Raw genomic sequence first — 72,089 nt, forward strand, 5'->3', positions numbered from 1 at the left:
GGCCGCGGAACCTCTGACTCCGGCGAGGGTGATTTCGTCGCTCCGGTGAATCAGAGCTCCAGCTCAAGTCTTGGGAAGCTTCACGAGATTCAGGGGAAACTGGTGGTGGGTTCGGTTTGGGTGAAGATTAGCTGGGCAAGGCGGATCACATCGACCGACTTAGGTTGATGTAGGACTGGGCATAAAACCCGAATCCCGAACCCGAAAAACCCGAACCCGATAAGACCGAATCCGAAAAGCCCGAAATCTAATTTGGGTAGAACCTCCCGGTACCCGAAATTTTATAGCAAAATTCGGTTTCAGTTATCCGGTACCCGAATAATAAACGGGTACCCGAATACAAGAGAAACACTCAAGTCGTCAAGCGGCTAAGGCCCAATCAGCAACCAGCCAACCACTCAAGGCCCACGTGGACATGCGGTGCAGCCAACAGGCAAGTAGGCAACAGCCAACATTACAGCCCAAGGCGGCATGCGGCAAGGCTCCAGCCGAGTAGCCGACCAGCCGTCCTGCCCGTCCAGCAGTCCAGGATTTCCCAGCCGTCGAGCACCAGTCCACGGTCCGCCACGACGCCATCCTGACACTGCTGCCGTCGAGCAGCTGCCACATGTGGGTTGTCCGGATGCAAGGAATAGTAGCATGCCTCTATTTAATCGGGTAACTGTAAATTACCGAACCCGAACCTGATTTTTTTGCTACCCGAATTTTCGGGTACCCAAAAAAATCGGGTCGAGTTCGGGTTCGACTGTTGAATACCCGAATTATTTAAAACTCGAACAAGTCGACCCGAAATTTCGGGTATACCTGAATGCCCAGTTCTAGGTTGATGATGGTGGACGGCGGGGCTCCCTGCTCCGGTGAAATTCCGGTGAGGGTGCTCGACTATGGGCTCGGGGAAGTGCAGAGAGTGTAACCGAGGGTCGGGTGGGTTTTATAGGTGCGGGCACGGCGTGGCGCTACACGTGTTGGGCGCGCTCGCGGCTGCCAGTCGAGCACGTGGCGATACTCGGTGTAGTCCCTCTCAAGCGTCCATTGGCTCCAAATCTTTGCAAATTTGGGCATCCCGTGTAAGATCTATTCCCCTCTCTGTACTCTGTCAAATTTGTGCAGAGCGTGAGGTGTTTCATGTCAGATGTAAGGAGTTGCTTGCCTCCTAAGGTCGGTTTGTCTCTCAGCTCGAATATGAGACAAAATCCATGCCAATTCATGTCATCCGATTTTAGTTTGATTTGAAAATTTTCCAAGGCGTGCCTAAGGTATTTTGGTGCCACTTTGTCGATTGGGGTATGTGGTTTAGAGTTTTGTAGCTAATGGAATATCTTCAGTTTTGTTAGAGGGGCTGAAAATGAGTTAAAGGAAATTTTGATTTTTCTTTTGTCTCTTCAACTTGGGTGACCTTTTTGGGTATTTTGTAAAACCTTTTCAGGGCATCCCTTTTACTAACTTTGGTAGGTTATTTTACGTATTATGACTTTTATAAATAGTCCAAATCATGATCATGAAATTTCTATAACTCTCTTACTCAATTTCTTTTGGTACTCAATTTGCTAAAAGGTGGGGAAACTTAGGGTTCAAGCACTTCTCCCCCCTTGTTTGCTTAATATGGCTAAGTTCCTAAGTATGGTGCCTTTTGCTCCAATTAACACACATGTGATAATAAAGTTTTGGTGAAAGTGTTGAGTAGAAACCCATAGTAACACATGAGGTGTTATAGGGGTCAGATGAGAAATAGAAGGATTATGTTCAAATGTTTCTATCTTAGTAATCTTTTTCTTTTCATTTATTTTCTATATCCTAATGCTGCTGATTTTGGATTTTTTTCTACCTCTTCTTTCACTTTGTAATATTTTTTTCTTTATCTCCACTTTGTCACCAAAATTATCCAGTTCCGATAGCTTCCCTTGAATCCACTTAGATGCCTATTATTTCATTAGCAGTCAAGCACTAAAAACTAAACTTTTGAATGTGCATGGTTAATACTCTTATAAAGTGTGAATACAATGACTGAATAAATAACCACACATGTATGTTATACTCCCTCCAAATCTTCAAATACTTGATGTTTTGGACATGATCTCATATACCAATAAGAGCTATTAAATGAGGTTGTTCTTTTCTATAGTACCCCTAATAAATATGTTCCGGTTCCATACCAAAACACAAAGGATGTTAGCCTAGATGGTTACAACATTGGTTCTAGAGAAGAAATTGACCGGATTAGTAGACTAGGTAGTCGTACTATTAAGAGGGGTCAATGAATTTTTGATCGGTGTAAAACTTAATGCCTCATAGAGCATATAGTGTTGCATTTGCATGAGGACTAACATAGCTTCGTTTTAAGAGTCAAAGTCTTTTGTTAAGCGAAAACTAAAATTACTGGGCTCTAGGGTCGGCAAACCGTCGGGGCCAGGAGACCGGACCGTCCACGACTCTTCTAGAGGAGTCTGTTGGCGCACTTGTCCCTGTTTTCCTGCGCGGACCGTTCGGCCAGGGTCGGCAGAGCGTCCGCGTGTGCCAAAATGGATTTGGGCAGGGACTGTGTGTTTTTGAGCTGTTGTACTACGGACTATGTCCCGGGCCGTCCGGCGTGGGCTGGCGAACCGTCTAGGCCCGACTTTTTTTAACAACACTGACAGGTTTCAAACGGGAATTTTATCTGTTACTTGTATGGCGGACCGTCTGGCCCTGTGGCGCGGACCGTCCGCGTGTGCGCAGACAGTGTGCTAGTTGCACATAACGACTAGTATTGTGTTGGGGACTATAAATAGAAGTGGAGCTCGTGTGTGAGGGCTCTCTTGGCCATTCCTAGCATACATTGAGCTCATTTGTGATCCTCTAACTCGATCTCTCACACTCCTTGCTTGAGATTGCATTTTAGTGAGTGATTGAGAGCTTCTAGTGCATTTGCATCCATTGTGATCCTTGAGGCACTAGGTGGTACACCGGGCAAGCGACATTGTCTTGTTGCTCTTGGAGGTTGCCGCCTTCTAGACGGCTCGGGTGTTGTCTCCGTCGAGCTCTCCGTGAAGATTGTGGAGGAAGATTGAAAGGGAAATGTGCCCTTGGGCCATTTCTAGTATATCTTGGTGATTAAGTGCCCAACACATATTGAGTGAGTAATTATGTGCCAAATGATGAATGAAGTGCAAATCAACACGAAGGTACGATTCTAGACTTAGTACATTGGTTTTTGTGTACTAACATATTTGTCTAAGTGCTAGAATCAGAGAAAAGAGAAAAAGGAAAAGACTTGGCTGGAGCAGACAAGACTTAGCGCAGTCTGGCACACCGGACAGTTTCCGGTGCGCCAGGCTGGCTTCTGCGAACTGGCCACTCTTGGGAATTCGTCGGCGGCGTACGACTATAATTCACCGGACTGTCCGGTGGTGCACCGGACTGTCCGGTGAGCCAACGGCCGCCAGCGCAACGGTCAGCCGCGCAATCCGCGCGCGACGCGTGGCCCACGCCAACGGTCGACTGGGGGCACCGGACTGTCCGGTGTGCACCGAACAGTGTCCGGTGCGCCAACCAGCCCGAAGATCCAACGGTCGGCTGCGCCAGGAATGGAAGGAGATCCGCACCGGACATGCTACAGTGGCTGTCCGGTGGTGCACCGGACTGTCCGGTGCGCCACCCGACAGAAGGCAAGAATTGCCTTCCTTGTTGGGTTCTAATGGCTCCTAGCTGCCTTGGGGCTATAAAAGGGACCCCTAGGCGCATGGAGGAGTCACCCAAGCATTCCTTGATCATTCCTAAGCACCAAGACTTCATTCTCGCGCATTCGATTCTTTGAGATAGTGACTTGAGCTCCATTTGAGTAGAGAACTCCTTGAGTTGTGTTGTGAGCTCAAGTTGTGGCTTGTGTGCGTGATTATGCTCGTGCTTTGAGTCTTGTGTGTGTTGCTCTTCTCACTCTTACTTCCGTGCTTCTTTGTGATCATCTATTGTAAGGGCGAGAGGCTCCAAGTTGTGGAGATTCCTCGCAAACGGGAAAGAGTATAAGAAAGAAAAACACTGTGGTATTCAAGTCGATCACTGGATCACTTGAGAGGGGTTGAGTGCAACCATCGTCTATTGGGACGCCACAACGTGGAGTAGGCAAGTGTTATACTTGGCCGAACCACGGGATAAATCACCGTGTCTCTTGTGCTTGTTTTCTTTGTGACCATTGTGTTTCACAAGAGATTGGTCCTTAGCCACTTGATTTCATTGTGCTAATCCTTAACCAAGTTTTGTGGCTACAAGTTTTAGATTTTTACAGGGTCACCTATTCACCCCCCTCTAGGTGTTCTCAAGTTGTGTGTTGATTGTGAGGGGATCGCGCCCACCTCGTCGGAGCGGCAAATACGACGCTAATGGAAATCAAGGTATTGAGTGAGTTCTTGTCCACTTGGCTCAAAGATCAAGCTGCGACTTGATAGAGGAGCAAGTGAAAGCTTGAATTCCACCTAAACGTAGATTAGGGGTGATCGGGAAATCACCGATACCATGAGATAAATTTTGGTGTCATTCTCTCACTCTTTACTTATTACTTTGCAAGTAGTTAGTAAGTTGTGTGTTGTCTATCATTTGTAGTATTGCCATAAATTTCTCATCATATTTTGTTAGCCTATCATAGCTAGAAAATTTATATCTCTTGTTGTTTTGATTAAATTTCTCTAGTATCTTTGATTTTAGTTAAAACCATCTATTCACCCCCACTAGCTGGTGTCCTAGATCCTACAATATGTTAACAAAAGAAAAAATAGGAAGGAAAGTTGTCTCAGGCAGGTGCCAGTGCACCATCCCCTCTCGCTCTTGCCATGTTAGCTCTCGACTCCACTCTCGCCACTGCTGCTTTAGTGTAGGACTGAAAAAGCTCGAGGCTCACGAGCCAACTCGAGCTTTGGATGGCTTGAATCGGCTCATAGCAGATCGCGAGCCTCGAACGAGCCGAGCTGAGCCAGCGCGTTTTGGCTCATGATCTATGCCAAATTAATTAAACTATAGAATAATAATGAATATTGGACAATTTTACTTATAATGTTGAATGATGATTATATTTTTCACATTTATATACTAATCACTTTATAATGCAATATTATTTATTAAGGTGCAGCTCACGAGTCTATCATCCTTCAGCTCGTTGAGTGGACGAGCTCGATCAGTCAATGAGCCGAGCTAGACTAGACTCGTTTCCAGCCCTACTCCAGTGCACAGACTATAGCAGGCTACATCCCTAGCCCACATCCACGTCAGATTTTTATTTCACAATTAACAATTCATACTGATTCATTTTAACACCTAAAAATACACATCATAATTTTTTATTGAACTAAAAACTATGTATTACATAATACTAAAAATAAAACTACATAAAAATTAGAAAAAAATCATAAGATGACATAGTGTGTGAAATGAGCTCCAACTAAGCGAAAGTATTTATAAATAGACTGAGTGTGAAATTTGTGATTTTTAAATAATTTTTTAGACTACAAACAATCACCAATGATTAGTACATGTGGCACTAACGTGGCTGACGTGAACCAATCAGCGACCACCAATTCACTCAAGCCTCACCCCGCCCGCCCTGCCGCTCGTACCCACTCCAATGCATCACCCACTATCGCCTGCCTCTCGCCCCTCTATCATCCCTACCCGCTCTCCAATGCAGGCTAGAGCGAGGCGATATACACACTATCATCCGAAGACGCGGCCATCGCCCGCTCCCGCTCTCTCACCCCTCGTGCCTCTTTCCCGCCCTGAGATACCCCCTATCATCCCCACTCTAGCCCCCACTGACACCAACCTCATAATGGGAAGTAGATCCTCTATCGTTTCCTACTGCAGTTTGGGGCGTGTGGGGCTAGATCTAGATCAGACCCATACGTCAGTGACCCACCTTTAGGAGAGGTAACTACAGAGGATCTCATTGCTCATAATAGGGTGTCTGGGTGGGTAGACAACAAGGTTACTGTGTGGTGGCAACTGTGATATAAATATTTGTTTAATTCATTCAAATGGAATGATCAATTCAAAAATAAATTAATATTATACCAGTATCACATAAAAGTGTATATTTAGATTAATATACAAGTTTCTATTTTGACTAAGTTTTTCTAGATTGACGACCCGACGACATGGCTGTGGCGTGGTCAAAGGTAGACGAGAAAGCGGCACGACTAGAGGCCTTATAGGGTGTGGCATAGTTTCAAAGGTAGGGAGGGCGCACGACGGGGTCTGGCCAACGGTCGGCTAGGAACATGTGGGTGGGGGAGAAACAACACGCGAAATAGAAAAGAAAGAAGGCACATGGAACAATTTCGCATCACACTGTTTGATTAATCGTGGCCAATACACAACAAGTAACTAACAATTTCGCCCATGGCCACTACACAAGTAACTAACCTTCCACAAAACTAGCTCATCTCAGCTCACACTGTTTGATTAATCCCTGATGATGTCGATCATGCACTTGTTCTTGTAGTTGGCAAGGAGATTATTGATCTGTGCCTTCATCGTATCTACAAGCTCATAGACAACTGCACAGACCTTTAGGGCTTCCTGGTTTTTTATGTCATTGGTGGTGGCACAGGCTCTGGCCTTGGTTCAACCTCTGTTGTGGAGCTTTCCACCCACTCCCTCTGGGAGCACACATACTGATGTCTCCATCATGCTCGACAACGAGGCCATCTACGACATCTACAGGCACTCCCTCGACATCGAGAGGTGGGACATTTGCATTATACCGGTTGGGGGACGATGTGCTCCCACACTTCCTTGAAACCGATGCTAAAATGTATGCGTTAAACTATTTTGGTGTGCTGATGATCTAATCATTGATTGCTTGCTTGAGGTTCAATGGTGCCTTGAATGAGTTCCAGATCAACCTGGTTCCTTACCCCAAGGATCCACTTCATGCTCTCCTCCTATGCACTAGTGATCTCTTCGGCGAAGGTCTTGCACGAGCGATTGTCGTCTATGGCAGAGATCACCAACAACATGTTTGAGCTAGGCTTCCATGATGGTTAAGTGCGACCCACGACATGACAAAGTACATGGCGTGGTACCTCCCAAGGACGTGAACGCCGCGGTGGCCACCATCAAGACGAATGGCACCGTCCCATTCATGGACGGGTGCCAGATGGGGTTCAAGTGCGACATCAACTACCAGGCACGGGCACCGATGGTGGTGCTGGGGCCGACCTCGCTAAGGTGTAGCGTGCCTTGTGCATCAACGATGAGTTTGACCTCATGCACGCTAAGCACGTGATCTTTCGTTACAATAATGTCAAAACATCTGAACCTGTGCAACAAATATGCGGTAGTACTCCTCCATGTGTAGAGACATGTTGTACGATTTAATTGGCGTAATGCTATTTTGGTCGGACTTTATTAAGTATGTTGAACCTTAATTGGGTTAATAGTTTATACTGTAAACTACAACTCTAGGATCATAGAGTTGAAATATGGAGCAGCCTCTAAACCCATTTAGGGTATGTTCGGTTCCCTCTCAATCTATATGGATTATAGGAGATTATATAAGATTAAATCTATCGGCGTTTCGAACCCGGGGGATCCCTGGACCGACGAGTAAATTATCGCCGCGTGCCCCAGCCCAGATGGGTCGGCGCGAGACGGAGCGCGAAGGGGGGAAGAAGCCGGAGGGAGACGGGCGTGAGAGGTGAAATCCTGCGGCCTTCGTGTTTGTCCCGCGCCCAGGTCGGGTGCGCTTGCAGTAGGGGGTTACAAGCGTCCACGCGGGAGGGAGCGAACGGCCTCACGCGAGCGCCGTCCCATCCTTCCCCGCGCGGCGAACCCTCGTAAGAGGGCCCTGGATCTTCCTTTTATAGACGTAAGGAAAGGATCCAGGTGTACAATGGGGGTGTAGCAGTGTGCTAACGTGTCTAGCGGAGGAGAGCTAGCGCCCTAAGTACATGCCATCGTGGCAGCCGGAGAGGTTTTGGCACCCGGTTCGTGTGATGTCGTGGCCGTCAGAGGAGCGCCGGAGCCTAGCGGAAGGACAGCTGTCGGGGCTGTCGAGTCCTTGCTGACATCCTCTTGCTTCCGTAAGGGGACTGAGAGTCACCGTCGTCATAGAGCGTGTGGGGCGCCATCATTACTCGTATAGTGGAGCGAGCTAGATGGGACGCCGGTCTTGTTCCCCGTAGCCTGAGTCAGCTTGGGGCAGGGTAATGATGGCGCCTCCTGTTGACGTGGTCGGTCCGTGCCCTGGGTTGGGCGAGGTGGAGGCTCCTCCGAGGTCGAGGTCGAGTCTGTCTTCCAAGGCCGAGGTCGAATCCGAGCCCCTGGGTCGGGCGAGGCGGAGATCGTCGGCTGATGCCAGGGCTGAGTCCGAGCCCTGGGGTCGGGCGAAGCGGAGTTCGTCGTCTTCCGGGGCTGAGCCCGAGTCCGAGCCCTGGGGTCGGGCGAAGCGGAGTTCATCGTCTTCCGGGGCTGAGCCCGAGTCCGAGCCCTAGGGTCGGGCGAAGCAAAATTCGTCGTCTTCCGGGGCTGAGCCCGAGTCTGAGCCCTGGGGTCGGGCGAAGCAGAGTTCGTCGTCTTCCGGGGCTGAGCCCGAGTCCGAGCCCTGGGGTCGGGCGAAGCGGAGTTCGTCGTATTCCGGGGCTGAGCCCGAGTCCGAGCTCTGGGGTCGGGCGAAGCGGAGTTCATCGTCTTCCGGGGCTGAGCCCGAGTCCGAGCCCTGGGGTCGGGCGAAGCAGAGTTCGTCGTCTTCCGGGGCTGAGCCCAAGTCCGAACCCTGGGGTCGGGCGAAGCGGAGTTCGTCGTCTTCCGGGGCTGAGCCCGAGTCCGAGCCCTGGGGTCGGGCGAAGCGGAGTTTCCCATGGCGCCTAGGGCCGAACTTGGCTGCTGTCAGCCTCACTCTGTCGAGTGGCACAACAGTCAGAGCGGCGCAGGCAGCGCTGTCCTCTTGTCAGGCCGGTCAGTGGAGCGGCGAAGTGACTACGGTCACTTCGGCTCTGTCAACTGGAGGGCGCGCGTCAGGATAAAGGTGTCAGGCCACCTTTGCATTAAATGCCCCTGCGATTTGGTCGGTTGGCGTGGCGATTTGGCCAAGGTTGCTTCTTGGTGAAGACTGGGCCTCGGGCGAGCCGAAGGTGTGTCCGTTGCTAGAGGGGGTCCTCGGGCGAGACGTAGATCCTCCGGGGTCGGCTGCCCTTGCCCGAGGCTGGGCTCGGGCGAGGCGTGATCGCGTCCCTCGAATGGACCGATCCCTGACTTAGTCGCACCCATCAGGCCTTTGCAGCTTTGTGTTGATGGGGGTTACCAGCTGAGATTTAGGAGTCTTGAGGGTACCCCTAATTATGGTCCCCGACAGTAGCCCCCGAGCCTCGAAGGGAGTGTTAATACTCGCTTGGAGGCTTTTGTCGCACTTTTTTGCAAGGGGACCAGCCTTTCTCGGTTGCGTCTTGTTCCGGTGGGTGCGCGCGAGCGCACCCGTCGGGTGTAGCCCCCGAGGTCTCGGAGGAGTGGTTTGACTCCTTCGAGGCCTTAATGCATTTCGCAATGTTTCGGCCGGTCTGGTCGTTCCCTCATGCGAGCTGGTCGTAGCCCGGGTGCACGGTCGGGTCCCAAGTTCTTGGGCTGGTATGTTGACGCTGCCAACGGTTTGGCCGGAGCCGGGTTTGCGAGAGCAGCCCCCGAGCCTCTGCACAGGGCGAGAGGATGGTCAAGGACAGACTCGACTTTTTTACATACGCCCCTGTGTCTCCTTTCCGCAAGGAGGAGGGGGGAAGCGCCATGTTGCCCTTGGAGGGCGCCGAACATGGTGTCTCCAGCGAGCTGCTGACGGGTAATCCGAGTGGACGCCCGTGCCCCATTTGTTAGGGGTCGGCTAGGGGCCTGGAGGCGCGCTCCAAAAGTACCTGCGGGTGATCTGCCGGACCCGAACCCCTTTTGACGGGGTCCGAGGGCTCGATGCCTCCCTCTGATGGGATTCCGTTACAAGATCGTTCCCGCTGGTCTCGGAAATGTCCTAGGGTACCTCGGGAGCGTAGCCCGAGCCTTGGTTATGTATCGAACGTACCCAGGGTCATCCCTTGCTCTGTGTCTGAGGCGGCTGTGAACCCTTCGAGGGCCAGCCTACGAACCCCTGATCAGTAGTGGGCGCGGAGCCCGAGTGGCCTGAGGCGGCCGTTGAACCCTTCCGAGGGGCCGGCCTTCGAACCTCTGACCAGTAGTGGGCGCGGAGCCCAAGCGCTTTGAGGCGGATGTTAAACCCCTCCGAGGGGCTAGCCTTTGAACCTCTGATCAGTAGGGAGGCTCGGGGCCTGTTTCTTTCATGGAGAAGGATCCTTTTCGGGGTATCCCCCTTTCCCGGTCCCTGTTGTAAGAGAGAGAAAGAGGAAAAGGAAAAGGATACGAAATCAAATGACGTGGCGTACCTTTTTTGACGCGGTCATTATGGCGAAGGCGAAGCGTCGCTTGCTTCTCCTGCCAGAGGCACCGCCTGTCCCGCCGCGGAGTTAATGCAACGGGGCAAGTGGTTCGCGAGGCAGCCGTTGCGCGTGCGCGGGCCGTTCGAGGAACAGAACACGGGCGCGTCATCTTCATGCCGTGAGAGAGGGTGAAAGGGAATTAGGCTTACACCTAGTCCCTAATTAATTTTGGTGGTTGAATTGACCAACACAAATAATTGGACTAACTAGTTTGCCCAAGTGTATAGATTATACAGGTGTAAAAGGTTCACACTCAGCAAATAAAAAGACCAAGTTTTGGATTCAACAAAGGAGCAAAGGGGCAACCGAAGGCACCCCTGGTCTGGCGCACCGGACTGTCCGGTGTGCCACCGGACATGTCCGGTGGACCAGGGGGACTCAGACTCAAACTCGCCACCTTCGGGAATTTCCAGAGGCGACTCGGCTATAATTCACCGGACTGTCCGGTGTACACCGGACTGTCCGGTGTACACCGGACTGTCCGGTGTACACCGGACAGTGTCCGGTGCGCCAAGGGAGGTCGGCCTCAGGAACTCGCCAGCTTCGGGAAACTCCAACGGCTAGTCCACTATAATTCACCGGACTGTCCGGTGTGCACCGAACTGTCCGGTGCGACTCCGGAGCAACGGCTATCTCCGCCCAACGGCTCTCTGCCGCGCATTTAATGCGCGCTCTGCGCGCGCAGAGGTCAGGCGCTCCCATACTGGCACACCGGACAGCAAACAATACCTGTCCGGTGTGCACCGGACACCCAGGCGGGCCCACAAGTCAGAAGCTCCAACGGTCAGAATCCAACGGCAGTGATGACGTGGCAGGGGGCACCGGACTGTCCGGTGTGCACCGGACTGTCCGGTGCGCCATCGAACAGACACCCCAGCCAACGGTCAAGTTTGGTGGTTGGGGCTATAAATACCCCAACCACCCCACCATTCATTGCATCCAAGTTTTCCCACTTCTCAACCACTTACAAGAGCTAGACATTCAATTCTAGACACATACAAAGAGATCAAATCCTCTCCAATTCCACACAAGGCCTTAGTGATTAGCGAGAGAGATTTGCCGTGTTCTTTTGAGCTCTTGCGCTTGGATTGCTTCTTTTCTTTCTCACTTGTTCTTGTGATCAAAACTCCATTGTAATCAAGGCAAGAGGCACCAATTGTGTGGTGGCCCTTGCAGGGAAGTTTTGTTCCCGGCCTTCATTTGAGAAGAGAAGCTCACTCGGTCTGAGGGACCGTTTGAGAGAGGGAAGGGTTGAAAGAGACCCGGCCTTTGTGGCCTCCTCAACGGGGAGTAGGTTTGAAAGAATCGAACCTCGGTAAAACAAATCCGCGTGTCACACACTTCATTATTCGCTTGCGATTTGTTTTGCGCCCTCTCTCGCGGACTCGTTTATATTTCTAACGCTAACCCGGCTTGTAGTTGTGTTTATATTTGTAAATTTCAGTTTCGCCCTATTCACCCCCCCCCCCTCTAGGCGACTATCAATTGGTATCAGAGCCCGGTGCTTCATTAGAGCCTAACCGCTCGAAGTGATGTCGGGAGATCACGCCAAGAAGGAGATGGAGACTGGCGAAAAGCCCACTACAAGCCACGGGAGCTCTTCATCGGAAGAGTCCCGCACAAAGAGGAAAGAGAAGAAGAAGGACTCCTCCAAACGGAAGGAGAAAAGATCTTCCTCTTCTCACCACAAAGAGAAGAAGGAAAAATCTTCTTCTCACAAGTCGCATCGGAAAGGCGACAAGCACAAGAGGATGAGGAAAGTGGTCTACTACGAGACCGACACTTCATCAACATCGACCTCCGACTCCGATGCGCCGTCCGTAACTTCTAAGCGCCAAGAGCGCAAGAAGTTTAGTAAGATTCCCTTACACTATCCCCGTACATCTAGACATACTCCATTGCTTTCCGTTCCATTAGGCAAACCGCCAACTTTTGATGGCGAAGATTATGCTAGGTGGAGTGATTTAATGAAATTTCATCTAACCTCACTCCACAAAAGTATATGGAATGTTGTTGAGTTTGGAGCACAGGTACCTTCTGTAGGGGATGAGGATTATGATACGGACGAAGTGGCCCAAATCGAGCACTTCAACTCTCAAGCCACAACCATACTCCTCGCCTCTTTAAGCAAGGAGGAATACAACAAAGTGCAAGGGTTGAAGAATGCAAAGGAGATTTGGGACCTACTCAAGACCGCGCACGAGGGTGATGAACTCACCAAAATCACCAAGCGGGAAACGATCGAGGGGGAGCTCGGTCGCTTCCGTCTTCGCCAAGGGGAGGAGCCACAAGATATGTACAACCGGCTCAAAACCTTGGTGAACCAAGTGCGCAACCTCGGGAGCAAAAAGTGGGACGACCATGAGGTGGTTAAGGTTATTCTAAGAGCTCTCATTTTTCTTAATCCCACTCAAGTTCAATTGATTCGTGGTAATCCTAGATACCCACTAATGACCCCCGAGGAAGTTATCGGGAATTTTGTGAGCTTTGAATGTATGATTAAAGGATCAAAGAAGATCAACGAGCTTGACGAACCCTCCACGTCCGAGGCACAGCCGGTGGCCTTCAAGGCAACGGAGGAGAAGAAGGAGGAGTCTACACCGAGTAGACAACCAATTGACGCCTCCAAGCTCGACAATGAGGAAATGGCGCTCGTCATCAAGAGCTTCCGCCAAATCCTCAAGCAAAGGAGGGGGAAGGATTACAAGTCCCGCTCCAAGAAGGTTTGCTACAAGTGTGGTAAGCCCGGTCATTTTATTGCTAAATGTCCTATATCTAGTGACAGTGACCGAGGCGACGACAAGAAGGGGAGGCGAAAGGAGAAGAGGAGGTACTACAAGAAGAAGGGCGGTGATGCCCATGTTTGTCGGGAGTGGGACTCCGACGAAAGCTCAAGCGACTCCTCCGACGACGAGGACGCCGCCAACATCGCCGTCACCAAGGGACTCCTCTTCCCCAACGTCGGCCACAAGTGCCTCATGGCAAAGGACGGCAAAAAGAAGAAGGTTAAATCCAACTCCTCCACTAAATATGAGTCTTCCAGTGATGATAATGCTAGTGGTGAGGAAGATAATTTGCGTACTCTTTTTGCCAACCTTAACATGGAACAAAAGGAGAAATTAAATGAACTAATTAGTGCCATCCATGAGAAGGATGATCTCTTGGACTCCCAAGAGGACTTCCTAATCAAGGAAAATAAAAAACATGTTAAGGTTAAAAATGCTTACGCTCTACAAGTTGAAAAATGTGAAAAATTGTCTAGTGAGCTAAGCACTTGCCGTGAGATGATTCACAACCTTAGAAATGAAAATGCTAGTTTAAATGCTAAGGTTGATTCTCATGTTTGTAATGTTTCAATTCCCAATCCTAGAGATAATAATGATGATTTGCTTGCTAGGATTGAAGAATTAAACATTTCTCTTGCTAGCCTTAGATTAGAAAATGAAAATTTGATTGCTAAGGCTAAAGATTTTGATGTTTGCAAAGTTACAATTGCCGATCTTAGAGATAAGAATGATATACTTCGTGCTAAGATTGTAGAACTTAATTCTTGCAAACCATCTACATCTACCATTGAGCATGTCACTATTTGTACTAGATGTAGAAATGTTGATATTGATGCTATTCATGATCATATGGCTTTAATTAAACAACAAAATGATCATATAGCAAAACTAGATGCTAAAATTGCCGAGCACAACTTAGAAAATGAGAAATTTAAATTTGCTCGTAGCATGCTTTATAATGGGAGACGCCCTGGCATTAAGGATGGCATTGGCTACCTAAGGGGAGACAATGTCAAACTTAGTGCCCCTCCTAAAAGATTGTCAAATTTTGTTAAGGGAAAGGCTCCCATGCCTCAGGATAACGAGGGTTACATTTTATACCCTGCCGGTTATCCCGAGGACAAAATTAGAAAAATTCATTCTAGGAAGTCTCACTCTGGCCCTAATCATGCTTTTATGTATAAGGGTGAGACATCTAGTTCTAGGCAACCAACCCGTGCTAAGTTGCCTAAGAAGAAAATTCCTAATGCATCAAATGAACATAGCATTTCATTTAAGACTTTTGATGCATCCTATGTTTTGACTAACAAATCCGGCAAGGTCGTTGCCAAGTTTGTTGGGGGCAAACACAAGGGGTCAAAGACTTGTGTTTGGGTACCCAAAGTTCTTGTTTCTAATGCCAAAGGACCCAAAACAGTTTGGGTACCTAAAGTCAAGAACTAAATTTGTTTTGTAGGTTTATGCATCCGGGGGCTCAAGTTGGATACTCGACAGCGGGTGCACAAACCACATGACAGGGGAGAAGAAGATGTTCTCATCATATGAGAAAAACCAAGATCCCCAATGAGCTATCACATTCGGGGATGGAAATCAAGGTTTGGTCAAAGGATTGGGTAAAATTGCTATATCACCTGACCATACCATTTCCAATGTTTTTCTTGTAGATTCTTTAGATTACAATTTGTTTTCCGTATCCCAATTATGTCAAATGGGCTACAACTGTCTATTCACTGATGTAGGTGTCACTGTCTTTAGAAGAAGTGATGATTCAATAGCATTTGAGGGAGTATTAGAGGGTCAGCTATACTTGGTAGATTTTGATAGAGCTGAACTCGACACTTGCTTAATTGCTAAGACTAACATGGGTTGGCTCTGGCACCGCCGACTAGCCCATGTTGGGATGAAGAATCTTCACAAACTTCTAAAGGGAGAACACATTTTAGGATTAACAAATGTTCATTTTGAGAAAGACAGGGTGTGTAGCGCATGCCAGGCGGGAAAGCAAGTTGGAACCCAACATCCACACAAGAACATCATGACGACCGACAGGCCGCTTGAGCTACTCCACATGGATCTATTCGGCCCGATTGCTTACATAAGCATCGGCGGGAGTAAGTATTGTCTTGTTATTGTGGATGATTATTCTCGCTTCACTTGGGTGTTCTTTTTGCAGGACAAATCTCATACCCAAGAGACCTTAAAGGGATTCTTGAGACGGGCTCAAAATGAGTTCGGCTTAAGGATCAAGAAAATTAGAAGCGACAACGGGACGGAGTTCAAGAACTCTCAAATTGACGGCTTCCTTGAGGAGGAAGGCATCAAGCATGAGTTCTCTTCTCCCTACACTCCACAACAAAATGGTGTAGTAGAGAGGAAGAATCGAACTCTATTGGACATGGCAAGAACCATGCTTGATGAGTACAAGACACCGGACCGGTTTTGGGCCGAGGCGGTCAACACCGCCTGCTACGCCATCAATCGGTTATATCTTCACCGAATCCTCAAGAAGACATCCTATGAACTCCTAACCGGTAAAAAGCCCAATATTTCATATTTTAGAGTTTTTGGTAGCAAATGCTTTATTCTTGTTAAAAGAGGTAGAAAATCTAAATTTGCACCTAAAACTGTAGAAGGCTTTTTACTAGGTTATGACTCAAACACAAGGGCATATAGAGTCTTTAACAAGTTCTCAGGACTTGTTGAAGTTTCTTGTGACGTTGTGTTTGATGAGACTAACGGCTCTCAAGTAGAGCAAGTTGATCTTGATGAGATAGGTGAAGAACAGGCTCCATGCATAGCGCTAAGGAACATGTCCATTGGGGATGTGTGTCCTAAGGAATCCGAAGAGCCTCCACATGCACAAGATCAACCATCCTCCTCCACGCTAGCATCTCCACCAACTCAAAATGAGGATGAAGCTCTAGTTGATGAAGTAGAAGATCAGGCAAATGAGCCACCTCAAGATGACGGCAATAATCAAGGGGGAGATGCAAATGATCAAGACAAGGAGGATGAAGAGCAAAGGCCGCCACACCCAAGAGTCCACCAAGCAATCCAACGAGATCACCCCGTCGACACCATCCTCGGCGACATTCATAAGGGGGTAACTACTAGATCTCGTATTGCACATTTTTGTGAACATTACTCGTTTGTTTCCTCTATTGAGCCACACAGGGTAGAGGAAGCACTACAAGATTCGGATTGGGTGGTGGCAATGCAAGAGGAGCTCAACAACTTCACTAGGAATGAGGTATGGTATTTAGTTCCACGTCCTAATCAAAATGTTGTAGGAACAAAATGGGTCTTCCGCAACAAGCAAGATGAGCATGGTGTGGTGACAAGGAACAAAGCTCGACTTGTGGCCAAAGGATACTCCCAAGTCGAAGGTTTGGATTTCGGTGAAACCTATGCACCCGTAGCTAGGCTTGAGTCAATTCGCATATTATTAGCCTATGCTACTTACCATGGCTTTAAGCTTTATCAAATGGACGTGAAAAGTGCCTTCCTCAATGGACCAATCAAAGAAGAGGTCTATGTTGAGCAACCTCCCGGCTTTGAAGATAGTGAGCATCCTAACCATGTCTATAAGCTCTCTAAGGCGCTTTATGGGCTCAAGCAAGCCCCAAGAGCATGGTATGAATGCCTTAGAGATTTCCTTATTGCTAATGGCTTCAAAGTCGGCAAGGCCGATCCTACACTCTTTACTAAAACTCTTAAAAATGACTTGTTTGTATGCCAAATCTATGTTGATGATATTATATTTGGGTCTACTAACGAGTCTACATGTGAAGAGTTTAGTAGGATTATGACACAGAAATTCGAGATGTCTATGATGGGGGAGTTGAAGTATTTCTTAGGATTTCAAGTAAAGCAACTCCAAGAGGGCACCTTCATTAGCCAAACGAAGTACACTCAAGACATTCTAAACAAGTTTGGGATGAAGGATGCCAAGCCCATCAAGACACCCATGGGAACCAATGGGCATCTCGACCTCGACACGGGAGGTAAGTCCGTGGATCAAAAGGTATACCGGTCGATGATTGGTTCTTTGCTTTATTTATGTGCATCTCGACCGGACATTATGCTTTCCGTATGCATGTGTGCAAGATTCCAATCCGACCCTAAGGAATCCCACCTTACGACCGTAAAACGAATCTTGAGATATTTGGCTTATACTCCTAAGTTTGGGCTTTGGTACCCTCGGGGATCCACATTTGATTTACTTGGTTATTCCGATGCCGATTGGGCGGGGTGTAAGATTAATAGGAAGAGCACATCGGGGACTTGCCAGTTCTTGGGAAGATCCTTGGTGTCATGGGCTTCAAAGAAGCAAAATTCGGTCGCTCTTTCTACCGCCGAAGCCGAGTATATTGCCGCAGGCCATTGTTGCGCGCAATTACTTTGGATGAGGCAGACCCTGCGGGACTATGGTTACAAATTAACCAAAGTTCCTTTGCTATGTGATAATGAGAGTGCAATCAAAATGGCCGACAATCCTGTCGAGCATAGCCGCACTAAGCACATAGCCATTCGGTATCATTTTCTTAGGGATCACCAACAAAAGGGAGATATCGAGATTTCTTACATTAATACTAAAGATCAATTAGCCGATATCTTTACTAAGCCACTTGATGAACAATCTTTTACCAGACTTAGGCATGAGCTCAATATTCTTGATTCTAGAAATTTCTTTTGATAGCTTGCACACATAGCTCATAAATGTACGTTTGATCATATCTCTTTTGTATATACTATGACTAATGTGTTTTCAAGAGTATTTCAAACCAAGTCATAGGTATATTGAAAGGGAATTGGAGTCTTCGGCGAAGACAAAGGCTTCCACTCCGTAACTCATACTTCGCCATCACTCCAAGCAACTCTCTATTCTTTGGGGAGAAATAAGCATCAAAGAAAAGGACTTCGTCTTTGGGAGAGAGTAAGAGCCCAAAGCTAAAGGACCGGACTTCGCCTTTGGTATAATCTTAACTCATTTATTTATGACCAAAGGGGAAGATAGCACTTCGAGGGCTCTAATGATTCCGTTTTTGGCGATTCATGCCAAAAAGGGGGAGAAATGAGCCCAAAGCAAAAGGACCGCACCACCACCAATTTCAAAAACTTAGTGTTTTCCAAGAAGTATTTATCAATTGGTATCCTATTGTGTTCAAAAGGGGGAGAAAGTAGTATTTCAAAAATGATATATCAAAACCCTCTTGAACACTAAGAGGAGGATCTCCTTTAGGGGGAGTTTTTGTTTAGTCAAAGGAAAAGCATTTGAAACATGGGGAGAAAATTTCAAATCTTGAAAATGCTTTGCAAAATCTTACTCATTTACCTTTGACTATTTGCAAAAGAACTTTGAAAAAGATTTACAAAAGAATTTGCAAAAACAAAGCATGTGGTGCAAGCGTGGTCCAAAATGTTAAATAAGAAAGAAACGATCCATGCATATCTTGTAAGTACTTATATTGGCTCAATTCCAAGCAACCTTTACACTTACATTATGCAAACTAGTTCAATTATGCACTTCCATATTTGCTTTGGTTTGTGTTGGCATCAATCACCAAAAAGGGGGAGATTGAAAGGGAATTAGGCTTACACCTAGTCCCTAATTAATTTTGGTGGTTGAATTGACCAACACAAATAATTGGACTAACTAGTTTGCCCAAGTGTATAGATTATACAGGTGTAAAAGGTTCACACTCAGCAAATAAAAAGACCAAGTTTTGGATTCAACAAAGGAGCAAAGGGGCAACCGAAGGCACCCCTGGTCTGGCGCACCGGACTGTCCGGTGTGCCACCGGACATGTCCGGTGGACCAGGGGGACTCAGACTCAAACTCGCCACCTTCGGGAATTTCCAGAGGCGACTCGGCTATAATTCACCGGACTGTCCGGTGTACACCGGACAGTGTCCGGTGCGCCAAGGGAGGTCGGCCTCAGGAACTCGCCAGCTTCGGGAAACTCCAACGGCTAGTCCACTATAATTCACCGGACTGTCCGGTGTGCACCGGACTGTCCGGTGCGACTCCGGAGCAACGGCTATCTCCGCCCAACGGCTCTCTGCCGCGCATTTAATGCGCGCTCTGCGCGCGCAGAGGTCAGGCGCGCCCATACTGGCACACCGGACAGCAAACAGTACCTGTCCGGTGTGCACCGGACACCCAGGCGGGCCCACAAGTCAGAAGCTCCAACGGTCAGAATCCAACGGCAGTGATGACGTGGCAGGGGGCACCGGACTGTCCGGTGTGCACCGGACTGTCCGGTGCGCCATCGAACAGACACCCCAGCCAACGGTCAAGTTTGGTGGTTGGGGCTATAAATACCCCAACCACCCCACCATTCATTGCATCCAAGTTTTCCCACTTCTCAACCACTTACAAGAGCTAGACATTCAATTCTAGACACATACAAAGAGATCAAATCCTCTCCAATTCCACACAAGGCCTTAGTGATTAGCGAGAGAGATTTGCCGTGTTCTTTTGAGCTCTTGCGCTTGGATTGCTTCTTTTCTTTCTCACTTGTTCTTGTGATCAAAACTCCATTGTAATCAAGGCAAGAGGCACCAATTGTGTGGTGGCCCTTGCGGGGAAGTTTTGTTCCCGGCCTTCATTTGAGAAGAGAAGCTCACTCGGTCCGAGGGACCGTTTGAGAGAGGGAAGGGTTGAAAGAGACCCGGCCTTTGTGGCCTCCTCAACGGGGAGTAGGTTTGAAAGAACCGAACCTCGGTAAAACAAATCCGCGTGTCACACACTTCATTATTCGCTTGCGATTTGTTTTGCGCCCTCTCTCGCGGACTCGTTTATATTTCTAACGCTAACCCGGCTTGTAGTTGTGTTTATATTTGTAAATTTCAGTTTCGCCCTATTCACCCCCCCTCTAGGCGACTATCAGAGGGTTCTCTCGCTGTCCCACGAGGTGACGTGAGCTTGGCTGACGACGTGACCGCTGCATCTGCCCGCCTGCCACCGCCATTACTGCCGGCCCATTTTTGGCCGCATCGACCGTCGCGCCTTCTCCCGCGGCTGACTGGCCCGTGATCGATGCGCCTGGCTGGCACTGTTGGGTCATACGCAGGGTTGCCTCGAGTCGCGGTACTGGTTCCGCAGTCGAGGAGGCGCGGTAGTGGCGCAAGGGGCGGCGCGGCTGCTCGCACGTAGCAACTGGCGCGCCGGTTGCGTGACGTGTGGGCCTGGGCCTCCATGCTGGGCGCGTTGGAGTCGAAGGGGTGCGTCCACTTGGCGCGGTTGCATGTCGACTGCATAGTTGTCCGCCCTTTCACCCGCCGGTCTGGGCAAAAGTGGAGGAATGCTCGTAACCGCTGGGCAGTTGCATGCACCGCGCGTGGCGGTTTGGCTTCTTCTGCTCTGGGCCAGCCCGCATGACGCATGGGACCCAGCCCCCGCGCTTTAGGGGGAGGACCTTAGAGCGTGTTGGAGAAGACTCAGCTTGCGACGGCTGGGGACGCAAGTAGGGAGAGTTGCCTTTAAAAGGAGGGTGACCCCCTTGAAAGGCGACCATGTCTTCGCACTCCCTTATGCATCGTGTCTTTCCACCTTCCGAGCCCCCGGATGGGGAACACCCGCAATCCTTCCACCTTGTCGTTAAAGGAACGCAACTTCGTGGAAGTTGGTACCTTTCAGCCATCATTCGGCTTCAAGGATTTTCATCATGCAGCCCAGCCGCATCCCCTCGCCGGCGGTCACCCAAGACGGTGACCGCCAGCCCCTGGGTGGGGAGAAGCAAGCCGGGCTGCGATCTTGGTCCCACCCTCCGCTTCAAGGATGTTCATCATCCTTACTGGGCGGAGGCCGGGCTGAGCCGGAGCTCTACCTCCCGCGCGGGTTCGTGGGTCAGCCTCTCCTTCAGCATTCAAGGGAGAGGGCGCTCACTGGCCCTACGAGAGGGGCGGACTTCGACAACGCGGGGTTGGTCGACGGCGGGCGTCGTCAGCTTCAGCGCGTTGGGCTCGCCGGCTTGGCTCCTGGTGCCCCCTCCCGCCGCAAGGGCGGTTGTCGCGCCGCGCGCACGGGAGGACCGCCCAAGACGTCGCGCGCTGCTAGGGCGGCGTTCGTGTTCTGGGGCTGTCCTGCCTTTGCACCGGTACGGCGCCTCCGCGCGGAGGTCGGTGCTCCGCTCGTCCGGGAGGATCCGAATGGGGATCTGCCGGTGGGGTGACGGCTCCTGTCGTCGGTGCCGAGGTGGAGGCGGCTCGAGAAGTCCCCGTCGCCGACGGGATCACCGCCACCATCCGCGCTTCGGGCCTCCGGCTCTTTGTACTTGTCCTCGCCCCTCGAGCGTCGGCATGGGCGAGGGCAAGGTTGCAGCGGCGTCCGCCCTGAGGCCATCGCTGCTGCAGTTCGGCCACCCATAGCGGGGGTCGTTGTCGCTGCTGCTGGAGCGGGCGACGGTGAGCCATCCGTCGGCCTTCTGTTGCTCCGCAGGCCCCCCCAATCGTGTGGGGTTGTTCGTACCTGCGGAGGTGGAACCGGAGTTCCGTTTGTAATGGCACCTTGAGTGCCGGTGTCTTGTTCATTGCGGCTGTCGGGGCCTGAACATGTATGTATTTTTGGCGCGGAGCCGTGTTTTTTCCTCATTTCGAGCACTAAGACTCGCCTGTCGGCTATCTGAACCTCTTCACCAAGCGTGAGTTGCCTCGTGCAAAGGTGACGAGTGAGGTATCCGTATCCCGGAGGAGTAGGAGTCCCTCGGCTCGGTCGGCCTTGCTGTCCGACGCTTCTCTTGCTTAGTAAAATGAACCCTCGGCTGCTCTTCGATGATCCGAAGCCGAAGGTAGCGGTGTGAGCACGGACAGAGGCTGAGTTGGCTCGAAAAGAAGACTTGGTCGGCTAGAGCCTGGCCGGGTCATCCACTAGCGGGACCGACGCCGGAGTTGAGTTGCCGAGGCCACAAACCGAGCCGATGTCCTCGGGGGACAGCTGGCTGAGGCTTCGGGGTGACCGGTCGAGCCGTCTGCTCGAGCCGAATTCCTGGAGAAGATGTGACACCCCAGTGTCACCTAGGGTTTCTCTTACAAATGCCAAACCAAGAACCATTATTTTATGTGAACCAAAGTAAGCATGAGCATCAAAATTAACTTAGGAATAAAGAATTCACCAAGCATATACTTAAAAGTATCATGATCAAAGCAAAGGGGTCTTTCAAAAAGGTAAGAATGTGTAACCCTAATAAAAACCCTAAGTAAGCCCCATGAGCAAAATTCAAGAAAATAAGGAAAAGGGTATGAAAAATTTAAAATTATGACTTGAGCCAATTATAAAAATTAAAGTATATTTAATAAGCAACAAGAAAGGTTGAGAAAGCTTAGCCAAAATAACTCGAATAAATTCCCAAATTAGCCCTTGAACCATGAACCCTTGGAGGAATTCAGATTTCTGAATTTCTGAAATTCAGACCTCTTTCCAAAGATCAACTGCGTTCTCTGTTTTTCGAAACTCAAAACTAGGATATCCAAATATCAAAGTTGTGCCAAATTCCCTTGAACATGTCCTGGAAAAGTTTGAACTCAAACCAAATTCATTTGACATGGTTTTGGCGCAGTTTGACCTCGGGACCAGACGTTCTGACACTGGCACCTTGGTGACGCTACAACTCCCTGTCCCTAGCCTAAAACCGTGCGACGTCCATACACAAAAGACAAAGCATGGTCAGGTGAACAAATCCTTCACAGCGATCTTGCCCAAATTCGCGAAGATTTGCACCCAATCAGCGCTTGAACATGGGCAGAGGCAACGGACACACGTGTTCGACCGTGGCTGACACCTCCGGTTCACGCCCGTTCGCGCACCGCGCCTCCCAGTGCATGCCCGCGCGCACTCGCCGGTCCACGACCGCTCGTGCACCGCGCCGTGCCTATAAAGCTTCCCCAGGCGCGCCCCACTTCACCCCGCGCTCACCTTCACCGGCCAGTCCCTTTTCCTTAGCTCCGGCGAGCTCAATTCCGCCCGCCATTGCCGCCAGAGCTTCGGCCACCGTGGCCAGCCCACTCCAGCCACCCCTGAGTCGAGCCAGTGCTTCGGCTAGCTCCGCCAGTGGCTCGTGAAGCTTCCCAAGCCCTCGGACCAGGCCGGACTTCACCGGAAGCCCGAGATCGACCTCACCGGACTTCGGTCTTTCGCCGCCGCGCGTGGACAGAGCTCACCGGTGAGTCTCCGTACAATTCCTTGCACCCATATCTTCTCTGGCATCCCGTGAACCTCTCTGACCCATTCAATTGAACTATCTCGCCGTGAGCAGGCCGGACTCCTCGCCGTCGACGAGCATCCCCGCCTGCGCACGTGGACCGGCCAACTCCGGCCATCCCCGACGGCGACCCGCACACCGCTGTGATCCCCGAGACCTCCCCTACGTCCTCGACCACTTCACCGGAGCAATCTCGCCGCCGGTAAGCCCCTCCGCCCTTTCTTCCGCCGCGGTTACTGTTTAAGTTAGAAGAATGACCTCGGGTTAGGATTTGTAGAACTCGAGGGGTTTTCTGTAACGTCAGTGACTCATGTGAATAGTAGCCTAAGGACTGATCCGCGAAGAAAACTTAAAAACCCGCCAGGGACCCCCGTGCAAAGTGGTTTTCCATTAAATCAATTCTGTTACTCTTTTTAAAATGACCAGAGAACTTATAAAACCCATAACTTGATGAATTCTTCATAAAAAGTTGTCAAACTAATTTTGCTAGCTTCTGAATATTATGAACTATCATTTAAAAATGATAAACTCTATCTTTTTATTCTAAATTTTAGAGTTTAAAATTAAAAACAGAAACTCACCAAACCTTGTTTAATTAAGGAAAATTTGTTTTTCTTCTGTGCTGAACTTAAGAAAATTTGTAGGTATTCAAACCTTATTTAGACACTGTTTAAAAATAGTAGGAACCCCAACATTGGAAAATATGATGTAGATATTCATTTAAAGCTATTTTGCCCAAAACTTAGAAAAAACCAGAAAGGCGATAGAAAGTGGTGAACAGTAATTAAAATTATTTTTCCTAGCTTGCTTATGTAACCGAGAACCTAGGAAAATACAGAGGCTATTAGTTCAGACCAATTTTAAATTAAAATGTTTTATTTAGCCTTATTTGGACTAAAAATCAATTATTAGAGTTATAAAGCTATAACCAAAATGAGTAATAAAAATCCAGTGGACTTACAATCATCAGAGCCCCACTACAAAAATAAAAAACACCTCAACCCAACATTTTAAGTAAGGAAAATAAATATACAATGCTAATAAGGTATTTTCCAAATAAATCATGAACAACACCTAATGATGTGGTAATGGGCAACCAAAAATTAGCTAAGTCCATAATGATATAAGCCACCAGAGAAAAATGCAAACCCATGAAAAAGAAGCAAACTCATACCTATTGCTAATGATCTAAGAAAAAGGCCACTTTTATTTCAAATAATGCATACCACCCCTTCCCTTAAGCAAAAAGATGCCAAACTTCAGAATGATTGCTCTTGCACAAAACAATAACTAAGAAAAATAAGAACTCTGTTGTTTGATATTTTTCAAACATAGTGGTAGTAGAAAGCACCCACTTGGCTAGAAACTTGAGAAAACCATAGAAAAATAATTAAAAGGTATTAATGGATAGAAATTTATATCAAGTCATGTTGTAACACCTAAAAGCTAGAAAAAATAAGTTTTCGATAATTACCCACTGTTAAATAATAGTTGTAGTTCAAAGCACCCCTTCCGCCCTAGAATTTAATAATTTTGTCCAGAGAAAACTATTCACTTTCTGATCCCCAAATTTTGAGACAGAGAAACATACACCAGCACCAAGCCACTGTAATTTTTGCAGAATTTTTAGAATTTTATAAAAGCAACTTATAGTTCAAACCCACTCCAAAACATTAAAGAGAATAAAAGAAAAGGAAAGAAGAAATAAACCTCACCCCAATAAGTCTAACTTGAGAACTTATCAACTCTCACTAAGACTTAGAAAGAATTCAGTGGAACCCCAAAAATAAACCTACCACTTACCTTAGCTAAAGTTTGACCCAATTTACCAAGTATACCACCCAAAGGTCTTACATAAGTGAAGTTAACCTTGTCTAACTCAAGTAGGTCATACATCGTCAAAAGTTGTAAATTCTAAAGCACCTGTCATATCATGCATATATCTTACGCATTGCATTCATTAGATTGTAATCTTGCCGACGGAGAGTACGTGCTCATCCCCGAGCAAGGACATGTCCAAGAGGAGGACCAGGAGCAGGCTTCAGAGGCTGCTATTGAGGATCTCCCCACAACCCCAGCAATTGAAGGCAAGCCCCGGTTTTATGCATAACCGTATTATTATATGCTACTTTACTACACTTAATGCTTATAGGATTGTAATGTGCACTTAAGTGTAGGAGTTGCGTGAAACCTCTAGTTGCATGAACTTAGGATTCCTTTTTGAGATGAATACTAGTATGATAGGTCGAGTAGCTGCTTGCTAATAAGGATCTCGGTAGAAGTCGAGTGATTTTTCTAGCACTCGCGCGAGGTCAGGAATTGATTGTATTCATCTTGATAATGGGATATATGTTAGTCTATGGACTTGGATCCAGGGAGGATGCCTTGCCCATGAGACGGGAAAAAGGAATTAAGGATTAATGTGTGGATACCTGAGTCAAGCTTTTGAACGTACTAAGCACATGCCGGGAAAAATGGTAACCAGTAAACCTAGTACCTGATTGAAGCCGGGCGCAGACTTTATCCCTCATGCGACTTGAGACTGGGTCTCCCATGCTAGCTATGGTGGGTACAAGTGCGGTCACTGCACGGCGGCGGCCGGGGTCAGTGGAGCATTGTATGCCAAGGCGGTGAGGCCTGGACGCGAACAGGGAATCGATGGGGACGGTTGTCATGTGTGGGTCGGAGTACCCTGACATGCCGTGTGTTTAGGTTTACCTTGCAAGGTTAAAACTTGATTCGAATCGTCTGCTTCTCGCAGCTAATGAGACTGCTTGACCCCTTGTACTGCATCGAGTAATAAGTGAAATGAGGTTGCATGAGATAACTTGTTGATTGAACTAAATGCTTGTTACCATGTATGCTTAGAAGGAGCAAATCTAGCTAAGTTAATGATGATAGAATTTGAAAAGCTAAAATTTGCTTTTAGAAATAGCTAGTGCTTTTGGCAAACCAAACCCCTCAGCCAAACAGCTGCATAGTCTAGAGGTAGAGGAGTAGACTCCTCACACCGGTTAAGTCTAGCTGAGTATTAATATACTCAGCCTTGCTTGTGGCACAATTTTTGCAGGTACCATTCAGGAAATGGTTGATGGTGTGACTTGGCCTACCACCCTTGCCACCGGGTTGGACGGTCGAGTGGGACGTTGCTCCGGCAGGAGAGGAGCACGAGGAGTAGTGGGCTAGGCCTTGCCCATTTCCTCGATACCGACGACATCGATTATCCGCTGCACTTTATTTTGTGAACTCTTATTTGCTACGCAAAAACTCCGATTTATGTAATAACTCAGTACTTAATTTGAGGTTTCCTATTTTATTGTATTTCTTCTGTGACTCACCTTCGAGTGAGATTGTGGAATTTGATCCTGGTTAAGTGGCTCTATCAGACTAGATCTGAGGGACTGACGGGTTATTCCGATTTAAGTGTGTTACGGCCCCTGAGGCGTGACTTAGACACTTAAGTTGGAATAATTCGGGCGGTTCCACCATAGAAGACCCTGGCGGCGATGGCCCGGACGTGGTGCTGATGTCGTCCTTCGGGGTGGAGATCCTCCGACCGCGTCGCCGTCCGAGGCTAGGTTGGACCTCGCCGAAGGCGTAGTTGACGCCGAGGGTGCTGCTGCTCCCTTCAACTGTCAAGATCCGAGCGATTGGATTATCTTGTAGTGTGTGTATGTTTTCTGCGGCCGCCGAGGCCCAAACACACCATCGTCGTGTTGTAAAGTTGCGTTTCTTTTCCCCTTGTTTCGAGTATCTGGACTTATTTGTCGGTAACAGAATTGTTTGTGCGAGCGAGAGTTACTTTTCACGGAAGGTGATGAGTGAGGTATCCGTATCCCGGAGGCGTAGGAATCCCTCGGCTCGGTCGGCCTTGCCGCTTACGCGCACTCTTACTCGTCCATAGGGTTCTGTCACCGACGCAGTCGAGAAGGCCCGAAAAATCGTTTCGGCAGAGGAGCTTTCGAGCGTGAAGACTTGTTCGGTCCACGGAATCACCTATCCGAGTGCGAGTTACTTATCGCAGAAGGTGATGAGTGAGGTATCTGTATCCCGGAGGCGTAGGAATCCCTCGGCTCGGTCAGTCTTGGCTGCTTACGTGTACTCCGTCGTTTTCAGGATCCACTTTCGAAGTAGTCGGAAAGCACGAAAGACATTCTGGCAGAAAAGATCTTTTTCCGAGGAAAATTTTGACGCAGAGGGGGTTCCCCCCTTTTAGCCCCCGAGGGAGGGTCGGGCTTTGCCGAGGCAAGGCTGACCCTTCCTTGGTGACTAAACTTTGCGTGGGAATGAGGTATACGAACAACTTGAAAGCATCTTAAGGGTAGAAGCGACGTAGTTGTTGGATGTTCCAAGCGTTGTTGTAGACCTCGCCCTGACTGTTGGCCAGCTTGTACGTTCCTAGCTTCAGAACTTTGGCGATGACGAACGACCCTTCCCAGGGAGGCGTGAGCTTGTGCTGCCCTCGGGCGTCTTGTCGCAGCCGAAGCACCAGGTCGCCCACCTGGAGGTCTCGGGACCGAACCCCTCGGGCGTGGTAGCATCGCAGAGACTGCTGGTACCGCGCCGAGTGTAGTAAGGCCATGTCCCGAGCCTCTTCCAGCTGGTCCAGTGAGTCTTCTCGATTAGCTTGATTGCTTTGGTCGGCGTAGGCCCTCGTCCTCGGGGAACCGTATTCTAAGTCTGTGGGCAAGATGGCCTCGACCCCATAGACTAGAAAGAACGGTGTGAAGCCCGTGGCTCGGCTCGACGTTGTCCTCAGACTCCAGACCACCGAGGGGAGTTCCTTCATCCACCGCTTGCCGAATTTGTTGAGGTCGTTGTAGATCCGAGACTTGAGTCTTTGTAGAATCATGTCGTTGGCACGTTCTACCTGCCCATTCGTCATGGGGTGGGCCACGGCGGCCCAGTCCACCTGGATGTGGTGATCCTCGCAGAAGTCCAGGAACTTCCTGCCGGTGAACTGGGTGCCGTTGTCGGTGATGATGGAGTTCGGGACCCCAAAGCGATGGATGATGTTGGTGAAGAATGCCACCGCCTGTTCGGACCTGATGCTGTTTAGGGGTCGGACCTCGATCCACTTGGAGAATTTGTCTATGGCGACCAACATGTGCGTGTAGCCCCCGGGTGCCTTCTGCAAGGGGCCGACTAGGTCCAGACCCCACACAGCAAATGGCCAGGTGATGGGTATGGTCTGCAGGGCCTGAGCGGGCAGGTGGGTCTGCCTTGCGTAGAACTGACACCCTTCGCAGGTGCGGACAATTCTAGTGGCGTCGGTCACCGCCGTCGGCCAGTAGAAACCTTGTCGGAAGGCGTTTCCAATAAGGGTTCGAGGTGCTGCGTGATGGCCGCAAGCCCCTGAGTGTATCTCTTGTAGGAGCTCCTGGCCTTCGGCGATGGAAATGCATCGCTGGAGGATGCCCGAGGGGCTGCGGTGGTAGAGCTCCTTCCCGTCTCCCAGCAAGACGAACGACTTGGCGCGCCGCGCCAATCGCCGAGCTTCGGCCTGGTCGAGGGGTAGCTCTCCTCGGTGGAGATATTGTAGGTACGAGGTCTGCCAGTTTCGATTAGGCGTGACCCCGCTCCGCTCCTCCTCGATGCGCAGTGCCTCACCCTTGGAGGCCGAGGGTACCTCAGGCCAAGCCGAGGGTGCCTCGGGCCGAGCCGAGGGTGCCTCGGGCTCGGGCGTGTCGTTGGTCTTGATGAAGGGTTGGTGCAGGTCTCGGGAGAAGACGTCCCGGGGAACCGTTGTTCGCCCCAAGGCTATTTTAGCTAGCTCGTCCGCAGTCTCGTTGTAGCGTCGGGCGATGTGGTTGAGCTCGAGCCCGTAGAACTTGTCTTCCAGGCGCCGAACCTCATCGCAGTATGCTTCCATCTTCGGGTCGCGACAGTGGGAGTTCTTCGTGACTTGGTCGATGACGAGCTACGAGTCACCGCGAGCGTCGAGGCGTCGGACCCCTAGCTCGATGGCGATGCGCAACCCATTGACCAGAGCCTCGTACTCAGCCACATTGTTGGACGCCGGGAAGTGGAGGCGTAGCACGTAGCGTAGGTGCTTCCCGAGGGGTGAGATGAAGAGCAGGCCTACGCCTGCTCCTGTCTTCATCAGCGACCCGTCGAAAAACATGGTCCAGAGTTCCGGTTGGATCAGAGCTGTTGGGAGCTGGGTGTCGACCCATTCAGCCACGAAATCCGCCAAGACCTGGGACTTGGATGGCCTTCCGAGGGGCAAACGAGATCGTCCACGCGGGAGGGAGCGAGCGGCCTCACGCGAGCGCCGTCCCGTCCTTTCCCGCGCGGCCAACCCTCGTAAGAGGGCCCTGGATCTTCCTTTTATAGACGTAAGGAAAGGATCCAGGTGTACAATGGGGGTGTAGCAGTGTGCTAACGTGTCTAGCGGAGGAGAGCTAGCGCCCTAAGTACATGCCATCGTGGCAGCCAGAGAGGTTTTGGCACCCGGTTCGTGTGATGTCGTGGCCGTCGGAGGAGCGCCGGAGCCTGGCGGAAGTACAGCTGTCGGGGCTGTCGAGTCCTTGCTGACGTCCTCTTGCTTCCGTAAGGGGGCTGAGAGCCGTCGTCGTCATAGAGCGTGCGGGGCGCCATCATTACTCGTATAGTGGAGCGAGCCAGATGGGACGCCGGTCTTGTTCCCCGTAGCCTGAGTCAGCTTGGGGCAGGGTAATGATGGCGCCTCCTGTTGACGTGGTCGGTCCGTGCCCTGGGTTGGGCGAGGTGGAGGCTCCTCCGAGGTCGAGGTCGAGTCTGTCTTTTAAGGCCGAGGTCGAATCCGAGCCCCTGGGTCGGGCGAGGCGGAGACCGTCGGCTGATGCCAGGGCTGAGTCCGAGCCCTGGGGTCGGGCGAAGCGGAGTTCGTCGTCTTCCGGGGCTGAGCCCGAGTCCGAGCCCTGGGGTCGGGCGAAGCGGAGTTCGTCGTCTTCCGGGGCTGAGCCCGAGTCCGAGCCCTGGGGTCGAGCGAAGCGAAGTTTCCCATGGCGCCTAGGGCCGGACTTGGCTGCTGTCACCCTCACTATGTCGAGTGGCACAACAGTCAGAGCGACGCAAGCGGCGCTGTCCTCTTGTCAGGCCGGTTAGTGGAGCGGCGAAGTGACTACGGTCACTTCGGCTCTGTCAACTGGAGGGCACGCGTCAGGATAAAGGTGTCAGACCACCTTTGCATTAAATGCCCCTGTGATTTGGTCGGTTGGCATGACGATTTGGCCAAGGTTGCTTCTTGGTGAAGACTGGGCCTCGGGCGAGCCGAAGGTGTGTCCGTTGCTGGAGGGGGTCCTCGGGCGAGACGTAGATCCTCCGGGGCCGGCTGCCCTTGCCCGAGGCTGGGCTCGGGCGAGGCGTGATCGCGTCCCTCGAATGGACCGATCCCTGACTTAGTCGCACCCATCAGGCCTTTGCAGCTTTGTGCTGATGGGGGTTACCGGCTGAGATTTAGGAGTCTTGAGTGTACCCCTAATTATGGTCTCCGACAAAATCTATATCAAGTCAAAATTCTTAGTAATTTTTTTAATCCCTTCCAATCCATAAGTCATCATAAGTCATGGAAATAACCGAATCCTTACTTTAATTTGATATTGCTAAAAGAAATCTACCCACCATCGGCGGCCGTGTCGGCGCTCAGTTTCAGTTCATGTCCCCGTCTCTCTATCTCCTCTCCGCGTAATCTAATCCGGTGGTTGCTTCGGTAATTAATGCCAAATCCCATGCCTCTCAATAGTGCTTAATCTAATCCGGTGGTTGCTTCGGTAATTAATGCCAAATCCCATGCCTCTCATCTCTCAAGTCTCAACTAATCACCACTACCACTAGGCCAGTTGCCGCGCAGACCCGACCCGGCACCCGATCCGATCCGATCCGATCCGAAACAACGCAGCCACGCCATTTTGCAGTCACACCCCTCGGAGACGCAGGAGGACTCCCCCGCTTTCGGCTTTCCTTCGCAGTTCGCACTCCTCCCGTGCCCCCCCATCCCCAGTCGGGCCAGTCCCCACCTCCTCCCCGCTTCCACCCCCTCGCCCGTCGCTTCCTCGTCACGAGTCGTCGTCTCCCCTTCGCCGACCGGGACGCGGAAACGCTCGACGCAAGCAAACCCTAGCCACCGAGCTAGCGGGGAGCCTGGAGGGATGAAGAGCCTGTTCAAGAGTAAGATCAGGTGGCAGCACCGGTCCAACGACCCCGCGTCCCCGGCGGCGCCGCCGCCGCAGACGTCGGGGCCGCCGCCCGCGAGCTCCCCGTCGGGGACGGCGCCGGCGCCGGCGCTCTCCGTCTCTACGCCGGTCTCGCCCTCGCCCTCCTCCGCGGCGGCGACGCCCACGGGCGCTGCTGCTGCTGCGGCGGCGGCTGGAGCGGGAGGGGAGGACTACATATCGTCGGAAGAGGAGTTCCAGATGCAGCTTGCCATGGCGCTGTCGGCGTCTTCCAACAGCGACTGCGCGGGGGGCCTGGACGGGGAGCAGATCAGGAAGGCCAAGCTCATGAGCCTCGATCGCTTCGCCGCCCACCGGGACGAGACCCACACCGCGGAGTTCCTCTCCCGCCGATATTGGGTGAGCCTTGCAATCGGGACAACCATCGATATATAATAATACTCGGCTTTGGGCGCCTCCACCTGCTAGTTGCTTGTGAGGTTTTAGGTTGAAACCGTTTGTGCTACTTCATTCAACTGCCTCGACTTTTATGTCTAGTTCCTAATTGAGCTTCACTTTAGCCCATAGCATGGGGAATCACACATAGCGAAAAAACGCATGTACCACCCATAAGCTTCCTGATTGTTACTGACCATTGGTTTTAGTCATAGAAGATGCTTCCTCCAATCACCAACATAATTTAACTATGGCCTAATTCAAATCTTTTAGTTCTGACGAACAATCACATAGATTGACAACACAAGATTGGCGCTGCTTGATTCATTGTGAAATGTTTTTTTTTTCTTATAACTCTTTCTATTTAAGATAACATGTGTTTGATCACTAATCAAATTGTCATATTGAAGACCACTTGGATGTCCTAATGGAATTTGTGATTAGAGGAAGTATTAGGTTGAGGCCCCGTGGAAGCCACCAATTATAGGCTTCCTAGATCACATAAAGCAGCCTTTTTTCTGTACATGCTACGCTGATCCGTTAAAGCACTAGTTTGCTGAATCATCACTAATTCCTATTTATGGCGTCTGCTTGACGAACCAAATAGTGGTCTTGGTCTCCCCGTTGTCATTTAGGTACACTTGGGAAACCTACACACACATTAATGCTGTCGACCTTTGTAAATTTTGTCACCACTGAGATACTACCTTATTTCTTGCTTGCTATTATGATCCACCTCAGTCTAGGAGTAGGAAATAATACATGGAGAAATGGAAATGCTACTTATTATTTGGGGGCTGCTTGCATGCACACAAAATATACTGAGGTATTTGCAGTGGTAAAGCCAAAATGATTGGTTTTTGTGTGCCACTACTAGGAAAAATTGGATTGCTTCCAATGCCACTGTTAGAAGGGAAAAAAGATAACAAAAAGAAAAGACTTCTGCTCCTGAGAAATGGGTACAAAAATATACACCTTTGTAGGCAACCAGGGCATGCAAAAACCTAGGTTAAAAAAGGAAGAAGCCGTATGCATGCTAGATGGTCTATATCATGGAGGTGGAAGATAGGTAGCATAATTCTTTTTTTCAGAAGCAATATATGGTTGCTGGTCAAATCGTGCTAGTGTATCATGGAGGTGGGCAGGACTGCTATCAAGGGAAAACCAGGATCCGCTGAAGAATGGAACTGAAGTCCTTAAAGAACTGCGCTGTTCTACCATCTGCAGGAAGCAGCCCAGGATCAAGGGATGGCTTTGATCGCAACCAGTGATGTGGTGGCCTGAAGTTTCAGATGTGCCGATAAGCGAAAGTAAACTTGGGCTGCTTGTTGGATGTAGTAACATGTTCTAGCACCTTAGTGATGTTCTGTTTGTAATAGCTGCTTTTGGCTGGATCCATTGGTTTGGCTGGAGTGTGTCCGGTCGCAATTCTGACCAGTAGTTTTGTATTTCTTGTTATCGTGCTAGGAGTAATGGAAACCTGAGTGCTCTATTACTATCCAGTTTTTATCCCTGTATCATTTGCAACAACCGTTGGATGTTTTTACTTGCAACAATCTACATAATTTTGTTGCTATAAGTAATGAAATTCGAGTCTGCCCTAGTGTGGAAAAAAATCACGCTGTCATTTTTGTATGCTGTGTTCATGCCGGCCAAATATTTTTCTGAACAGATTCTTTCCATTGCCAATCTCTATTAGGGTTCTTCTTTGAGATGCAAGATCAGTGTTTTTATTAACTCTAAAGTTTACCTGCCTGTTGGTGTGTCTAGTTAGGTCAAATTCTTGTCGTAATACTATTTGTTGGTCTGTTGTTCACTACATACGAGTGTGGTTGTTGTGTTCTAACATTCATGCTCTGTTATGATTATGACATCTGTTTTAAACTTCTTTCAGGATTATAACTTTCTTGATTACCATGAGAAAGTTATTGATGGCTTCTATGACATCTTTGGCTCCTCTATTGAATCCTCTAGGCAGGGGAAGATGCCATCATTAGCAGATCTCCAAACAGGCATAGGGGACCTAGGCTTTGAAGTCATTGTAGTAAACCGAGCCATTGATAGTACCTTGCAGGAGATGGAGCAAGTGGCACAGTGCATCCTGTTGGACTTCCCTGTTGCCAATATTGCACTCTTAGTGCAAAGAATAGCTGAGCTTGTTACAGATAATATGGGTGGACCTGTCAAAGATGCTAACGACATGCTCACAAGGTGGCTGGAGAAGAGTACTGAGCTGAGAACATCGCTACAAACAAGTTTGTTGCCTATTGGTTGCATCAAGATAGGGTTATCACGTCACCGTGCCCTACTTTTCAAGGTTCTCTTCTTCGGTCCCTTCCTCTTTCTCATGCATGCATTTGCAAGAAAACTAGCTAGCTTATTGTTTCAACTGAGAAGCACATACTTAGAAAGTAATGTAATTATGTCTTGTACCTCTCCATGCAGATCCTTGCCGATAGTGTTGGGATTCCATGCAAACTTGTCAAAGGGAGCAATTATACTGGTGGTGATGATGACGATGCTATAAACATAATTAAGATGGACAATGAAAGGTATCAATGTTTAATTATTGTGCTTTGTTCATACTTCACAGTATAAATACTTAAGATACGTCAAGTTATGCTATCCATGTGCTAGTCTTATTTACTATATTCCAATTAATTTGTTGCTACTCTATGTTTACTAAGTAGTTTTTTGGTTAAATTTTTCTGTAGGGAGTTTTTGGTTGATCTGATGGCTGCTCCTGGTGCTCTTATTCCAGCAGATATCTTAAGTTGGAAAGGCAATTCGTTAAATTCTAATCGAAAACTCGGCCTGAATCGAACAGCTGGATCATCAAGTACTGTTGATGCTAATGTGGATCCTACTGTATTGCCACTTGAACCTAAAGGTGGCCAACTGCCTTTGTTCAGCAGTGGTGATTGGATGTCAGACATTGATTCTGGATATGAGGCAGCAGAAATTGCAGCTTCTACTCAAACCTCTTCGGGTGTCACACCATCTGTTTCTGCTGGAAGTGTTTTTGGCAGTTCATGGATGCTGGTTAATCATGACCAATCAGATGGACCATCAACTTCTGCTGGTACATCATCGCAGCAGAAAGTTGTACCTCAAAGCGAGCATCAGCGGAATTTAAACCGCCTTCCAGATCTGCAGGAAATTCCAGAGTCAAAATACCTTTTTGCTGATCTTGTTCCTTCTGGGGATAATAAGTCTAAGAAAACTTCAGTACCATTCAAAGGACCAGATCATAGGAACAATGAGTTGCAAAAGCGCAGAGAGAACATTGTCCCTAATGCTGGAAGACCACAGCAGCGGTTAGTTATGAAGAATTGGTCTCCTTACAATGATGTTTCCAACAACAAACAGTACAATTATGTCGAGGATTCGTTTGCTCGTAGAAATGTTGGTAATAATGCTGCATCATCATCATCCCAGATGCCACGACCAGCCGTAAGATCTAACCTTAATTCTGGATTGCATAATGATGCATCATATCATAATTATGATAGCATTATGGCTGGTACCTCTGCCATGAAGATTACATCTACAGCTGAGACCGGGAAGGTTCCTGAAAGGGTTCTGCGTGGTGATTTGGACAAGGGTCAAACAAATTATAGATTGGAGGATCAACATGTCATAGTTCAACCACCACAGGGAAGACTTCCATGGGGTAATCCTGCAGAAGGAAGAGTTCCAATGAATAGAGTTCAGAGTCAAGCAAAACAACACTTGGAAAACATGGATGCAAAGCAAGACCATAAGAAATTGCTCCCTGATCCAAAAAAATCTCCCCTTGACAGATTCATGGACACATCATTGCCTTCAAGAAACATGGACATGAGGTCACAGAGGCTTGACTTCGATGATGTCTCTGAGTGCGAAATTCCTTGGGAAGATCTTGTGATTGGTGAAAGGATTGGCTTAGGTACTTATTTTGCTACCAAGTTTTGATATACACTCTTCTGCTTTTGAACTACTCCCTCCGGTTTCGTTTTAACTGAGGTCCTAGCCTTTTTGTGTGAATGTTAATTATTGATGTTTTACCTATTATAACTATTTTATGACAATGCTACCCTTCATTAATGATAAGCTAACGCCTCGTTTCCTCCAACGTTTCGTTTGCCGTTCCACGCTAGCGACTGATAACAAGCAATATGTCGGCCAAAAACAGCGAGGCGCGAATCACGATAGAAAAAAAAACGGCAGTGCGACAATGTAAAATAGTGTCCTGAAAAAAATGCCAAGCTATGTAAAATATGCCATGCAAAAATAAATGTGCTATGGCAAGACTCGAACCCAAGTGCTCGGGTGTTTTTGCTATAGCAAGCAACCAGTAGGCATCAAAGCAGATCTGGTTGCGATGGCCACGATACATATTTAATAAGGGTACAACAGGAAATCACACATATAATTAATCATGTCCATCATGTCCTGAACGTCAATTAAAACGAAACTGGAGGGAGTAACAACTTAGAGCTGTTTTGGAAACTAATTTTAAATATGCTGAACTGTATTTCAAGTTGTTAGCTTTGATGGGTATGCTTTTTATTAGTTGAATAGGAGTGGGCTGGTTGCTTGAACTTGCACCTTCCTGATCTCTGCATGAAAACTATTGATTGATTTGCTTCGTTCAATAGGTTCATATGGAGAGGTTTACCGTGCTGACTGGAATGGAACCGTAAGTAGTTCATTCACTCATTTTAGTTTTTTGTATCTTGAGCTTGGCCATTTGTTCAAGATGTTCTGTGGAAGCCATAAAAGAATCAGATGAGAAACCAAATCATGGTCAATGCACTGAAGTTTTCGTTTATTTTCAGGAAGTAGCTGTAAAAAAATTCTTGGATCAAGATTTTTATGGCGATGCTCTGGATGAGTTTAGGAGTGAAGTAGGTGAACTTTTATCTGTTTCTATCTTGGAGTTTTCCTAAATAAACTATTCAATTTTCATATTTACTCAGTTCAATTGTTGATTTATTGTTTGATATACGGATATACTTTTTGACAAGGTTCGAATTATGCGTCGGCTGCGCCATCCAAATATTGTTCTCTTTATGGGTGCTGTTACACGCCCTCCGAACTTATCTATTGTATCTGAATATCTTCCAAGGTATAATATACTTTAACTACACAATCACTGTTTATATTGTGGAATGTGTGAATTAAATATCCCACTCTAGACAATACAGAAGGTACTGCCATGCATAAACTAAGGTTCTTTTTACAATTTAATTTTGCATGCTATTAGATGTCTAGGTTCTTGCAATTCTGGAGTTGCTAAATGCTACATAGTATGCATAGACTCGTGCCCATCAGATTCATACAAAAAAACCTGAAGAGGTGTTTGGTGATTCATGGTTGGTTCATGATTTTGTCCTTGTTTAGGGGAAGCTTGTATAAGATCCTTCACCGCCCTAATTGCCTAATTGATGAAAAGCGGAGGATCAAGATGGCCCTTGATGTGGTAAGGATGAATATTATATATTTCATTGATATGTTTGTTTTGTTGTTCCTGCTCATAAAAAACCACTTTTTTCTCTTAAGGCCAAAGGTATGAATTGCCTGCACACTAGCATGCCTACAATTGTTCATCGAGATCTGAAATCTCCAAACTTGCTGGTTGACAATAATTGGAATGTTAAGGTGTGTGATCTTGCCCACGATTAATATTTGGCCACCAATAATCATTCACATCAATATATGCAATATAACAGGTTTGTGACTTTGGACTTTCGCGGTTGAAGCACAGTACATTTTTGTCATCCAAATCTACAGCTGGAACAGTAAGTAGCTAGCATCTGATGAGAAAAACATGTCCTCTTTCTTTCCTTGGAACATGATTTATTATTATTTTTTTGCATCATCTATCAGCCTGAGTGGATGGCACCTGAGGTTCTGCGGAATGAACAATCGAATGAAAAGTGAGTGATTTTCAGATGCATTCTAGCTCCCATCTTATTCGGGAATCAGGATATTCGGGTTATTGAGCATTTCCGTGGAGCGTGGATATAGGATTCCATGTTCCTGTCGAATTTTTGTTCTTGTGGTTTTGTGCTCAGACCAAAGATTTTTTTGTTTTCTCGTAGTTGGATCTGACTGCTTAGTAATTTCATGTTGTGGGATCATGCATCTATCTAGTCAATCTTTTACAAATATTTTGTACTCCATATGCAAGACTTTGTTACTAAGACCGTGTCAAGCAGGTTACCTATATGGTCACCCAAAACACTATTTTGCATTATAGACTGCATTGTTCGCAGAGTGGAATTTGAAATAGGAGATGAGATGAGAGATAGGATGAGTAAGCTGGAGATAGTGTAAATGTGTAATAACCCGGTAAAACACAGTTCTCTTCTCTCTCCCTTCTACTCTGCCATCTCTCTGTCTCTCCTCCGTCACCCCATCCTAACAACACGAACCCAAGTAGCATATATGGCGCACAGCTTGACACATACATGCTTGTCACATGTGACTATGTGAGCCTTGTTCCTGTTACACTTGCCAGCGATCCAACACTCGCCTTCGGCAATGAATTCTTACAAGCCGCCTTCTCCAGGAGATACACTTACCTTCCTTGCCAACTTTCCCCTTTGTCTTCCTGCCGATCCCCACTGCAACCATGGCACTTCTGCACAGCAGAGAGGATCCTTGGTTGGTTTAAAAATTAATGATCTGTGTACCAAGTGAGGAGATATGTGGTGATGTGACTAGTTTTCAATCAGGTCTCTGGCTAGTTTTACAATTTTCCAACCAATCATGTAGAAACCAGAACAGTGCAGGTTTATTAATATATCTCCCCTCCAGAACTATAGGTTTCACACTTTCGCTGGTTCTCCTGCAACACATTTTTATTCTTTGCAAAAACTGAAGTATGATAGGATCCTCACCGCTTAAAAAAGGACAGACTCAGTTCTGGAGGTGCCTACATGAGTGTGTGTGTGTTGGGGGGGGGGGGGGGGGGTGGGGAGGGTCTAGGGAAGGGATAAACCCAGGCAAGTCTTCCCTCCGCAAATGCGGACATGTTTCAAACCTGTGACCTAGTGACTCAATGAGACAGCTCTCACCACTGCACAGCTCTTCTAGGATCCTCACAGCGTACCTTAATTGAATTCAGTAACAATCTTTAATGCACCCACCCTGAATTTTGTGCAGGTGTGATGTTTATAGCTTTGGTGTCATCTTATGGGAACTGGCAACACTTAGAATGCCATGGAGTGGGATGAATCCAATGCAAGTTGTGGGGGCAGTTGGTTTCCAGGATAGACGGCTTGATATTCCCAAGGAAGTTGATCCTCTGGTCGCAAGGATAATATTTGAATGCTGGCAGAAGTGAGTTTTCAGAAAAGCCCTTTTAAGAGTTTAACCTGTTCTCTGATGAAAGTTTCATGTCTCGTTCATGGCATTCAAAATTTGACTCGATTTAAATTTGTGCTAACATGTGCGTTGCCAATCGCCAGGGATCCAAATTTGCGCCCGTCATTTGCACAGTTAACAAGTGCCCTGAAGACTGTTCAAAGACTAGTGACCCTTTGTCACCAGGAGAACCAGAGCCCCCATGTTCAACAAGAAATCTCAGTGCATTTGACTCCTTAGTGGGGCTTTCCACTTTGCGTTGTGCATAGTTTTTTGTTCTGCTGCTGTTTGTGTTTGTCAAAAAGTCGGCAAATGCACCTTGTAGATTGAGCGTCCGAGGTGGTAGACACTTTGCTGCCGCGACAAGGACCCCAAAGGTAGGGTATGTATAGAGTCGCCCATCAAACAGCAATCGGATCAGTGTGTAGCAACTCATTGTTATGCCCTCGTCAATACCTGGCCAACCGGGTGCGAGCCCTCTGGAAAAGCAGTGAGAGCTCTGTGTTCATTGTGAATTTGCCTGGCTATGCTAAGTGGATTTTCTGTCTTGCTGCGCAACAGACAGCATATTTGCAAGTTGGAAGTGCTGTAACTCTGTACAATCAGAACACGTGAATTTGCCGCGCTATCTAGCTTTGTTGTTGCTGACTTTGCGTGTGGTTTAAGAGCTTTAGCATCTTCCATAGTTTTCCTGAAAATTATTATCTAAATTACCTTTAAGAGGGTTATTTGAGTAAAAAATGTTTTCTATATCTCCTTATCCTCCAGTAGCTTTTAATATCTCACATGTGTATTCTAATAAATAGTCATTCTTGCTCTTTATTTTGACTTGTGAGAAATACACAATTAAAGTGGTCGTTAGAGGATATCTTTTTTTAATCAAAATCTATGCTATTATAAATCAAGTAAACCAAAAGATGCAGAAAGTCTCTTTAGGATGGAAATCCTCAACTTTGATTGGAAGTACGTTAGACCTGAGATCATTCTAGGAATAATGTGTTCAGGACCGCCAAAACTCCTATTGTAAGCTAAGGCTGACTCTAGTAGTTCGTGCAAATGGACCTGGAGTTTGCACTCTAGACGATATTGTTTATAAGGCTGACTCTAGTAGTTTGTGCAAATGGATTGGGAGAAGGCTGACTCTAGTAGTTTGTGCAAATGGATTGGGAGTTTGCATCATAGACGATATTGTTTATAAAATGAAGTTTGAAATTAAAAGTGAAATAGGTAGTGGAATAGTTAGTCTGTAGACTCCTTAGGGCTAGTTTGGAAACTCAAATCCCCTTCGGATTGAAGGAGATAGAAGAGAAAATTAGTTTATTTCTACCTCAATACCCTCCAATCCCGAAGGGGATTTGAGGTTTCCAAAATAGACCTTAAGTGCTGATTTGGTGACCATGGATCACAGAGGGATTGGAGGGCATTGAGGGAAAAATTAGTTCATTTCCCCCCTTAATCCCTCAAATCCCTCTGTGATCCTCTTGTCACCAAATTAACCCTAAGGTGGATAATAATGTTCCTAAACGCTGTGACGGTTTTGAACAACCTGATGACAATAAGGTTGGGTACCTAGAGCGAGTGATCTTGGTGAAATATATGGAACTCCAAATGTTTTTCTAGTAACATAGCCTCTAATTTGGATAAAGTAGAAGCATATTGTTAACGCCTTTTCGGAGCGCCAAATACTCAAGAAGAACCGGCGGCGGTGCTCTCTGGTCAGACGCGGACGGTCCGCGGCCTGGGGCCGGACGGTCCGCGACCTGGCGCAGGGGCTAGGGTTTCCTGCCTGACGGCCGGACGGTCCGCGCCCTGGGGCCGGACGGTCCGCGCGTACGCAGGGGCGGCAGAAGGTCGCCGGCGGCGCCTGGATCTCGCTCCCGGGAGGGACCCCGTCGGGGAGGAGAGATCCTAGGGGTTGTCTAGGCTCGGGCCGGCCGACCTAGACTCCTCTAATCGACATAGAGTCGAAGAGAGGCGAAGAATTTGGGGATCGAGAGGCTAAACTAGAACTAGACTAGAACTACTCCTAATTGTACTGGAAATAAATGCGAATAGAAGTTGTATTGATTCGATTGATGATCACAAATCGGCCGTAGACCTCTCTTTTTATAGAGGAGGGGGGCTGGACCCTTTACACGACTGGATTCCGAGCTAATTCCGCAAATCTAGCCAACAAACATAGCACAAAACTCGGAACCCTAAACTGTTCTGCGCATGCGCGGACCGTTCGGCCCACAGGCGCGGACTGTCCGGACCGCGGACCGTCCGGCCTCAGTGCCGGACCGTCCACCGGGCTCAAAACGGTGCTCAACATATGCCCCCTGCTTTTTGGTGGAGCTGAGCAAACCAAAAGCAACTAACTCGATGTGATTACATCGGTTCTCTTAGGCATCTTGCCACATACTAGGATGGTACTGTTTGAGGAAACGCCCATTCAAAGCCTTAGGCAAATCCTTGCCTTGTAATGTTTGTAGCAAATAGGCGTTGTCAGACATCACCTGTTTTACTTTATAAGGACCCTCCCAGCTTGGCGACCATTTCCCGAACTTCCGGTCTTTATTCCTTAGAGGCAGAATGGTCTTCCACACCAGGTCCCCTACTTGAAATGATTTTGCTTTGACCTTCTTGTTGTAGGCCCTGGCTACCATGATCTTGTCTTTTTCTATTGCTCCCAAAGCTATCATCCTCTTGTCGGTCACCTCATCAATATTATCCATCATTGAATTATAATAATCAGTAGCAGTTAGATCATTTTGTCTGGCGAACCTGACAGCATTCAAACTTATTTCCACAGGCAACACTGCTTCCTGCCCATAGACAAGCTCAAAAGGAGATACTTTAGTAGCCCTATGTTTAGATATTCTATGAGCCCATAAAGCTTCAGACAAAATCTTATGCCAATGTTTAGGATTATCAGATATCTTCTTTTTTATCAAATTAATCAATGTCCTATTACTAGACTCGACCTGTCCATTGGCCTAAGCATAATATGGAGATGAATTAAGCAGCTTAATTTTGTATAATTCAGCAAATTCACGTACCTCCTTTGACATAAAAGAAGTACCTTGATCTGTAGTCAAGGTCTGGGGAATGCCGAATCTATGAATAATATGCTCAGTTATGAACTCAATTACCTCCTTGTGCGTCATGTTCTTTAGAGCAACGACTTCAGTCCATTTGGTGAAATAGTCAGTGGCAACTAACACAAACCGATGCCCCTTTGATGATGAAGGATGAATTTCTCCAATAAAGTCTAATCCCCATCCTCTGAACGGCCAAGGCTTGATGATAGGATGTAATTCGGCTGCAGGGACCAACTGTAGGTCGCCGAATTTTTGACACACTTGGCAACCCTTGTAGTACTTGAAACAATCAGCTATCATACTAGGCCAATAAAAACCATACCTTCGCAACAACCATTTCATCTTTGGAGCTGATTGATGAGTATAGGTGTCCTCCAATCACTTGCATCGGCTTCATTGTCAGCCGAATCGATTAAGAGAACATTTCTGGTAACCCCGGACGGTCCGGCGTCATCACGCGGACGGTCCGCGACCTGGGAATTTGGCTTTGCACTGGTTATCAGATTTTCAGTTTTGTGAAATTTCCCTCTCTTTATCCGATAACCTGATGCATCTTGTGCCAAATCGTTAGCTTTATGATTCTCAACTCTAGAGATGTGCCGAATACTGAATTCGTCAAAAGAATGGATTATGCTCCAACATTTCTTAAGGTAACTATTTAGAGTACCATCAAAACATTGATATTCTTCTAACACTTGTTGGACAACCAGCTGAGAATCACCAAATACCTTCACATGTTTTACTCCCATACCATTTAAAAGTTCTAAGCCGAATAGGAGGGCCTCATATTCAGCTTGATTATTAGTGCAATAAGTTTTCAATCGGCTAGAGAAGTCAAAGGAGACATTACTTGGTGAAACAAGCACAATGCCAATTCCTTGCCCTTCATGGCAAACCGATCCATCAAAATGTAAAGTCCAAGGAGTAATAGTGAGGTATGACATGTCTAGTTCATGAATATCATTAACCCGATGTTCTACAATGAAATCCGCTACGACTTGGCCTTTCATGGATTTCAATGGTTCATAGGCCAAGTCATATTCTATGAGTGCATAAGCCCACTTACCAATTCTACCACTCATAATTGGGTTATGCAACATGTATTTGATCACATCGGCTTGACCAGAAACAGTGCAATGACTAGACAGTAAATAACATCTACATTTGGTGCATGCATAAAACAAGCATAAGCATAACTTTTCAATAAAAGTGTACCTTGTTTCAGCATCCACCAACCTTCGGCTTAGATATGTCACCACATGCTCCTTCCCCTCAGTTTCTTGTGTCAGAACAGCCCCAATGACCTTATCCTCAGCTGCAATGTATAATCGGAATGGTACTCCTGCTCGTGGTGCTTTTAATACGGGAGCCGGAGATAAGTATTTTTTGATGAGATCAAATGCTTCTTGCTGTTCTGCCCCCAAGCGAATTCGGCATCATTCTTAAGCCGAAGAATAGGGGTGAACACATCAATCTTCCCGGCTAGGTTAGAAATAAACCTTCATAAATAATTCACCTTGCCGAGAAATCTCTGTACCTCGACCTTACAGGTCGGAGGTCCCACATTCCGAATAGACTTGATTCGGTCAGGGTCTATCTCTATACCATGTTCATGTATGACAAACCCTAAAAACTTACCAGCCGACACTCCAAAAGCACATTTACGTGGGTTCATTTTCAAACCATACTGACGCATTTTATCAAAGGCTTTGCGCAAATCAGCTATATGAGAACTAAACTCAGCCGATTTGACTACAATATCATCAATGTAAACTTCCACAGTGTTTCCTAACAATTCATGGAAGATCAAATTCATAGCCCTCTGATAAGTAGCACCAGCATTTTTCAGACCAAATGTCATGACAACCCACTCAAATAAACCAATGAAGCCTGGACATATAAAGGCCGTTTTAGACGCATCTTCTTCGGCCATGAAAATATGATTATATCCGGCATTACCATCAAGGAAACTAATAATTCTATTTCCTGATGCATTATTGATTAATGTGTCGGCTATGGGCATGGGATATTCGTCTTTAGGAGTTGCTCTATTTAAATTGCGAAAATCAATGCATACTCTAAGTTTACCTGACTCCTTCTTCACCGGCACAATATTGGAGACCCACTCTGCGTATCTGCAAGGTCTGATAAAATCAGCTTCTAGCAGCCGGTGGATTTCGTCCTTGATGCGTGGGAGAAGATCTGGATGAAATGTTCTAGCTCTTTGCTTGAAAGGTCTGAAACCAGATTTAATAGGCATCCGATGCTCTACGATCTCTTGGCTTAATCCAGGCATCTCAGTGTAATTCCAAGCAAAGCAATCTGAATATTCCTTCAATAGACCGATCATCTCATCTCTAGGATCGGTCTCCAGGGTCTTGTTTACAAAAGTCAGCCTTGGAGTTTTACCATCTCCTATGTCAATCTCCTCCAAAGGATCGGCCGATGTAAACCCCTGTCCTAGTTTATCAAGATCTCTGAATTCCTCTATCATGTTCCCCACAGAGGAATTAGAAGATCTTTGTGTGACAGCAGACTTTCCGGCCTCGGGGACCGGATCATCCGTAATACTGTTCTTTTGTTGTGATATATGTTGGGTCTTAAAGTCCGAACCCTTTTGTGAAAGACCAAACCATCCGGCCTTGGAAGCCGAACTGTCCGTGACCAGAGACTCATGAACTTTGTGTGTATTCATCATTTAAACTTTATTTAGGATTTAGCCGATTCTCCATCGGCTCTAGCATTACAGGAATGAAACCTTTCTTATCTATACTTATGAATTGATAATCAGAAAAATCTACTCCTGTGAGACATGTAGCAGTCTCATAAGTCCAGAGTACAGGGGCATCGGCCACAGCGATGCAGGCCGATATATCAGCATGTACTTGTTATATGTCATCGCCTACCCATTGTATTAGCATTTGATGTAATGTAGAAGGTATACATTGATTGGCGTGAATCCAATCTCTGCTTAGAATTAAACTGTAATTTCCTTCTACATCAGCGACGAAGAATGCAGCAGCAAGGGTCTTAGTCCCGATGGTTAATTCAGCGGACGTGACTCCCCTGGCTTTAATCGAACTATCAGTTCCAACACCGCTGAGGGTCATGTTGGTCTTGACAAGTTCGTCATCTTGTTTATCTAATTTTCTGTATAATGAATAAGGCATTAGATTTACAGCCGCCCCTCCATCTACCAACATCTTAGCAATCGGTATCCCATCAATGTGGCCGCGCACGAAGAGCGGCTTTAAATGATTTACCGATTCTTTTGGTTTAGTAAAGGCGACTTCTTTAGGACCAAAATCAAACTGGGCAACAACAGGTTCATCGTCGCCGATAATAGTACAATCGGCGGAAAATGTAATAATATTTACATCCATACCTGGGCGTTCTGGAGAAGCCTCGTAGTCGACCAGGTCTTCTCCCAGCAGGTCGTCCTCCTCCATTGATGTTGTCGTGTCGTTGGAGGCTTCCTGGTGAACGGCGGACGGTTCGCGCCTGGTGCAGGTTGTCCAGACGCTTCCTGGTGAAGGCCGGACGATCCGCGCGCAGAGGCCGGACGGTCCGCGCCTGGTGCAGATTGTCCAGACGCTTCCTGGTGAAGGACGGACGGTCCGCGCGCAGAGGCCGGACGGTCCGCGCCTGGTGCAGATTGTCCAGCCTTGCTGGCCGTGCTATCTGCCATACCTGCAAGGTGCTGCGCAGGTGTTGTTTGATTTTCTATTTCTGTGGCCGTTTGTTTTTCCTCAACGGCCTTTGGTCTCCATTTCTTTTGCGGTGGCGGGTATAGTGGATGTGTTTCATTGAATATCTTTTCCGCCTCTTTCTCCTGGCTCCCCTTTACTCTTAGGCGCTGTAATTTTCTCTTTTGGGACCGTGTCAATCCCGCTGGGCACCATCGAGGCATGAAGTATTTTGGATCGGCTGTTTTGATGGTAACCGTATCCTTTTTGGTTGTGTTGGCCGATTCACCAAAAATCATCGGCCCTTTATTGTCTCCCTGTATGACAACATCTGCAATGCCTATTTTGATGATGTCCTTTTTTGTTGTTCTTTGAGTTGCTACAGGCATATGCCCCCCTGCCGGATTGGTCGGCCTAGGAGGCCGAGTAGTCCGGCAATCTTGTTGGGCCTGTGCCTGGTGACCGGATTTAGCAGCGCTCAATCGGTCTTGTACCGGCGGCGCCAACCTGTCAAAAACGGATGTTTGGGGTGCCCCCCAGGCGGGGTATTGTGGCATGCCAAATGGATATGGTGGCATGCCCCACATTTGATTTGGAACATATGGTGGAGGTAAGTATGTGTATGGATATGGCATAGATGGATAAGGGGGTGGAGGTGTCCATGTCGGTATGTTAGGTCTCAATTGTACAGTATGACCTTTCATTTCTTTCGATTGGTGGGGTGATCCAATCGGCCTAACCTGACGTTGCTCATGAATGGGTGAGCGGGGTCGCTTTGCTGGCCGGTCACTGGGACCGACCTTCTTTTTTACGTATTTAGACAACAATTGATCGAAAGTCGGGCCAGGCTTGATCAGCCGACCAGCTGCTTTAAATGTATTTGTTTTCCACGTACCTATCTCTGGTCGTCGTGGTTTGAAGGTACGTGGTCGCTGCGAGTCCTAAGCATGGCCGGACCGTCCGCTGGAGTCCTCCGGACTGTCCGGAGAAGCGTCGGACCGTCCGCGTCTGGATGGCGGACTGTCCGTGATGCGCAGCACGGGTTCCTGCAACTGTCTCCCTGTCTGCGCTTGCCCCCCAGTGCTAGAGGCTGTGATGGTCACCTTTAGGGTCTCCCCTCCATCGGGAGTCTTCTCGGCCACCACTTTCCTGCAAGAAACTTTACAATCCCCATCGGCCTTTTTAGCATTGCCGATGATTGTTTCCTTGCCTTTGCCTTTATCGACTGTATTTGGCCGAACCATGACTTTCTTGCCCTCGAAGTCAATCATGTTCATCGGAAAGGGCTCTGTATCCACCTGCATTTCCTGAAATTTCAATCGTCCTTCGTTAATGGCCGATTGAATCTGTCGCCGAAATACATTACAATCATTAGTGGCATGAGAAAATGAGTTATGCCACTTGCAGTACGCACGACGTTTTAGCTCGTCGGTGGATGGAACAGTGTGATTTATTTTAATATTGCCATTTTTGAGTAATTCGTCAAATATTTTATCACACTTACCAACATTAAACGTAAACTTAACTTCCTCTTGCCTTTTCTTTTGAACCGGCTGTAAGGAGGAACAAGCCGAAGATTTGGCCTATTTTGGCCAAACCATTTCAGCAGTGTACACTTCTGCTGATTCGTCATCTGAGCTACTTTGGTCGCATTCTACTATATGTACGTTGTGACGCATTGTTTTAGCAGTTTCTTTGCTCCGGCTTTCGCAAGCCAAATCTCTCTGGTGTAACTGTGCTAGTGTAAAAAATTGGATGCCTTCTAATCTTTCTTTTAAATAATATCGTAGACCATTAAAGGCTAATCCTACTAGCTGTTTTTCTGCTAAATGAATTTGAAAGCATCGGTTTCTTGTATCTCGGAATCTCCGGATGTAATCATTAACCGATTCATCTTTTGCCTGTCGCAATGACACTAAATCTACCAAATCCAACTCATAGTCACCGGAGAAAAAATGATCATGAAATTCTTGTTCTAGATCCCCCCATGATGAAATGGAATTAGGAGGTAAAGTGGCATACCATGCAAACGCGGTTCCTGTTAGCGATAATGAAAATAAACGCACGCGAAATGCCTCTGTATCGGCCAATTCTCCCAATTGTGCTAAGAACTGGCCTATATGTTCGCGCGTGTTTTTCCCTTGATCACCCGAAAATTTTGCGAATTCGGGTATTCTAGTTCCCTGTGGGTACGGGTGGTGATCAAATCGGCTGTCATAAGGTTTTCGATATGATTGCCCCCCAGGGATCATGCTTACTCCGAGCTTATCTCGGAACGCCCCAGCTATTTCTTCCCTCACTATATCAATGGCAGCCGGTGCAAGACCACCGACTCTCTGGTCAAACATAGGTGGGGTTGGTTGCATGTTAGTATGTTGTCGTTCCCCCCATTGGTTTGAGCTACGTGGTGCATTTCCATTTGCCCTATATGGCTCATAGGTTTGATCGTTTCTTTCCGGCCTTCTAGGTGGGGCCGGAAAGCTTTCTTGGGCTCTGGATCCTGAATTAATGGGCTGGTGCATTGCATAGTGTGATGGGAAGTGTTGCTGGGACGAGCGAGGATTCAGGTAATAATCCTCCTCAAAAGACTCATGCGCGGACTGTCCGGATACGTACCCAGACCGTCCGTGGTTATATGCGGACCGTCCGTCGTTGTATGCGGACCGTCCGACTGGGTAGTTTGGGTTCTGTGTCATATGTGGTGGCTCGGGTGCGTGTCTGGGTACTTCATTAAAAATGGGCCCGGCCGTGACTGGCCCGGACGGTCCGCGCTCACGCGTGAACGGTCCGGACATGTGCAGATCGACTGTTTTGCTGCCGATTTACGGTTGCTCAGGGTATGTGTCCATCGGCATCCCATAAAGGGGTTGTGACTGGTCGTGACAACCTACAGCCGATGTATTACGCGTGTTACCCCCTAATTCTACCTCGTGTGATGGAAAATTTGCAATGCTAGATTTGTCAAATGCACGCGCTAATCTCCTATAGTCGTTTTGCATATCCCCTATGATGTTTTGCATTTGTTCACGCTGTTCATCTACATAATTCTTAAGAGATTGCAGCTCGTTTGTATTACTCACATTGGGGATGTCTGGCGTGGGTCGCAGTGAAGCCGGATCTGTCGCCCGATGTCGGACGACTTTGTTGTTCCTGTCCACTTTGAAGTTGGTCAAGAACCTCGCTTTTGCCTCCTGGATCATCTGCTCCTTGTGCTCCTCGAACTGGAGCTGTTCGTCAGCCGGCAATGTATCCCAAGTTGGCTCGATGATGTTGCTTGGGGAAATATCAGAGCTATCCCTTGAACCGGCCATTGAGGGCCGATTTGATAGGTCTAAATATGTCTTCCCCAGCGGAGTCGCTAAAAAGTATGTTGACGCCTTTTCGGAGCGCCAAATACTCAAGAAGAACCGGCGGCGGTGCTCTCTGGTCAGGCGCGGATGGTCCGCGACCTGGCGCAGGGGCTAGGGTTTCCTGCCTGACGGCCGGACGGTCCGCGCGTACGCAGGGGCGGCGGAAGGTCGCCGGCGGCGCCTGGATCTCGCTCCCGGGAGGGACCCCGTCGGGGAGGAGAGATCCTAGGGGTTGTCTAGGCTCGGGCCGGCCGACCTAGACTCCTCTAATCGGCGTAGAGTCGAAGAGAGGCGAAGAATTTGGGGATCGAGAGGCTAAACTATAACTAGACTAGAACTACTCCTTATTGTACTAGAAATAAATGCGAATAGAAGTTGTATTGATTCGATTGATGATCACAAATCGGTCGTAGACCTCTCTTTTTATAGAGGAGGGAGGCTGGACCCTTTACACGACTGGATTCCGAGCTAATTCCGCAAATCTAGCCAACAAACATAGCACAAAACTCGGAACCCTAAACTGTTCTGCGCATGCGCGGACCGTCCGGCCCACAGGCGCGGACTGTCCGGACCGCGGACCGTCCGGCCGCAGGGCCGGACCGTCCGCCGGGCTCAAAACGGTGCTCAACACATATTATGTGTGTTGCTCGGAGAATTACGGATGAATTAGAATAAAAATTAGACTAAAATACCTATATCAAGAAATAAATTGTAAGCGTAACCCACGTGTTGCTGCAAGACTTATGGATGAATTAAAACATAATTAGACTAAATCACTTATATCAAGAAATAAACTATAAACATATCCCGCGTGTTGCTGCAAAGAATTACAGATTAATTATAATGAAATTAGACTAAATTACTTATATGAAGAAATAAACTATTCTAAATTAATGGCAGTGCCACCTAGCATACTAATGACAATAAGTAAATACATGTGATAGTAGGTTGTTGAGGTGGACTGCTTGTATATCGAGAAAGAGTGACTAATGGGTTTAGGATTATAAGATATAGAGATTAAAGGAAGGCTGGTCTAGGGTAGCTCCAAAGAAAAAGTTTAGAAAGAGAAGAAAACGATTAATCCTTTTTGTAATATAAGATGTTTGAACCCAATTGTCTTACTAAGTCTATTGGTTTTGTTTTTAAGCCAGTGGTGGTTTTATGGCTTTCTTTAAGAAGGAAAACAATATAACAAAGTTATAAGTTCTTGGCAAGGTCCTATCATTACAGGTGGTGATTGTAACACGGTTATGTGTACTGCTAATAAGAGTAATGGGGTGATTAACCATAAATGACTTAAGCTTTTTAATGATGGCATTAATAGATGAACCTTGATCAAGTACCTACTAGGACTAGGATACCCACAACAGGAATCGTGGAGATCCCCGTCGGCCAAAATTATCCCTATCAGTTTTTTGCCTGGTTGATGGGAATGAGGTACCTACTTAGACTAATAATCAGGTCGACTTCATTATGGCTAGAATTGATAGGGTTTTAGTCTCTACTTCTTGGTAAGCTACTTTTCCCCTCGCTAGGATGAAAGCTATAGATAGATTACCATGTGACCATAATCCTCTATTTAGTTGATTCTAGTGATAATGCTTTATATTTCAAGAGAAGGTTTAGGTTTGAGAAAGCGGTGGTTGGAGCAAGATTCCTTTAGGAGTGTTGTGGAGAAAGCCTAGGAGGTCCCTTGCAATGTTAACAATAGTTTAGATATATGGCAATTTAGAGTTAGAATTTTTAGGAGATTGGCTAGAGGTTGGGCCTCTAATTATGTGGCAACCATTAACAAGACTAAGGTTCACGTTGCAAATGAGTATAGTAGATTGGAGGTCAAAATCCTATGTTTGGTTTTGGTAATTGAGAAAAGTAGTGGTATAAAATTTGGCTAAGTGTGTCATTAAGCTAGGTTAGATCCACACCAATATGGAGAGCAATGCTTGGAGATAGATGAAGGCTGATCAATCCACTTGGAGCAAGTTCTCACTTGAAAAAAGAGAAAATGAAATCTAAATGTGTGAAGGCCAAAGTATAAAAAAAGGATTTTGTTTTATTGGTAAAGATGCAATAAAGTGTGCGATCGAGTTTGGAATAGATACTCATACTAATAGGGTAGCTCTAATTAGCAAACACGACTCTCTAATGCCACTAGGTGTTGATCTATGTTGAATTCTGACAAACCCCAAACTAAGGGAACATCTAGGGCACAATGACGATACAGATGTGAAACAACGTCTCTTGAATGTCTTGTCAATCGTTCCCTCACCCCCATTTGGGTGGGGTATTTATAGGTGTTGGTCACTTGTTCTCAAAAGCTATGAATTAAGAACAAGGCAACACAAATGTTAATGGTTAAAGACCTTTGTCCTTTGTAATATTATTTCCTTTAGGATATAATGATCTTCGGACGAAGGTCATGAAGGACGTATCTTCTTCATTTCAATATACAGAGATATAAACATGAACATATGAAACACAGAGAAAGCATGAATAACCATTTTAAGTCATTAGATTATTTATATTGTCATTATATATTCATGAACAAACATCAATGGTATTAAATTACATTGTACCTTCGGCTTGACAGAAGGTAAAAATCCGAGAGTGACGTGAGAGTGATTACAAGTTAGCGTGAACAGTACGGTGTTACTGTTCATCTATTTATAGGCACATGACGCAGCCTGGGTAAAATTACATTCATATCCCTGACATTTACTATTAGCCAAAAGGTAATCTGTCGAGGATTGAGCAGTCTTTTCCTTTTAGGTCGTTTCATCCTCCATCATCGTCCTTGTGCTAAGCCGAAGCTTCTCCAGCCACAACTTCGGAGTTGGTCTATCTTTCTTCCAGATCACGCTTTTTCATATCATGCGCGCCTCTGTCTTAAACCCAAAGCTTCATGTGACAGTATACTATACTGGAAAACATGTTAGTCGTGTTTTTAGGACCTTCGGAAAACGAAGGCCCACAACAGTAGCCCCTCACAGTGTTAATTTGTTGTTTAATAAATTCAGACTGCGACGTGAACGAAGGCCTTTAGCTGAAGGTCCGAAAAACACCTTCCCTTCGCTAGAATAGCGAAAGTCAATAACAAATGGGGCCCGCCAAGTTGCAATGCACTAGGCATATAAATAAAAACCCACAGCAACAACATCTGTTGCGCCATTTCAGTTGCTTGTGTTGTTTTATCAAGTTTTAATTTTCTTGCTATCAGCTCTCGCTTGATTTACGAGCTTCGTGATATACATAAGTGCTTGTTAAATGTCTGAAGAGAGAAAGATGTCAGAGGAGAAGAAGGTTGTGGACCCTGCTCTAGCTGGGTTTTACGAAGCTATGGAAAAAACAAACACAGAGAAGATTACAAACGAAATACTAGCTGATTTGTCTGAAGATTCTGACGATAGCAATAACTATGATGTGGAAAGTGGGAATAAAGATGTCGAAGATCGGCCCTGGCGGCCAAGTCATACCATCTTCGGAAAGTCGTCCATCAAACAGAGTCAGATTGATGCCATGAAGGGAAGGTATTTTCGTAATATGTCTATTGTGAGAGTTGGAGGAGACAGCGCCGCCCCTGCACCCGAAGAAAATGAGGTTGTTGTTTACAAAAGCTTTATGAAAGCGGGTCTTTGGTTCCCATTGAGCAAATTTTTTGTTGAAGTTTTGAAGACATTTGAGATCTTTCTTCATCAAATTACTCCTGAAGCTATAATCAGAATGGGTATTTTTGTTTGGGCCGTGAGAAGCCAAGGGCTGGAACCGAGCGCGAAGTGTTTCTGCAACATGCACGAACTACTGTACGAGACGAAAGCCACGGGCAAAGAGCAGTATCACAACAACTTCGGTTGTTATGGCTTCGTTCCTCGTTCTGATGTAAGTTACACAGTTCCAACATTTCGGAAAAGGTGGACTGGGGCCTGGATGGAGGAATGGTTTTATGTAAAGAATAATCTAATTGAAAGGGAGGACATAAATGGGATTATCCAGCGCCCTATATGGTCTCGCTTCGGCCTCCGAAGGCCTACTACTGCACTTGGGAATGATACCGAAGCATGCCAGAAGGCCTTCAATAATGTTTGTGCCTTCATTGGCACAAGAGACCTGATTCAGGAGCACATAGCCTACAGGGTATGACCACTTGTAGATAACTGGGAAATGCCAAAGGAGACTACTGTCGGGTCCAGTCAAGGTGGTTTGGTTTACTTGAAATACACCTTCAGATACAGAGACCCGTTTGACAAACCAAATGACGACTGGCTGAAATGTGTTGAGGCGACTAGCGATGAGTTACTTGGAGCGTACACAAGAGCCAAAGGTGATGCCTTGACCCTAGCCTTTGGAGGGCGAGGCAAGAAAAGGTTGAACAGAGTTTTTGTCGTTATCGGCTTCGTGTATCCAGACTACATTTACCCCTCGCGAAAGCAGTGGAAGAAAAGAAAAACTACTGCCTCGACCATCTCTGTTGTGCCGAAGGGCAAGAAAATTAAGGTTTTGACCCACCGGCCAAGATACATTGAAACGACCATAGTGTCGAAATTTGGTGAAGGAACATCTTCCATTGTCGAAGCGCAAGAAGCTGCTCCTGCCGTTCGGAGCGCCGAAGAATCGGTTACAGTACCGAAGGTTTCTGCAACCGGATCGGTCGAGGTGCTGATACAAAGTGCCGAAGCTGAAGAAAAAACGCCCGATAAGCCAGACCGAGAGGAATCAGCAGGACTTGAGAGCACCTAGAGGGGGGGGGGGTGAATAGGTGATCCTGTATACTTCAAAACTTAAGCCACAAAACTTTGATTAAGTGTTAGCACAGTTAATGCCAAGTGGCTAGAGAGAAGATCTTGCACAATATGATAACCACAAGGAGTTCAACACAGAGTAGACACAGTGATTTATCCCGTGGTTCGGCCAAGTACAAAACTTGCCTACTCCACGTTGTGGCGTCCCAACGGACGAGAGTTGCACTCAACTCCTCTCAAGTGATCCAATGATCAACTTGAATACCACAGTGTTATGCTTTTCCTTTCAATTTCCCGTTTGCGAGGAATCTCCACAACTTGGAGTCTCTCGCCCTTACACTTGAGATTCACAAAGAAATACGGAGTAAGGGAGGGAAGCAACACACACAAATCCACAGCAAAATGCGCACACACACGGCCAAGAATCGAGCTCAAAAGACTATCTCAAAGTTCTCACTAGAACGGAGCTCGAATCACTTAGAATGACAAACGAATGCGCAAAGAATGAGTGTGGATGATCAAGAATGCTCTTAGGTTGCTTGGTGTGCTCCTCCATGCGCCTAGGGGTCCCTTTTATAGCCCCAAGGCAGCTAGGAGCCGTTGAGAACAAATCTGGAAGGCCATCTTTGCCTTCTGTCGTCGGGCGCACCGGACAGTCCGGTGCACACCGGACACTGTCCGGTGCCCGATTTCCTTCCTTAAACAGCGCGGTCGACCGTTGCAGATGCGGGAGCCGTTGGCGCACCGGACATGTCCGGTGCACACCGGACAGTCCGGTGCCCCCTTCCGACCGTTGGCTCGGCCACGTGTCCCGCGCAGAACGCGCGGCCGACCGTTGGCTCACCGGACAGTCCGGTGCACACCGGACAGTCCGGTGAATTTTAGCCGTACGCCGTCAGCAAATTCCCGAGAGCGGCCTCTTCGGCCGAGGCAGCCTGGCGCACCGGACACTGTCCGGTGCACCACCGGACAGTCCGGTGCTCCAGACCGAAGCAGCCTCCTGACTGTACACAGCCAACTCTTTTTCTTCCTGTTTCCAATACTTAGACAAGTATATTAGTACACAAAACCAATGTACTAAGACTTAGAAACATACCTTAGCTCTTGATTTGCACTTTGTTCATCCATGGGCAAAGATTCACATTTAAGTACTTGTGTTGGCACTCAATCACCAAAATACTTAGAAATGGCCCAAGGGCACATTTCCCTTTCAATCTCCCCCTTTTTGGTGATTTATGCCAACACAACATAAAACAACTAGAACAAGTGCAATATCACTCAAATAAAACTCAAATTTATTTTGATTCAATTTTGGCATATATGGATCATCTTTTGCCACCACTTGGTTTGTTTTTGCAAATCAAACTCAAATCTCTATCTCTATGTCAAACACACGTATTGAAGCATAAAGAGAGTCATTCCAAAAGAGATTGATCAAAGATTTCAAAAACTCCCCCTATTTCCCATAATCAACACTTCTCCCCACAAGAAGCCAACTTTTGACAAGAGAGACAATAATAGACAATAAAAGCGTTTGACAAAACAAAAACTCTATTCTACTATTTTCAAAATCTCTCAAGTGGTAGCTGATCCATTTATCGCTTTAGCCTTTATTTTCTCCCCCTTTGGCATCAAGCACCAAAACGGGATCAATCTTGGCCCTTTTAACCCCATTGCCTCACCAAAATCTTCAATTAAGAGCAAATAGGCAATAAGAGTCTAAAGATGAACTTGGAATAAGTTACCCTCTCATCGGAGTGCAGTGGAAGTCTTTCATGGTCCAAGTCCACCTTTTCCCTTTCAATCCTCCTTCGAGACTAAATCATCAAACTCAAGCACATGGTTAGTCTCAAAGGGTCAAGTTGTAACACATCTCCCCCTAAACATGTGCATCACTTTGCAACGGACTTGTGAGGTCCAGGGAGTGTTTGTACAACTTGAGCACCATAATAAGCAACAAAATGCAAAAAGGAACATGATCAAAAGCATAAATACATGTATGCTACAATTCAATCCAGGTTCCGCGAATCTAAGACATTTAGCTCACTACGCAACCTGCAAAAGGTCTTCTCATCTAGAGGCTTAGTGAAGATATCGGCTAGCTGGTTCTCGGTGCTAACATGAAACACTTCGATATCCCCCTTTTGCTGGTGGTCTCTCAAAAAGTGATGCCGGATGTCTATGTGCTTTGTGCGACTGTGCTCAACAGGATTCTCCGCCATGCGGATAGCACTCTCATTATCACATAGGAGTGGGACTTTGCTCAGATTGTAGCCAAAGTCCCTGAGGGTTTGCCTCATCCAAAGCAGTTGCGCGCAACACTGACCTGCGGCAACGTACTCGGCCTCAGCGGTGGATAGGGCAACGGAGGTTTGTTTCTTAGAGTTCCATGACACCAGAGACCTTCCTAAGAATTGGCATGTCCCCGATGTACTCTTCCTATCGACCTTACATCCAGCATAGTCGGAGTCTGAGTATCCAACTAAGTCAAAGGTAGACCCCTTTGGATACCAGAGCCCGAAGCAAGGCGTAGCAACCAAATATCTAAGAATTCGCTTCACCGCCACTAAGTGACACTCCTTAGGATCGGATTGAAATCTAGCACACATGCATACGCTAAGCATAATATCCGGTCTACTAGCACATAAGTAAAGCAAAGAACCTATCATTGACCGGTATGCTTTTTGATCAACGGACTTACCTCCTTTGTTGAGGTCAGTGTGTCCGTCGGTCCCCATTGGAGTCTTTGCGGGCTTGGCGTCCTTCATCCCAAACCGCTTTAGCAGATCTTGCGTGTACTTTGTTTGGGAGATGAAGGTGCCGTCCTTGAGTTGCTTCACTTGGAACCCAAGGAAGTAGTTCAACTCGCCCATCATCGACATCTCGAATTTCTGCGTCATCACCCTGCTAAACTCTTCACAAGACTTTTGGTTAGTACAACCAAATATTATGTCATCGACATAAATTTGGCACACAAACAAATCACCATCACATGTCTTAGTGAACAGAGTTGGATCGGCTTTCCCAACCTTGAAAGCATTAGCAAGTAAAAAGTCTCTAAGGCATTCATACCATGCTCTTGGGGCTTGCTTAAGTCCATAGAGCGCCTTAGAGAGCTTACACACGTGGTCAGGGTACCGTTCATCCTCGAAGCCAGGGGGTTGCTCTACGTACACCTCCTCCTTGATTGGCCCGTTGAGGAAAGCGCTCTTCACATCCATTTGGTACAACCTGAAAGAATGGTGAGCGGCATATGCTAGCAAGATACGAATTGATTCTAGCCTAGCCACAGGAGCAAAAGTCTCCTCGAAATCCAAACCTGCGACTTGGGCATAACCTTTTGCCACAAGTCGAGCCTTGTTCCTCGTCACCACCCCGTGCTCGTCCTGTTTGTTGCGGAACACCCACTTGGTTCCCACAACATTTTGCTTGGGACGAGGCACCAGTGTCCAAACTTCATTGCGCTTGAAGTTGTTGAGTTCCTCCTGCATGGCCAATACCCAGTCCGGATCTTGCAAGGCCTCCTCTACCCTGAAAGGCTCAATAGAAGAGACAAAGGAGTAATGCTCACAAAAATTAACTAATCGAGATCGAGTAGTTACTCCCTTGCTAATATCACCCAGAATTTGGTCGACGGGGTGATCCCTTTGAATCATCGCTCGAACTTGGGTTGGAGGTGCCGGTTGCGCTTCTTCCTCCATCACATGATCATCTCGTGCTCCCCCTTGATCACACATCTCCTTTTGATGAACCTGTTCATCGTCTTGAGTTGGGGGATGCACCGTTGTTGAGGAAGAAGGTAGATCTCGTTCATTTTGTTCCTGTGGCCGCACTTCTCCAATCGCCATGGTACGTATAGCGGCCGTCGGAACATCTTCTTCATCTACATCATCACAATCAACAACTTGCTCTCTTGGAGAGCCATTAGTCTCATCAAATACAACGTCGCTAGAGACTTCAACCAAACCCAATGATTTGTTGAAGACTCTATACGCCTATGTATTTGAGTCATAACCTAACAAAAACCCTTCTACTGCTTTGGGAGCAAACTTAGAATTTCTACCCTTCTTCACTAGAATGTAGCATTTGCTCCCAAATACACGAAAGTAAGATACATTGGGTTTGTTACCGGTTAGAAGCTCATACGACGTCTTCTTGAGGAGGCGATGAAGGTAGACCCTGTTGATGGCGTGGCAAGCCGTGTTCACGGCTTCCGACCAAAAACGCTCGGGGGTCTTGAATTCTCCAAGCATAGTCCTCGCCATGTCGATTAGCGTCCTGTTCTTCCTCTCTACCACACCATTTTGCTGTGGTGTGTAGGGAGCGGAGAACTCATGCTTGATCCCTTCCTCCTCAAGGAACTCCTCCACTTGAAGGTTCTTGAACTCGGACCCGTTGTCGCTTCTTATCTTCTTCACCTTGAGCTCAAACTCATTTTGAGCTCTCCTGAGGAAGCGCTTGAGGGTCCCTTGGGTTTCAGACTTATCCTGCAAAAAGAACACCCAAGTGAAGCGGGAAAAGTCATCAACAATAACTAAACCATACTTACTCCCTCCTATGCTCAGATAGGCGACGGGTCCGAAGAGGTCCATATGCAGCAGCTCCAGTGGTCTTGAAGTGGTCATCACATTCTTGCTGTGATGTGCTCCTCCCACTTGTTTACCTGCTTGACAAGCTGCACAAGGTCTATCTTTTTCGAATTGCACGTTAGTCAAACCTATTACGTGTTCTCCCTTTAGAAGCTTGTGAAGGTTCTTCATCCCCACATGTGCTAAGCGGCGATGCCATAGCCAAACCATGCTAGTTTTAGCTATTAAGCATGCATCTAGACCGGCCTCTTTTTTTGCAAAATCAACTAAATAAAGTTTGCCGTCTAATACACCCTTAAAAGCTAGTGAACCATCACTTCTTCTAAAGACAGACACATCTACATTTGTAAATAGACAGTTATACCCCATGTTGCATAATTGACTAACAGATAGCAAATTATAACCAAGAGACTCAACTAAAAACACATTAGAGATAGAGTGCTCATTAGAAATTGCAATTTTACCTAACCCTTTTACCTTGCCTTGATTCCCATCACCGAATATAATTGAATCTTGGGAATCCTTATTCTTGACGTAGGAGGTGAACATTTTCTTCTCCCCCGTCATATGGTTTGTGCATCCGCTGTCGATAATCCAGCTTGAACCCCCGGATGCATAAACCTGCAAGGCAAATTTAGGCTTGGGACTTAGGTACCCAACTCTTGTTGGGTCCTACAAGGTTAGTGCAAATATCCTTAGGGACCCAAATGCAAGTTTTGTCTCCCTTGCATTTTGCCCCTAACTTCCTAGCAACTATCTTCCTATCCTTTCTACAAATAGCAAAGGAAGCATTTAAAGCACAATAAATTGTAGAAGGTTCATTTACTACTTTCCTAGGAGCATGAATAGTATTCTTTCTAGGCACGTGATGAATAGCATTTCTCCTAGTCATACTTCTACCATGCATATAGGAAGAACTAGAAGCAGTCATGGCATAAGAATCATAAGCATGTGAATCAAAAGCATCATAACTTCTAAAAGCATTTCTATAATTTTTCCTATCATGATACAAAAAGGCATGGTTCTTTTTAGCACTAGTAGCCATAGGGGCCTTCCCTTTCTCCTTAGCGGGAATGGGAGCCTTATGGCTTGTTAAGTTCTTGGCTTCCCTTTTGAAACCAAGTCCATCCTTAATTGAGGGGTGTCTACCGATCGTGTAGGCATCCCTTGCAAATTTTAGTTTATCAAATTCATTCTTGCTAGTCTTAAGTTGGGCATTAAGACTAGCCAATTCCTCAGTTAATTTGGATATTGAAACTAAATGATCGCTACAAGCATCAACATCGAAATCTTTACACCTAGTGCAAATCTTAACATGTTCTACACAAGATGTTGATTTACTAGATTTTTCTAGTTTAGCATTTAAATCATCATTTATGCTCTTTAAACTAGCAATTGAATCATGACATGTAGACAACTCATAAGAAAGCATTTCATTTCTCTTAATCTCTAATGCAAGTGATTTTTGTGCTTCTACAAACTTGTCATGTTCTTCATACAGCAAATCTTCTTGCTTTTCTAAAAGCACATTCTTATCATTCAAGGCATCAATCAATTCATTGATTTTGTCTATCTTAGATCTATCTAAGCCCTTGAATAAGCATGAATAGTCTATGTCATCATCATCACTAGACTCATTATCACTAGAAGAAGCATAAGTGGAGTCTCGAGTACTCACCTTCTTCTCCCTTGCCATAAGGAATGTGTGACGCTCGTTGGGGAAGAGGGATGACTTGTTGAAGGCGGTGGCGGCGAGTCCTTCATTGTCGGAGTCGGAGGAGCAATCCGAATCCCACTCCTTTCCGATGTGTGCCTCGCCCTTGGCCTTCTTGTAATTCTTCTTCTTTTCCCTCTTGTTCCCCTGTTCCTGGTCACTATCGTTATCGGGGCAGTTAGCGATAAAATGACCAATCTTACCGCACTTGAAACATGAGCGCTTCCCCTTTGTCTTGGTCTTGCTTGGCTGCCCCTTGTGACCTTTTAGCACCGTCTTGAAGCGTTTGATGATGAGAGCCATCTCTTCATCATTAAGTCCGGCCGCCTCAATTTGTGCCACCTTGCTAGGTAGCGCCTCCTTGCTTCTTGTTGCCTTGAGAGCAAGGGGTTGATGCTCGTTGATTGGTCCATTCAAGGCGTCGTCCACGTATCTTGCCTCCTTGATCATCATCCGCCCGCTTACGAATTTTCCGAGTACCTCCTCGGGCGTCATCTTCGTGTACCTGGGATTCTCACGAACATTGTTCACGAGATGAGGATCAAGAATGGTAAATGACCTTAGCATTAGGCGGACGACGTCGTGATCCGTCCATCGTGTGCTTCCGTAGCTCCTTATTTTGTTGATAAGGGTCTTGAGCCGGTTGTATGTTTGAGTTGGCTCCTCGCCCCTTATCATTGCAAACCTTCCAAGCTCGCCCTCCACCAACTCCATTTTAGTGAGCATGGTGATGTCGTTCCCCTCGTGAGAAATCTTGAGGGTGTCCCATATCTGCTTGGCATTGTCCAAGCCGCTCACCTTATTGTACTCGTCCCTGCACAAAGAGGCTAGCAACACAGTAGTAGCTTGTGCATTTTTATGAATTTGTTCATTAATAAGCATAGGGCTATCCGAGCTATCAAATTTCATTCCATTCTCTACAATTTCCCATATGCTTGGATGAAGAGAGAATAAGTGACTACGCATTTTGTGACTCCAAAATCCGTAGTCTTCCCCATCGAAGTGTGGAGGTTTGCCAAGAGGAATGGAAAGCAAATGCGAATTCGAACTATGTGGAATACGAGAATAATCAAATGAAAAGTTCGAATTGACCGTCTTCCTGTAGTCGTGGTCATCGTCCTTTTGGGAAGAAGTCGACTCATCGCTATCGTCGTAGTAGACGATCTCCTTGATGCGCCTTGTCTTCTTCTTCTTCCCATCTTTACGCTTGTGGCCCGAGCCCGAGTCAGTAGGCTTGTCATCCTTCGGCTCGTTGACGAAGGACTCCTTCTCCTTGTCGTTGATCACGATTCCCTTCCCCTTAGGATCCATCTCTTCGGGCGATTAGTCCCTTCTTGAAGAGAACGGCTCTGATACCAATTGAGAGCACCTAGAGGGGGGGTGAATAGGTGATCCTGTATACTTCAAAACTTAAGCCACAAAACTTTGATTAAGTGTTAGCACAGTTAATGCCAAGTGGCTAGAGAGAAGATCTTGCACAATATGATAACCACAAGGAGTTCAACACAGAGTAGACACAGTGATTTATCCCGTGGTTCGGCCAAGTACAAAACTTGCCTACTCCACGTTGTGGCGTCCCAACGGACGAGAGTTGCACTCAACTCCTCTCAAGTGATCCAATGATCAACTTGAATACCACAGTGTTATGCTTTTCCTTTCAATTTCCCGTTTGCGAGGAATCTCCACAACTTGGAGTCTCTCGCCCTTACACTTGAGATTCACAAAGAAATACGGAGTAAGGGAGGGAAGCAACACACACAAATCCACAGCAAAATGCGCACACACACGGCCAAGAATCGAGCTCAAAAGACTATCTCAAAGTTCTCACTAGAACGGAGCTCGAATCACTTAGAATGACAAACGAATGCGCAAAGAATGAGTGTGGATGATCAAGAATGCTCTTAGGTTGCTTGGTGTGCTCCTCCATGCGCCTAGGGGTCCCTTTTATAGCCCCAAGGCAGCTAGGAGCCGTTGAGAACAAATCTGGAAGGCCATCTTTGCCTTCTGTCGTCGGGCGCACCGGACAGTCCGGTGCACACCGGACACTGTCCGGTGCCCGATTTCCTTCCTTAAACAGCGCGGTCGACCGTTGCAGATGCGGGAGCCGTTGGCGCACCGGACATGTCCGGTGCACACCGGACAGTCCGGTGCCCCCTTCCGACCGTTGGCTCGGCCACGTGTCCCGCGCAGAACGCGCGGCCGACCGTTGGCCCGGCCGACCGTTGGCTCACCGGACAGTCCGGTGCACACCGGACAGTCCGGTGAATTTTAGCCGTACGCCGTCAGCAAATTCCCGAGAGCGGCCTCTTCGGCCAAGGCAGCCTGGCGCACCGGACACTGTCCGGTGCACCACCGGACAGTCCGGTGCTCCAGACCGAAGCAGCCTCCTGACTGTACACAGCCAACTCTTTTTCTTCCTGTTTCCAATACTTAGACAAGTATATTAGTACACAAAACCAATGTACTAAGACTTAGAAACATACCTTAGCTCTTGATTTGCACTTTGTTCATCCATGGGCAAAGATTCACATTTAAGTACTTGTGTTGGCACTCAATCACCAAAATACTTAGAAATGGCCCAAGGGCACATTTCCCTTTCAGGACTGTCAGAGCCAGAATTGTCGTAGGTGGCAAGAACTCCTGCAATAACTCCCAAGAGGAGAAGAACGGCAAGCGTGCTGGACACTGTCATGGAGACGACAAGGGCTTTAACTCCTACCCCCGTGAAGAAGGTTACCGAAACTGTTACGACTCATGCTGAAGCCGAAGTTGGCCCCTCAGTGCCCGCGGAGGCATAGCCTGCCGTAACTGAGCAGAGAGCTGAGGAAGAATTTCCAGATACTAGTATGGCTCTAGAGAAGAATGTGGCCGAAAAAGCTAAATCTCCTGTTCCCGAAGCACCGTCCGAAGATCTTGACTTTATTATTCGACATGCTTCGGGAAAAAGACTATCTGAAGGAGAAATTGCAGAAGCCAAACACTATGCCTGGGAACTGAAATACCCGAAGGGGGCCTTGGTGTACAATGGCACAAACGAAGATGACTTCCTATACTGTCTCCCAGAATACAAGGAAATATCCGTCTGCCAGGAGATGGCAAAAAATATGGGGTTTCCAAAGCTTGAAGTTGGCCTTTCTGCCACGTCGAAGGATGACCTCGCGGACAACCTTGCATACAACAGTCTGAAGGTACAGAAGTTATGAACTTGAAAATAAAGTCTATGAACTTAGAAATAAAGTCTTTTATTCTCATGCTAATCCTTTATCCTTTTTTACAGGGCCTAATTCTTAGCAACGCTTTGAGGGCGCAGAAGAATGCTGAAGATGAAAGCTGTGTGATAGCTCTCGGCAACCTTCGATAAGAAGTTATTAAGCTGAGAGATGAGGCCTTGGAGAAGGATAAAATTCTACTTTCATTGGTAGACAAAGTGAAAAAGACATAGCGAATTTTAACGCTCAATCCGAAGCTCATATAGCCGAAGTTGAAGACCTTCGGAAAAGACTTGCCGAAGCTAATGAAAATTTTGAACTTGCAAAGGCGAAGCAAGAAATAAGTGAATGGTCAAATACTAGGCTAGAGAAAAATGTTGCGGAGCTTCGTGATTCCAAGGAGAGATGTTTTGAGAAATCCTTGTAATGTGTGAGAAAATTGGAAACCAGCTTTGCCAAGGTGGGTGCATATTCTTCCGAAGAGAATTTCATTCGAGGCGATCCCGAGGGTGTTATTGATTGGATAAGCGGAGAAGCCGAAGCTTTTGAAGAGATCCTCAGTGATCGTGGGGACATTTGTGCTTTTGCCGTCGCTCGAGGGGTTGCTACAATTCTGGAGAAGGTTGGTTGTGACCATGCTAAAGCTGCAGCCTAGACCGAAGCCGCCTTCTCCACAGACAACACAAGAGACCCCTCGGCCGAAGCTACTCTGGTGGGCAAAAAATTTTATTCTGATGTGTGGGTGAGCGGTGGGCGAGAATTGGCCAACAAAATCATAAAGAAGAATGAAAAAGAAACCCATGATGCTCGAGAAGAAGCTAAACGAGCCGATGAAGTTGTGGAGCGCACAAGGCGTATAGGTATTATTCTTGAATTTTAGCTTTGGTGTTTATTTTCTGGCTTCGGACTAACAGTTTGTCTATTACAACTGAACTCTCACCGCTGCCCGAGCCGTATGACCCTCAGGCTGATCTCGTCATGAAAGAAGCGCTGGATGTAATGAGCGTTGCCAACTCCATCATCGACGAAGTTGTCGATAGGCTACTGAATGAAGCCGCCGAGAAGATCCTTAAGGAAAATTAAGCTTTTATTGTAATGATACAATGTAACATTTGATGTATGAAACAATTAATCAGACATGTAAATTGTTGTAATATATTTTCTTTGCGATGCATGAAATTTACGCACATACCGTAAATCTGATAAAATTGTATTTTCCAAAGGTTGCCTTCGTGCCTCAGCACATTTTCGTTCAAGTTATTGCCGAAGACTTGCTTCATACCCAATCTTCGTTGTTGATGCGATATGATGTATGATGTAATGTTATGCGGAATCATGCGATGATATGATACAATATGATGGTTATGCCGAACACACACACACCCACACTGGAACACCCAAGACTCTGCATCCCCTTGGGGACGTCTTTGGAGACTTTAAGCTCTGTATCCCCTTAGGAACGACTTTGGAGCTTCTTCACCTTATATTTCGGTGGTATCTAAGCTCTGCATCCCCTTAGGAACGACTTTGGAGCTTCTTCACCTTATATTCGGTAGAATTTTTGGCTCTGCATTCCCTTAGGAACGACTTCTGAGCTTCGGAACTTACTCTGCGCTCCCTTAGGAACGACTTTTGTAGCTTCAGAACTTATTCTGCGCTCCCTTAGGAACGACTTTTGTAGCTTCGGAACTTACTCTGCGCTCCCTTAGGAACGAGTTTTGTAACTTCAGAAGTCTATTAGGAAGGCGCATCTTACTCGTTGATACTGGCACAATTATTACATTAAATTAAAATTCAATCCTTCGTGGCTTGTTTTTCATACAAAAAATAAAATGCCAGGAAAGATAAAGATACACCAAGAGTAGGATATTTTCTTAGTAGATGTGCTTGGATTCAGGCACAGTGCTGTTAACTGTGCGAGCTTCGAACTCCTCCTAGAAGTCGCACTGCTGTTGAGCGTGATGGTGCCCTTCTGGCTGCTGGCTTCGGGTCAGAGCAGGTGGTAGTGGTGGTGGTGGTGGAAGTTGAGCCCAAGAAGATTGAGAATGACTCGCCAAAGCAATAGAGGTCGTAGGCTGTTGATTACCTACATACTCTGGGACATAGGGAGAATAGCATGAGGCAGTGTGTAAGACATGCTTCGGCTGATTCTGTCGTGCCTCAGCTTCAGCAATCTCCTTTTGCTTTTGAATTGTGACTTGGCATGTTCTTGTGGTGTGGTCCTTGTCTTCACCGCAAAATAAGCAGTATAGTCTTCTAGGCTAATCTCTGTATCTTCCTCCGAAGTTTTTGCCGCCTCTTCCCCTTGGGGCTGGTGGCCTGAAGAAGCTTTGTTGTGGCCCTGAAGACTGGGAGCTATGTTGCTGCCTTTGAGATTGACCTCCTCTGTCATCACTTGGGTTGGAATTATGAATCGATCTGACATGCCTGGGGTGAATTCTTCCTCTGAAGCCCCTAGTCATCTCAGAAAACATGTATGCTTCTTCCCTTCTTTAGCGAAAATCATTATCAACCCGAATGTATTCATCCATCTTATGAAGAAGCTTCTCTATGGTTTGTGGGGGTTTCCTGGCAAAATACTGAGTCGTAGGTCCTGGCCGAAGCCCCTTGATCATGTCCTCAATTACAATTTCATTGGGCACTGTAGGTGCTTGTGCTCTCAGACGGAGGAACCTTCGGACATACGCCTGAAGGTACTCCTCGTGATCTTGCGTGCACTGGAACAAAGACTGAGCATTGACTGGCTTCGTCTAAAATCCTTGTAAGCTGGTGATTAGCATATCCTTGAGCTTTTGCCATAATGTAATTGTCCCTGGCCAGAGAGAAGAGTACCAAGTTTGTGCGACACTTCTGACTTCCATGACGAAAGATTTCGCCATGACTGCAGTGTTGCCCCCAAATGAAGATATGGTTGCCTCGTAGCTCATTAGAAACTACTTCGGGTCTGAGTGCCCATCATACATAGGATGCTGAGGTGGCTTGTATGATGGGGGCCATGGGGTAGCCTGCAACTCTGCTACTAGAGGAAAAGCATCATCAAAATCAAAATTGCCATGATGGAAATCATCATACCATTCATCATCGTTGTATGAATTGTATTGACGAAGCTCTCTGTGTTGAGGCCTTCGGTCTTGATCATCTTGGGTGAGATGACGCATTCCCTCAGTGGCCTCATCAATCTTTTTCTGAAGATCGGTGAGACGAAGCATCTTTTCCTTCTTCCTCTGAACCTGTTGATGGATGGCTCCGAGGTCCCTGATTTCTTGGTCCAACTCCTCCTCCTGAGGTGTTGGACTGGTAGCCTTCCTTTTCTGGATCCTAGCTTCGCGTAATGTTTCTTGATTAACGTCCAGTGGCTGCAATGCAGCCCCTGGCCCTGATGACTTCTTCGGTGGCATGATGAAGGTCAAAGCTTGCCGAAGGTGGTCGAGTAAGTTCACCGGAGGTGGGCGCCAATGTTGGTCACTTGTTCTCAAAAGCTATGAATCAAGAACAAGGCAACACAAATGTTAATGGTTAAAGACCTTCGTCCTTTGTAACATTATTTCCTTTAGGATATAATGATCTTCGGACGAAGGTCATGAAGGACGTACCTTCTTCATTTCAATATACAGAGATATAAACATGACCATATGAAACACACAGAGAGAGCATGAATAACCATTTTAAGTCATTAGATTATTTATATTGGCATTATATATCTGATAGTCGCCTAGAGGGGGGGTGAATAGGGCGAAACTGAAATTTACAAATATAAACACAACTACAAGCCGGGTTAGCGTTAGAAATGTAAACGAGTCCGCGAGAGAGAGCGCAAAACAAATCGCAAGCAAAAGAAGAGTGTGACACGCGGATTTGTTTTACCGAGGTTCGGTTCTCGCAAACCTACTCCCCGTTGAGGAGGCCACAAAGGCCGGGTCTCTTTCAACCCTTCCCTCTCTCAAACGGTCCCACGGACCGAGTGAGCTTCTCTTCTCAAATCAAAGCCGGGAATAAAACTTCCCGCAAGGGCCACCACACAATTGGTGCCTCTTGCCTTGATTACAATTGAGTGTTGATCACAAGAGCAAGTGAGAAAGAAAAGAAGCAATCCAAGCGCAAGAGCTCAAAAGAACACGGCAAATCTCTCTCGCTAATCACTAAAGACTTTTGTGGAATTGGAGAGGATTTGATCTCTTTGGTGTGTCTAGAATTGAATGCCTAGCTCTTGTAAGTGGTTGAGAAGTGGAAAACTTGGATGCAATGAATGGTGGGGTGGTTGGGGTATTTATAGCCCCAACCACCAAAAGTGGTCGTTGGGAGGCTGTCTGTTCGATGGCGCACCGGACAGTCCGGTGCACACCGGACATGTCCGGTGCCCCCGCCACGTCATCACTGCCGTTGGATTCTGACCGTTGGGGCTTCTGACTTGTGGGCCCTCCTGGATGTCCGGTGCACACCGGACATGCACTGTTCCTTGTCCGGTGCGCCAGTATGGGCGCGCCTGACTTCTGCGCGCGCAGAGCGCGCATTAATTGCGTCGCAGGTAGCCGTTGGCGCCGAATAGCCGTTGCTCCGGAGTTGCACCGGACAGTCCGGTGCACATCGGACATGTCCGGTGAATTATAGCGGACTAGCCGTTGGAGATTCCCGAAGCCGGCGAGTTCCTGAGGCCGCTCTTCCTTGGCGCACCGGACACTGTCCGGTGTACACCGGACAGTCCGGTGAATTATAGCGGAGTCGCCTCTGGAAATTCCCGAAGGTGGCGAGTTTGCGTTGGAGTCCTCTGGTGCACCGGACATGTCCGGTGGTGCACCGGACACTGTCCGGTGGCACACCGGACAGTCCGGTGCGCCAGACCAGAGATGCCTTCGGTTGACCCCTTTGCTCTTTTGTTGAATCTAACTCTTGGTCTTTTATTGGCTAAGTGTGAACCTTTAACACCTGTATAACTTATACATTGGAGCAAACTAGTTAGTCCAATTATTTGTGTTGGGCAATTCAACCACCAAAATTAATTAGGGACTAGGTGTAAGCCTAATTCCCTTTCAATCTCCCCTTTTTTGGTGATTGATGCCAACACAAACCAAAGCAAATATGGAAGTGCATAATTGAACTAGTTTGCATAATGTAAGTGTAAAGGTTGCTTGGAATTGAGCCAATCTAAATACTTACAAGATATGCATGGATCGTTTCTTTCTTATTTAACATTTTGGACCACGCTTGCACCACATGTTTTTTGCAAACTCTTTTTGTAAATCCTTTTCAAAGTTCTTTTGCAAGTAGTCAAAGGCAAATGAATAAGATTTTGAGAAGCATTTTCAAGATTTGAAATTTTCTCCCCCTGTTTCAAATGTTTTTCCTTTGACTAAACAAAACTCCCCCTAAATGAGATCCTCCTCTTAGTGTTCAAGAGGGTTTTGATATATCATTTTTGAAATACTACTTTCTCCTCCTTTTGAACACAATAGGAAACCAATTGATAATATTTTTGGAAAACACGAAGTTTTTTGAAATTGGTGGTGGTGCGGTCCTTTTGCTTTGGGCCCTTACTTTCTCCCCCTTTGGCATGAATCGCCAAAAGCGGAATCATTAGAGCCCACGAAGTGCTATCTTCCCCTTTGGTCAAAAATAAATGAGTTAAGATTATATCAAAGACGAAGTCCTTTTGCTCTCTCCCCCAAAGACGGCGAAGGATGAGTTATGGAGTGGAAGCCTTTGTCTTCGCCGAAGACTCCAATTCCCTTTCAATACACCTATGACTTGGTTTGAAATAGACTTGAAAAACACATTAGTCATAGCATATGAAAGAGACATGATCAAAGGTATATAGAAAAGAGCAATGTGTGCAATTTAACAAAAGAAGTTCCTAGAATCAAGAATATTGAGCTCATGCCTAAGTTTGTTAAAAGATTGTTCATCAAGAGGCTTGGTAAAGATATCGGCTAATTGATCTTTAGTATTAATGTATGAAATCTCGATATCTCCCTTTTGTTGGTGATCCCTAAGAAAATGATACCGAATGGCTATGTGTTTAGTGCGACTATGCTCGACGGGATTGTCCGCCATCTTGATTGCACTCTCATTATCACATAGCAAAGGGACTTTGGTTAATTTGTAACCGTAGTCCCGCAGGGTTTGCCTCATCCAAAGCAATTGCGCGCAACAATGTCCTGCGGCAATGTACTCCGCTTCGGCGGTGGAAAGAGCGACCGAATTTTGCTTCTTTGAAGCCCAAGACACCAAGGATCTTCCCAAGAACTGGCAAGTCCCCGATGTGCTCTTCCTATTGATTTTGCACCCCGCCCAATCGGCATCCGAATATCCAATCAAATCAAAAGTGGATCCCCTAGGATACCAAAGCCCAAACTTAGGAGTATAAGCCAAATATCTCAAGATTCGTTTTACGGCCGTAAGGTGAGCTTCCTTAGGGTCGGCTTGGAATCTTGCACACATGCATACAGAAAGCATAATATCCGGTCGAGATGCACATAAATAGAGTAAAGAACCTATCATCGACCGGTATACTTTTTGATTCACGGACTTACCTCCCGTGTCGAGGTCGAGATGCCCATTGGTTCCCATGGGTGTCTTGATGGGCTTGGCATCCTTCATCCCAAACTTGTTTAGTATGTCTTGAGTATACTTTGTTTGGCTAATGAAGGTGCCCTCTTGGAGTTGCTTCACTTGGAATCCTAAGAAATACTTCAACTCCCCCATCATAGACATCTCGAATTTCTGTGTCATAATCCTACTAAACTCTTCACATGTAGACTCGTTAGTAGACACAAATATAATATCATCAACATAAATTTGGCATACAAACAAGTCATTTTCAAGAGTTTTAGTAAAGAGTGTAGGATCGGCCTTTCCGACTTTGAAGCCATTAGCAACAAGAAAATCTCTAAGGCATTCATACCATGCTCTTGGGGCTTGCTTGAGCCCATAAAGCGCCTTAGAGAGCTTATAGACATGGTTAGGGTACTCACTGTTGAGAGCACCTAGAGGGGAGGTGAATAGGTGATCCTGTAAAACTTAAACTTATGGCCACACAAACTTGTTAAGTGTTAGCACAATTATTGCCAAGTGGCTAGAGAGGAGTCTCAACAAAACACAATACCACAAGAGATCAAACACAGAGATGACACAGTGGTTTATCCCGTGGTTCGGCCAAGACCAACGCTTGCCTACTCCACGTTGTGGCGTCCCTACGGACGAGGGTTGCAATCAATCCCTCTCAAGCGGTCCAAAGACCAACTTGAATACCACGGTGTTTTGCTTGCTTTTTCTCAATCCCGTTTGCGAGGAATCTCCACAACTTGGAGCCTCTCGCCCTTACAATTGAAGTTCACAAAGAAACACAGAGCAAGGGTGGGAATGAGCAACGCACACAAGACTTCAAAAGATCAGAGCAACAACACGCACACAAGCAGCAACAAGAGCTCGCAACACAACTCAAAGAGTTCACAACTCCACAAGAGCTCTATATGCTATCACAATGAAACGAATGCGCGAGATCGATGTCTTGGTGCTTAGGAATGTTGTAGGAATGCTTTGTGTTCTCCTCCATGCGCCTAGGGGTCCCTTTTATAGCCCCAAGGCAGCTAGGAGCCGTTGAGAACAAATCTGGAAGGCCATCCTTGCCTTCTGTCGTCGGGCGCACCGGACAGTCCGGTGCACACCGGACACTGTCCGGTGCCCGATTTATTTCCTTAAACAGCGCAGCCGACCGTTGCCGACCGTTGCAGATCTGGCGCACCGGACAGTCCGGTGCACACCGGACAGTCCGGTGCCTCCTTCCGACCGTTGGCCAGACCACGTGTCGCGCGCAGATTCCGCGGCCGACCGTTGGCTCGGCCGACCGTTGGCTCACCGGACAGTCCGGTGCACACCGGACAGTCCGGTGAATTTTAGCCGTACGCCATCGGCAATTTCCCGAGAGCGGCCTCTTCGCCCGAGGCAGCCTGGCGCACCGGACACTGTCCGGTGCACCACCGGACAGTCCGGTGCCCCAGACGAAACAGCTTGTTGGCATTTTCCTTTTCTTCTTCTCTCTGTTTCTAACACTTAGACAAATATATTAGTACACAAAACCAATGTACTAAGGCTTAGAAACATACCTTTACTTGTGATTTGCACTTTGTTCATCCATGGGCATAGATTCACATTTAAGCACTTGTGTTGCCACTTAATCACCAAAATACTTAGAAATGGCCCAAAGGCACATTTCCCTTTCAATCTCCCCCTTTTTGGTGATTTATGCCAACACAACATAAAGCAACTAGAACAAGTGCAATATCACTTCAAATAGAACTCAAATCTATTTTGATTCATTTTTGGCATATATGGATCATCCTTTGCCACCACTTGGT

The 72,089-nt window shown here is 47.0% G+C and overlaps 1 protein-coding gene and 1 pseudogene across 1 annotated transcript; both read left to right on the forward strand.

Annotated features, from left to right (window-relative positions):
- The first annotated feature begins 415 nt into the window (after positions 1-415).
- LOC109942676 (tubulin alpha-3 chain-like) lies at positions 416-7,344 on the forward strand (annotated as a pseudogene).
- A 24,085-nt stretch (positions 7,345-31,429) lies between these two features.
- Positions 31,430-40,018, forward strand: LOC100383170 (Protein kinase domain superfamily protein). Its single transcript, NM_001175835.1, has 13 exons — positions 31,430-31,982; positions 33,913-34,335; positions 34,464-34,570; positions 34,733-35,946; positions 36,659-36,699; positions 36,839-36,907; positions 37,028-37,128; positions 37,404-37,482; positions 37,563-37,661; positions 37,733-37,801; positions 37,890-37,939; positions 39,171-39,347; positions 39,476-40,018. The coding sequence occupies exons 1-13, from the start codon at positions 31,560-31,562 to the stop codon at positions 39,609-39,611; spliced, it is 2,988 nt and encodes a 995-aa protein (NP_001169306.1). The 5' UTR covers positions 31,430-31,559; the 3' UTR covers positions 39,612-40,018.
- Positions 40,019-72,089: the final 32,071 nt, after the last annotated feature.

The sequence above is a fragment of the Zea mays genome, chromosome 9 (genome assembly GCF_902167145.1).
Source record: "Zea mays cultivar B73 chromosome 9, Zm-B73-REFERENCE-NAM-5.0, whole genome shotgun sequence".
NCBI lineage: Eukaryota > Viridiplantae > Streptophyta > Magnoliopsida > Poales > Poaceae > Zea > Zea mays.

What these genes read in the sequence shown, in the direction of transcription:
- LOC100383170 (NM_001175835.1), top strand. Translation starts at nt 31,560, where the DNA reads ATGAAGAGCCTGTTCAAGAGTAAGATCAGGTGGCAGCACCGGTCCAAC. An exon ending in TCAAGATGGCCCTTGATGTG is followed by an intron (nt 37,483 to 37,562) that starts GTAAGGATGAAT and finishes TTTTCTCTTAAG; the next exon opens with GCCAAAGGTATGAATTGCCT. An exon ending in ATATTTGAATGCTGGCAGAA is followed by an intron (nt 39,348 to 39,475) that starts GTGAGTTTTCAG and finishes GCCAATCGCCAG; the next exon opens with GGATCCAAATTTGCGCCCGT.